Source organism: Lolium rigidum, chromosome 7 (assembly GCF_022539505.1).
Source record: "Lolium rigidum isolate FL_2022 chromosome 7, APGP_CSIRO_Lrig_0.1, whole genome shotgun sequence".
In the NCBI taxonomy this organism is placed as follows: Eukaryota; Viridiplantae; Streptophyta; class Magnoliopsida; order Poales; family Poaceae; genus Lolium; species Lolium rigidum.
The window spans coordinates 95779311-95851399 of record NC_061514.1 but is presented as its reverse complement, the minus strand read 5'-3'; the positions used below and the strand labels follow the sequence as shown (position 1 = coordinate 95851399).

Here is a 72089-nt window from a genome sequence, read left to right as displayed (position 1 = left end):
GCGCAACATGATTTTGGACTTGGCCCGGTCCATAATTAATCTAGTGAGAAGATCTCCATATATGCAAAAAAAAAACATGCCATGTACCAAACAGCCTTTACAAGTTAAAAAGCGTGCAAGATAGATCTTTCTAAATGTCTCTTTTTTCAACAATTTCGAGCAAAGTTGGTTCCGGTTCCTCTCTTATTACTCTTTCCGTTTCAAATCAGTTAACCCAGCATTGTTTTTCAAAAAATGAGAGATCTCGGTTAAAGCTGCGACAACTAATTAGAGCAGCTGTGAGGCCTTGATCACAGGCCAGAGGGTTTAAACGCTTTAAACCGCGGATGAGTTACCTCCCGTAAAAGATTCCCAAACGGATACAGCGAACCTTAAGTCTTCGATAGCCATGGCCACCCGTGACTCCATACTTCCATAGTACAGCAGGTAGCAGCGAGGCTTCCGAAGGAAGGAAGGGTTTCTTCCCTTCACATTTGATTTTCACTTTCCCCTCTCCTTTCCTCTTTCCTTCAAATTCCCCCCTCTCTCTCCTTCTCCGGTTTCCCGGGCCTTCCTCTTTCGTCTCACCACCAACGCTACAGGCATCGCTAGTCCGCCGCCGCCGCCTTCTCCTTGGCGCCCCGCACAAGAAAGGTCGATCCGCGGCGTGACGCATTGGCGGCATGACCAGGCGGAGGAGGGGCGGTCGTGGCCGTGGGCCGAGGAGGAACGCCGAGGAGGAACGGCCGGGGAAGAACGCCGACGATGACTGGCCGAGCCTCGTCGACTTGGTGCTGTCTTGGAGCCTCGAGGATGTCATGGACGAGGACGTCTTCAAGAACAAGGTTGGATTGTAGTGCTGCTCCTTTCGGTTTCCTCGATCTGTTCTCCCCGTCTTGGTTGTGCCGTGCCCCCGTAGGTTTAGGTCAATCTGGCTCATAATGTATCTTGTTTCGTACGAGGTGATGTGCGGAACATCAACTATTTTTATCATCCTGCTTTTTTTTCCCGTATAGCTACTTTGATAGTTCTGCAAATAATTTACTGTACTCAGGTTGGTTGTTCTGGGCTTGGAGATGTTTCATCTACAAATTGTAGTTAGGAGAACCTGGTCAGAACATGGTACTGCTCGCTAAAGTTTTGATATTTAAGCCAAAATTGAACTAAATACCTAAACTTTACTGAGAAGTGCATACCATGTTCTGGACTCGGAGGTCTTTCATCTCCAAATTCTAGTAAGGGGCTGGTCAGAACATGGCACTTCTCGGTAAAGTTTTAGTATTTGAGCCAAATTTGAACTAAATACCTAAACTTTTACCAAGAAATACTCTTCTTCCAAACAGGCCCCAAGGGGTTTGACACTAAGCACGAATTCTGTAAGAAGTTGGGAAGAGTCTGACCAATTTTGGGTCTTTATACTCTCCCTGATGCCTGAAGAACATATATACTTCCTTTGGAACTCCTAAGAGCATATGTTGATAGTGTGGCTGGGTGTTTGTTGTCTAGGAGAGCTCTTTCACCATTTGTGATTTGAGCATGTAAGCTTGTTACATTTTATCTAAAACCTGATGGATGCATTAAATACAAAGTATTACAAACATGCTGAATTTCATACTCCAATCCACTATCATCATTGACAAAAAGGCAAAGCATTACTGTAGCACATGGATGCAGTGAAATGTCCATAACTAACCGCTTGTCTTTTGTTATTCTCAATACCAGCACTTTCTCAGTAATTGCTGTGTTTTTATATCCATGAATTTTTACCATCGTCTTCTAACCATGAGGATTCAAATTGCAGCTGAAAAGGATACCCTCCGTATTTAATAATATCGAGGGCTATTTAGGATCCTACACATCTCCATTGTTGGAGGAGCTGCGAGCTGAGATGTTGTCCAGCTTGGAATCCATCTCCACCTTGTCTTTTGTCAAAGTATCATGGATCGAGCAAAAGAAATACAGTGAATCTTATGACATTGCTTTTGAGGCTGATTCTCAGAATACGGAGTCTCGTAACAAACCCGAAAGTAATCGTCGAAGTGTTGGTGATATCATTATCCTGTCTGATGTGAAGCCAGAGAATATATCTGATATTGCTCAGAATGGGAGTCCGTACTGCATTGCCTTCATTACTGATGGAGGGGATGAAGATGATGACTCGCCTCCTGCCATGTATGTGATAAAAGCTTCAGGCCAAATTGCTGCTGATGATGAGATCAGTCAAGATGGGAAAAGGAGACCACTTTTTGCTGCTCATTTACTGAATATCGTAACCTACATCCGCATATGGCGCTGCCTTGACTACACAACACTCAGGAGAAACCAAAATCTCATACAGGAGATGGTACATTATCCGCAGGTATGTATGCTCGTATGCTCTGAATGATACTAATACAATAATGATATGATCTTGTTTCTCAGATGAAAACATGAAATGTTAGATATCGAAGAAGAGAAACTAATATTCAAGTTATCATCCATGTTTCCATTTTCTTAAAGATTGCATATGAAAAATTTCTGTTTATTTCATATGAAATGATCCAGCTATGTTCACATCATAATCAGAACTATTATCATAGGCTTTTGTGCAGCTGCAAAAAAACTATTTATCTGATTAGTTCCTTTTCTGATGTTCGCAGGTTGCAAATATTCCCCCAAAGCACGCAAATGGTTTTGCTTCAGTTGACAGCATGGAAATATGGAGTGAATTGTCTACAATGGATCTTAACAACTCTCAGAATGACGCCATCCTGAACTGTATTTCAGCAATGCTCTGCAGTACCAGCAGCAGTTTTAGCCTTATCTGGGGACCTCCTGGCACAGGAAAGACCAAAACAATCAGTGTACTCTTGTGGTTAATGAGAAAAACGAAACATGGTATACTTACATGTGCACCAACAAACCTTGCTGTTAAGCAAGTTGCTTCTCGTTTCTTAAGGTTGAGCAAAGAGAATTCTGTGGATACAAGGTGCTTAGGAGATGTTCTGTTGTTTGGCAATAAACAACGCATGTGCGTCGACGATGATCTGAAAGAGATATACTTACATGACCGCGTAAGGAAGCTTCTTGTTTGCTTTGCGCCATTGACTGGATGGAGAGCTTGCATGTCTTCCCTATACGGTTTTCTTGAGAATGGTTACTCCCAGTACCTTCAAAGTTTTGCAGATCAAAGGGAAGATGATAACCTTTCCTTTTTGGATTACACCAGGAAAAGATTTACTGCTATGTATCCTGAGCTTCGAAGATGTTTCAAACAGTTACTGTTTCATGTTCCAAAATCTTGTATTTTGGAAGTGAACTATAGCAACATCATTTCACTTCTTAAACTGCTTGAAGATTTCAATACGCTCCAGAGAAAAATTGCCAGGGATGAAATGAAGAATGTTTTCATGTATACTGATGTTCCCAGAAAATCCAGCATGGCAAAGTTTTCCAAAGCAGTGATAACTCTTGGCAATATCAGAATTAAATGCCTTGAGCTGCTAAAGATGCTATTAAGTTCCTTGAAACTTCCTATAACATCCTCCAAACGCACCATCCGGGAATTCTGTATGGACAATGCCAGCATAATTTTCTGCACTGTTTCTAGCTCTTCCAAAGTAGCAAGCAATAATAAACTAGAATTGCTCGTTGTTGATGAGGCTGCCCAGTTGAAAGAATGTGAAACATTAATTCCTTTGCGTTTGCCTGCTCTGAAACACGCTATCCTTATTGGTGATGAGTGCCAACTACCAGCAATGGTCAAAAGTAAGGTTAGTTCTTGGTGTTATATTCTTGTACCAGCTATATAACTCTGGCAAGTATAAGTTCCCCATTTGTTTAGTTACATTTGTGTCCTCTCATCTGATTTTGTGATACCTGTAGGTTTGCGAGGATGCATTATTTGGGAGAAGCCTCTTTGCGAGGTTGAGTTCACTGGGACATGAAAAGCATCTGCTTAATGTGCAATACAGAATGCACCCATCCATTAGCATTTTTCCAAACACCAGATTTTATGGAGGGAAACTCTTAGATGCTCCTAGTGTCATGCAAAAAGAGCACCAGAAGAAGTATCTTCCAGGTTCTATGTTTGGTCCTTACTCTTTCTTCAATATTGAAGATGGTTGGGAGGATGTCGATGAACTTAGTCATAGCAGGAAGAACATGGTTGAAGTTATCGTTATCCAGGAAATATTGCAAAATCTCCAAAAAGGTACGTGTTATATCATCATACAATTTAGTTACCTGTGAAATTCTGTTTTTTTGTTTTGTTTTGGCTACCTTATGCTGTTATAAGAGTATTGGATTTATTTCTTAAAACCATTTATTTATAATTTTCCCTGGACTTATTGATGATTGAACTATCTATATGGAAGGATGATCATAAAACATCAGTGTTAAATTAAGCGCTCCTAAGCGCACGCTTAAGCGCTTCTAAGCGCTGAGCGGAGGCAAAGGGCCTAGTGCTTAAGTGTGCGCTTAGATTTTAATCCTACAGAAAAGGAAAAATCGGAGGTAAAAAACTTGCTCAGCACTTAGCGCTTAGTAGAACATTGTAAAACATGCCTTTCCAGTTAACAAAGTCCAATTTGTTGGATGGTATGATTATTATGTTTAAGGTTCTTACATTTTAGTTCAAAAGGTAGCACACATCAGTAACAATGTCTGTTTCTGAAACTTTGAAGCAATGTCCTTTTATTTACTCCAGAAAAAAATAGTGATAGTGTGACACCCAGTGTGGCCCTTCGCTTTAATAGGATATGATAATGCTCATTGTCAAAACAGCATATACTCAGACTCGTAGTGATTTTCTATTCTTTTGCTCATTATAGCATGGATATTAGGGCGAATGCTAACTGTGAATATTTTACCGTGCAGCTTGTTCTAAGACCAGGAAGGTCACAGTTGGTGTCATATGCCCGTACACAGCTCAAGTTCTAGCAGTCCAAGAAAACCTGAGGAAAATGAAGTTTGGCTCCTTATTAGTAAAAGTTAATTCTGTTGATGGCTTTCAAGGCGGAGAGGAAGACATCATCATTTTATCAACTGTCAGGTCCAATTCTGATGGGGTGGTAGGGTTTCTTTCAAATCGACAACGTACAAATGTATCTTTGACAAGAGCGAGGTATCTTATGTTACTAATCGTGTGTTCCTTATGTGATCTATCTTCCGCTTACCCCCTCGGTGGTTTACTTATTCTACTTTGATTGCAGACATTGCCTTTGGATTTTGGGAAACGCGGCAACCTTATCCAGAAGTGGTTCTATCTGGGAAAATCTAGTTCGCAATGCAAAGGAACGACAGTGTTTCTTCAATGCAAAAAGCGATGGGGCTATTTCTTGTGTGATCGCGAAGCATGGAAGTGAGCTCAATTCAGCTAAAGGCAGAAGGGATACACCTTTCAAAGTTATAGATAACATGGTTCAGGTATTGATTTCACTGGACCCTTTTTTCTACTGCCTATGAGCTATCTAGAATTACTTTGCGTAATTTCTCATGCAATTTGCCATGTGATGCATTTTTGAATGTGCTATTTATTTATCGCGTGGTACATGTGATAAGCTACTTTCAAACAATCAAAAAATGTGCTATTTATTTTTGAAAAATGATTCGCATGTTGCTAATTAGGTTATCCGTAACTTGTTATGGACTTCTCTTCTGTCAAACTGTCAATGGCCCTACAATTTGTAGGTATGAGTGTGAAGTTACATATAGTATCTGCCCTGGACATATATTATATTATATAGAGCGCTAGGGAACTATAAAACTTAACTTTTCAGAAGTAAGCTATTTCACTAGTCGGAAATCCAATTTTCAGACTGCTCAAACTTGAAAATGCAACAAGAGAGAACACAAGCTGTGAAAAAATGGCCGAGTTACTAGTCCAAACTGTGCTACTATTGCTACGGTAGCAGCCTGGTGTTTTGCATGCAACAGTTGTTATGGATCACATGCTACTGCGGTTGTAGCTGTGACAAACTCCTATCAATGAAGTGCATGAAGTAACTATGAAATTTGAAATTGTTGGCTGAACCTCCTGAAGCTCATAATTTTTTGGTGTCCATTTAGGCTCAGGCACCATCTCGGAAGGTGCGGAAACGTCGAAACCGTTCTTTGAAATGTGTTCCATCTGGGAGTCAACCATGTGGTATCGGTTCCTGTTCTGATCTGCATCGCCGAAAGGACAAAGGGGTTGTTGAAGACATCACTGCCCCCTTCAGCAATCTCAGACTCCGTTGAAGGTTCTTCACTCTTGAGAGCCAAGCTTTTTTTTTGAGTTAAGATCATGATCTATTTCTGAATGCCTACGTCTGCAAAACTGATGGCAGAATAGCTTCTGTAGAAGCTCATTTGCCAAACCCTGCTGTGTTGTAGAAAATGTCCCATAAGAATTCTATTTCGGCTCAATTCTGCAACCCTGTGTTGAGTGAATGTTAGCCCTAGTTTGGGAGTGCTGTTCAGTTTGGATGTGCAAACCTGTAGCCAAAATGTTTTTGAACATGAATACTACTACTGCAAATGGCAATTTGCCAGGTTTGAAGTTGTCGGTTGTGCTCTGCACCTGACACCACAATCGTAGTTTTATGGTGCCTCGGATATTTGAAGCACTGCCAATTACTATTTCATAATCTTGCTTTGTTGGACGAAGAAGAAATTGATCGGCAACTATGGTTTGAGGAAATTGCACAAACAAGTAACTCTTGGAGTCATTGTTGCATAATCAGTGACTCAATTTTTGTTGCACAAATCAGTGACTCTAGCTGTAATTATTTGTAAGGAGATGTATTAGAGAGAAAATTACACAAACAAGTAACTCTTGGCTCTTGGGGCCATTGTTGCACAAATCAGTGACTCCAATTTTTTGCTGCACAAACCAACAACTTTAGGGGTAATTATTTGCAAGGAGACGGGTAATGATACACTGTCAGACAATAGGGTGCGTTTGGTAGCTTGGCCAGTTTTGGGGCTGAGTGGGTAGGCTTGAAACCATGTTGCGTGTTCCAGACGGATCACGGGTCAACTTTGGCCAATTGTTCTGGTAGGTTGGGTTGCATCAGTTGGTACCCAATGCCTAACTTGTTTGGTTGCCTGGTAAAAACCTGTCATCTGTGTTGGGCTATATCAGTTGGTACCCAATGCTCAGTTTATTTGTTTGGTTGCCTGCAAAAAACATGTCATCTGTGGCATGTGTTTGATTGTCATTTTGGGCACACACATCATGTATCTTCTCACCACATTTAAATATAGTGACCTAACCATCACACAATGCATAACACGATCAGAGCAAGCATAGAACCATGACATACTAGTTACTTGCTTGGTACTCCCTCCGTCCCAAAATGTAAGGCATCTAAGGACTGGTCAAAAGTCAAACTTTACTAACTTTGACTAAATATTTAGAAAAATATATTCACATCTACAATATCGAATGGACATATTAAGAAAATATATTTTATGGTGAATCTATTCATGTTGATTCAGTAAATGTTTATATTTTTATGTATAAATTTGGTCAAACTTAAAAAAATGTTGACTTTTGACTAATCCTTAGACGCCTTACATTTTGGGATGGAGGGAGTACCTCAGAGTACTAGAATACTAAGGGGCACTTAGTTCATCCTAATCACTGTCATACTTACACTAGGAACACAAACCCCTGACACAAAACAATTATTCAACAGCCTCGGGAGGCCAATAATACAACACTACATCACAAAAGCAACTAAAACATGCAAATAACATGGACGACTGCCTCTAATGGCTATGTTCATAGTGAGGATCTTCCCAGTGGCCCTGGCGGTGCTTCTCACATTCCCAGATGCTGACAACAGCGGTGCCATACCTGTACAACTTGATATCGAAGCCACCGCCCATGGGTGAAGACGATCGTGTCGTCGACGACCATCTTGGATTTTCGGGCGAACTCAGTCCAGCCTTTGATGAAGGCGACCCTCTCACCCCTCTAGTACAGTTGCACATTGTTCTCGCATTACTTCCCTAGATACAACGGTGTCTTCACCGGCTGCCCGCCATTCTTGAGCTTGTACTTCGTGATCGGCGGCAGCTCCATGGCGGGCGGCACACTCAACGCAAGGATGTCAGTGTTGGAGAGCTGCACGAAGAACGCTTTGAGCTTTTGTCGGGGACCGTGGCCTAGGTTTGTAGAACGGCCTGGATGAGCCTTCGACACGTGGATGTGCGGTACGCATCCATCATTGTAGCATTGTTGTCGCGGAGCTGCAACCTGGGCGTAATGTCTTCATGGACCACCGCCGGCCCCTCAGGGTACTCCCGTGGGTACTCCTAGTTTTGCAAAGGATCACGCAATGACAATGGCTAGTCAATGGCCGACGCGGTAATCACCACGGCTTGTCAATGGCAAGCTTGTCATTGACAACCATGTCAATGACATGCATGCAATGCCGTGCTCGCCATTGACATGCTTCCGTGACACACTTTTGCCTTTCACGACCATCAACGAAATTGTACGCTAAATCGAACGATACTTGCCGAAATTGCGACGAACTAGTATGGAATATGAAAAACCCATACCAAAATCGAAAATAGGGGAATATAAAACTTACTATGTGACGGAGGGAAAGTGGACCCGAGGGAAGTGGAGGCCGCGTCGCTGCTACTGCTCGAAGATGTCCCACGCCCCACACGGAGGAGGCGACGGTTGAGCTGCCACGTGCGGCACCACGGTCGCCACTGAAGAAGGTGCACGCGCTCGGGGTTGAGCCGCCCGTGGCGTAGCGTGCCACGTGAATGTGACGAATCCTAGCGGCACATCCATCTCACGGCTGGAGTTGCTGCACCAACCGCCATGGTGGCCGCTCCGGTTGTCGCAACCCCTAGGGGGCGGGGGTTTTGCCCCCATCAAGGGATCCGATGTTCGAATCTCGACAACGGCAAAGGCCGCCACCGCCGCGGTCCTCATCCCCATCGGCCATGTTTAATGTGGGACGGCGATTTACCACCAGCATTATTCCCGGGTCAATTAGCACCGCCGCATCGAGGAGGCCGTCGCCCTCATATTGGCGGATGATCCGTGCACAATTGGACACCCTTCGGGGAGCAAGCTTGCCGTGGGAGCCATCGGCGGACTAGGCGGAGGAGGGGAGGAGGCCATGGAAGTGCGGTTGATTGGACGTGCGGTTCGGTGTCAATGAGAGCGACTGAGGGAGAGATAGAAACAGATAGCGATGCCAGTGAGTGGAGTGGACACCGGGGCACATGAGTAATTGCAGGTTCTCCTGCGCTTCTCCACATGTGCATCAACGGTTGCACGAGCTCTTGCACGATTTCACGACAACAGGCCAGGCTCCACAGAAACGACCAATTCGGCCGTTCCTCTTGGGGCTGGCCCAACACTACTTTAAGAACCATGCTATGTGACAACGCGGAGAAGCCCAGGAAACCAAACAACATATTTTCATCTCCACGAATGTGATAGAGGCTCTAGTCCGGCTGCCACCGTGCCTTGGATGAGTGCCCGTTGAGCAAGGAAGGAGATTTGGTGGGGACCTCCGTCTCTCCTCTCTCTCAGCCGCCGCCTCAACCCTAGCCGCCTCCAGTTCATCCTCCTCCATAGATTGGTTCCCCCTCCTCCGGTCGGCTTCGCCGGCGTCAGGAGGAGTGGGGAACCCGATCTATGCGTGGAGTTTTGAATAAAAGTATTGTTTTCATTAGATTATGTTAGGATTTTGGTAGCCGCCTTCTTGTTGGTTTCCCCTCAATGGAGATGGCATCGTCTGCAATAAGTGATCTTCGGCCTTTCGTTCGGCGACGAGATCTTCTTCCCGGCGTCAATGGTGGTGTTGAACAATCACAATTTTCTAGGTATGGGTCTTCGGATCTTGCTTCGCCAGATCGATTTTGGATCTTTTGTCGTTGTTGCCGCGAGGAGGATTATCCTCGCAGTTTTTGTCCCGGCTGCTACGTCCTCGACAATGGTGATTCGTACTCTCGGCTCTCCATCGACGACGACAAAGCTAGTCGGTTATTATTCCCCGACATACTCGGTGTTGGTACTCTTGCCGATGTTGTATGATCGCTTTAATGGTTGCGTGCGTGCACGCAACCTTGGCATTGCGGCTCAAAAATTATGGGAGAACTTTCGTCGGTATCTACGGGTCTATGGTTCGAGTATCTATATTTGGCTGCCTTCAGAAGAGTACAAGATTGTGTTCTGGAAGAAGAAAGAAATTGAAGACCTCAAAGATTTGTTACTATCTTTTAGACTTTATTTTGTAATCGTTGGAGTCAGTTTACGTATCTTTACCATGTACTATTTGTTGCTATGAATATATGTGGTATTGATTGTCAAAAAAAAAAAGGAAGGAGATTTGGTGCATATAAGCACCAGTGCTCTTATTTTTTAAAATATTTAAAATTTATAGTTCTAAGTTTCAAAAAATATTTGAATTTATTGCACTAATACATATACATGTCTTGAATACTCGTGCGAGGTTTTGACAGAAATTGCGTTGTATTTTAAGCTAGGAAGAAAAAAAATTTGTGGTTGTGTATAGGGGTAAATATTTGTCAGAAATTTGTCTTTTTTGTATAGCTCAAAATATAGTATATTTTTCTCCAAAATTTCTACCGCACCTTTAGAATGTTTATATGTATGAAAATGCAGTATTTAATTTCAATTTTTTTACAATAAAACATGATTTTTTAAAATCAGGAGCACTAGTGCTCATGTCTAAAGGCACTTTTGAGTGCCCCAAAAAAATCGGGTGCGGCAACCCGTTCCCTTCGATCCCAAGAGGTGGCAGCCCGCACCCAGGCCCGATAGCGCACATGCGACCACCCGAAGGTGAATATGTTGAGTAGAGTTTGTTGACACTCGTTTTGGGACAATAGCTAATCAAGGACAGAATCCTGCCGTGACATATGAAAATGGATGAGACGCAATTAAAAAGATTTACTTGATGGGTTTTTGTTGCTCACTAAGGAGACACCATGTCCACCATGCCAAGATGTGCCATGATCTGGCTTGATAGACGATTATGGTAGCAGTGAGAGGTGATCTCGAGGATCGATATGTGAAGGCTTCCACTAGATTTCCTTTAAGATGTCCTGAAATGAAGAAGTGATATAAACGAGAGTTGTGCGCCTCATCGAAACAAGCAACTTTGATTTTTGAGTCATCGCGATCCAAATTAGTATGCAACTTGTGGAGCCAAAATAGTGCCAAACCTGAATTACTAAGCTGAGGCGCCCGACCATAGAGGTGTCTAAGGTTAGGCGCGAGCAAATCCCGAGCTGAAACGAAAACATCGGAATTGATATGTCTGCTTACATCCTAAATTGAGCAGTCAAGATAAAGTCGGATAGAAAAGTGGTCAACATGAAAGTTCTTCGTTTTTTCGAGATGAACAACTTTGTTGTTTACGAGAGGTCATTTACAACCTCAAAATAGGCCCGCAAGGTACAGATAAGTTTTAAACCGAACAGTTTTGGAAGGTTTGGGCTAAACCATCCGAATTGGACCCAATTTAGGGTTTTGGACGTGAATCCAACCCTCCATCTTGCACGGAAAGTCCAGCCGCCTTTTATATAAATGAGGGGTGACGGCCGATTGAACCAACACCAATCGAACAAACACATATACTATTTTTTCGTGTTCATCTACTTTTATCTCTCTCCCCTCGTATCTTTCTTCTCGTTCTTCGTTGTTCTTCAGGATTGGAGGCTGCGAATCCACGAGGTCCTAGGGGCGGTTAGGCCGACCTAGGGCAGCCCATAGCCGCCGCAAGCCCTGACGGGGTTCCTCCCGGGCGAGCGGGGTTTCGGGTCTCAAAAGAGCCCGCCTGATTGTCTTGCGTATCACGCTTCCGGCGAGCCTCCCTCGGCGCATGCTACCGCGCATCGCGCTCGGCATCGAGGGTACACGGTGACGTGTTCGTGTGCGAACACACTTTTTGGCGACTCCGCTGGGGACCAAGGTTTGAACGGTCTCCAGCCCGTTCTTGCTACGAAGAGAACGTCATCAAGAGGCTGCAATCTACAAGGGTATCATGAATCCTCGATCTCCTTATGTAGGTGCAAATAAGTCTTATATTGATGTTGCTAGATCCTCTGATATATACAATGTATTTGGCTAGCCCTAGTTCTTACTATGTGCAAAAGCCGATGCAAAATAATCTCCGTACTTTTAGCAACTTGCAACATGTAAATTCGAGTTCTCTTGCATCGGCATCCCCATAAGTAAATATGCCTATGAACAACGTGATGAGTTTAGTTAATCAATATGAAACACCCAATGTTAGAAAGTTCAGTAGCATGCAAGATAGTGTTTCATCGTTTTATTCATCGGTAGATAGTTCACAATATATGGTCTCACCTTGATGCATGTCGATGGATAGGGAAATTAGACATGCTACTACTAGCTATTTGGCCAATTACCCTGAACCATCATATGCTACACCTTATGATACTAACTTTTCAGCACCATATGCAACTAGAGATACTCATAATTCGGCTGCACACTTCCACAATGGTTATAGCCAAATAAGTGGAGATTCAATAGAAGCTCAGGTGCCATCATCTATTGATGTAGCGTATGAGAACAATGATTGGAAGGGAAAACTTGCAGCTGAGTTCAAGAAGCTTAATGCTCTTCACCTATAACTACAAGAAAGACCACATGATATTGCAGCAATACAAGCGTATGAGGCATACAAAAAGAGACGTGAAGAGGAGCGCCAAGCATTCAATATCAAGTTTTGTCCCGCACAGTTGCCAGATTTCGGCAAGACATCATTGCCGAAAGAAACAGAGCACATAGGGGGGCAAACCTATCCAAGTTGGGCCGAGGCAAAAGCAAAATGTATGGCCCATACAAAGAAAGTCAAGCAAATGCTCACAGGGAATAGTGTCGGCGACTTCACCACGCCGACTTTTGAGGAATTGCCAGCAGAATATCGCCAAGCCTATGAAGTACTAAGAAAGAGGTGCGACGAGGAATTTGAAGAGCGTAAGAGGAAACTTGAGAAAAAGTATGAAGAGGAAGATCTGCATGAGTTTCTTGCAAGCCTCAAAAAAGATCACCAAGACAATATTACTCAAGTTGAAAAAATCAAGTCCCTTCCTCTATGCAGCGATCAAGTTGAACCCTCTGCAAAACCAAGGCAAGAAGAAGAAGCTTTGCAAAGTAATAAGATCCATGAATAAGATAAGAATGACTCAGCTAGTATGGTTAATTCGGTTATAGAAGCCGAGTCAAGAAGTAGATGTGCTGATTCTATTGAATCAAAAGATGCAAGCTTCATCGCGAAAGATCATGGTGAATGTGAAACAATCATATTTCACTTTTCTAGATGTAAGGGAGCTTACATGCTTCCATATGAATTTTGTGCCAATGAAACCGATGATTGTAAAGAGCAGAAAAATATAGCCGAACAATGTTCGCTTGATGAAGAGCATCAAGGTGAAGTGGTACAAAATTGGGAACAATAAGAAGACAAGACATTGGAGAATAATCCAAAGGTGGGTAAATATATTGTTCAGGTCATACGACTATCATACTCTCCCAACCGTCTTCATAGAGGTATATCCAGCAAATAATTTACATATTTTTCGATTTGGTCAAAACCATATTGTTGATGCATCTATTAGCAAGATTTTCATAAGAAACTTTTAAAGACCAATGAGGAGAAGTAATTTCTTTGTTAGAAATATAATTGCTACACAACATATCGATCAACATGTCATACCATTTAAAAAGACCGATAGTGAAAAATTATTACAACCAAGGCTTTCCACATTATTTCATTTGAATTTTATATCTACATGGGTAGCTTTGCTTACTTCATACTTGGCTTACATTTGGTCTCAAGTGAGACATGTGTGTTATAACTATTTTAGTTTCAGAAATTCAAAACCAAGGTTAGTGTCTTGTGATAAAGCCGATGATAGTACAACAAATTATTCAAACACATCGGAGAAAGACTTTAAAAATAAACACATAGCTGAATGGGGTGATGTAAAATCTGAACCATTCAGTTGCTTAATTTCAAAGCCGTTCTCGCAGCAAGATCGGCTGGAAGATAGAAGGTGTACCTTCAGTTTGAGCATGTGTGATCATATCATTGATGTATTGATGAAGAGCGACTATATTAGAATCCTTGATCACAATGTTGAACCATTAGCACAAGGACGAATCTATTGCAAGTTGCATGATTCGTTTGAGCATAGTACTCATAATTGCATCATGTTCTATCAAATAATACAATCGGTTGTGAGTAATGGACGATTGCATTTTTTTGCAACACGAGCAGATAGCCAACCTATTTCGATTGGTTTTGATGGCCAAGAGTTATTGCATCGGTTACCTCTAGCCGATTCATATGATGATGAGAAGGTACACACTGAAGATAATGGGATCAAGCTTTCAAGTGAAGAAATTATTGAAGAGCATGTTGAAGACATTCTTGAAGCGGGGTGTTCCATTGAAGCTACATCAAGGACATTAAGCACTGGGGGGCAACAACAAAATTCAAAGATCGATGGACGCAAAACGAAACAAGACAAAGGTCGTGATAAGCACAAGGGTAAGAAAACTGAAGTCACTTTCGCAGAGTTATTGGAGAAATATAGGAAGGAGAGTAAAGCAAGGAGATCTTATCAGCCAAGTATTGCAAAGTCATCAAGATCACCCCCAAGGCGAAAGTCTAAAGACCGGTGTTGGCAACGAGAGAAGTTCAATGCAGCAGCTTCGTGTCCTCCCTTTAGGCCGCCAATGCCAATGTCATGGATACCTTCCTATGGTGAGTGTTATCCATATCCATCATGGGATCACAGGTATGACCCAAGGGCACGTTATCCGTCTTACTATAGATCATCTAACCCAAATTATGCAGCTCCAGGAAGGTCAAAATCTGAACAACAATCACATGTCAAAGACCGTTTCAATAAAAAAGAATCGGTTAGGAGCTTAAGGAAGAAGAAGGTGGTGAAGCAAGTTTACCAAGTGAAAAAGGATAACCGTAAGAAAGTGCCCAAGGCCAAGGAACAAACACCACCATGCAAAATTAAATCACAGCCAGGATGCTCGCTCGGCTTAACAAGTTGGCAAGAGAGAAAACTGAAACGGCTTAGTGCCGAGAAGCGGAAAAGTAAGAACATGGCATGGGTCCCTAAGGAAGAACCTCAAGGCAAGGAGGATGTGCAAGTTCCTATTGCAAGAATAGCAACAAGGATGAAGGAAGAAAAGACCGAGGCTGGCAAGCGATCGAGCAAGAATTTTCTATCATATAATAAGAGGCTTCGGTCAGCACATCATACATATTATTCGACTATGCCATTTATGCCTATGCCATGTAGCATATCCTCAGGTATGATCAGTTACCCTACATGGTCTTATTTGAATCCGTGGATGCACTATAATTCTTTTCATCATCAAAGGGTATTACCAAATCGTTATTCGTTGGTTAGTTGCAATTTTGTTGCCAATCTGAGAGGCCGAAATATTTGAAGTTCATAATCAGAGTTGTTATTTTGTTTATTTCGGCTATACATACATTGGTGGATTAATTATGCAGGCCTCTTGAGGCAGACAACATATGGCCGATATTTCTCTTATCGCCCTGAGAGCATTACCTAATCATGGATAGTGAGGTTTGCTAACATTGTCCATAGTTCTATTGGAAACAAAGACAAGTACCATGGAGATAGTATGAATATGCTTCAGTTTTTGAAAGCAATTACCAATTCTTTGGTATTGTTTATTTATCTCCTAATGGTTCTGTTTTTGATGCCTCATGTGCTTAAATTATCTTAGGCCGAATATCAAGCTTTGATATTCATGCTAGAACAAAAAAATTTCTATAGGTGCTACACATATTGAGGCTTCTAGTGATTCGTTGGTAGTAGAATAACAAAAATCCAAGGTTTGCCAATGTTTCGACGAATCACTTGTTGTTTATATTAATAAATGTCTAGCTATTCTTATCTTGAAAATGAGTTGGATCAACTATCATCTAGCTACTGTGTTTTTCATGGTGTATCTCACATTCTACAAGAGATAATGCTTTGTTTCGCCAACATAGGTAAGGCCGGATTGGAACCCACTGCTTTGGCTACTAATAAAAGATATAGTGCAGGTGAAGATGAAGATCAGATGAGGCTCATTGTTTTTTACATGAGAAATCTTATGAAAAGAGTGAACCTTAATGTTCGTCAATGGTACATGAAGGAATTTTTGATATCCATCAATCGTCACGATAAAGTGGTTGTTCCCAAAGGAAATTATTTGAAGAAAGTTTTGTCAAAATGGCAGCCAATCTGAACATAAATGGCCGATATAAAATTATCGCCCTTTGTACCAATGGCCGATGGAGTGTTGACATCGTCCTTAGCTAAAGATGGGGCAAGGCATGTGTTGACACTCGTTTTGGGACAATAACTAATCAAGGACAAAATCCCGCCGTGACATATGAAAATGGATGAGACGCAATTGAAAAGATTTACTTGACGGGTTTTTGTTGCTCACTGAGGAGACACCATGTCCACCATGCCAAGATGTGCCATGATGGCTTGATAGCCGATTATGGTAGCAGTGAGAGGTGACCTCGAGGATCGATATGTGAAGGCTTCCACCATATCTCCTTTAAGATGTCCTGAAATGAAGAAGTGATATAAATGAGAGTTGTGCGTCTCGTCGAAACAAGCAACTTTGGTTTTTGAATCATCGCGATCCGAGTTAGTATGCAACTTGTGGAGCGAAAATACTGGCAAAACCTGAATTACTAAGCTGAGGCGCCCGACCATAGATGTGTCTAAGGTTAGGCGCGAGCAAATCCCGAGCTGAAACGAAAACGTCGGAATTGATATGTCTGCTTACATCCTAAATTGAGCAGTCAATATGAAGTCGGATGGAAAAGTGGTCAACATGAAAGTTCTTCGTTTTTTCGAGATGAACAACTTTGTTGTTTACGAGATTTTGATGTGAGGTCAAAATAGGCCCGCAAGGTACATATAAGTTTTAAACCGAACAGTTTTGTAAGGTTCGGGCTAAACCATTCGAATTGGACCCAATTTAGGGTTTTGGACGTGAATCCAATCCTCCATCTTGCACGGAAAGTCCAGCCGCCTTTTATATAAATGAGGGGTGACGGTCGATTGAACCAACACCAATCGAACAAACACATCTACTACTTTTTCGTGTTCATCTACTTTTATCTCTCTCCCCTCGTATCTTTCTTCTCGTTCTTCGTTGTTCTTCAGGATTGGAGGCTGCGAATCCACGAGGTCGTAGGGGCGGTTAGGCCGACCTAGGGCAGCCCATAGCCGCCGCAAGCCCTGACGGGGTCCCTCCCGGGCGAGCGGGGTTTCGGGTCTCAAAAGAGCCCGCTGGATTGTCTTGCGTATCACGCTTCCGGCGAGCCTCCCTCGGCGCATGCTGCCGCGCATCGTGGTCGGCATTGAGGGTACACGGTGACGTGTTCATGTGCGAACATAGTTCGTTGCAACGAATTAGTGTACTACCTTGTACAACACAAAATTTAAATCTTCATTACGTTTTGAGTTCTTTGTACTACTATGGATGTTTATCAATAGATCAGTGGACCTTTTTTTGTAAAAAAAAGTCACTATGCAATTTCCTCCTATGTTTTGCATATCATCATACTCTGGTGTTAAGTACTCCTTTAGCAATATATTCTGGTGTTTTAACTCTTTCGGTTGTACTGTGGCGCTTTTGAGTATGTGCTGGCTTGGTTAGTTTCTCTCTCGTAGAAAAATAAAAGCGTCCCATCTCTCTTGTCACAATGTCACTGGCAAACATGTAGTAGTACCAAGGTAGGCACACTGGCACAGGATCGTGCAAGTCGTGGCAAATCTTGCGTCTGCAAGCCCGTGCACAGTGAAACGTCGCAGCTAGCATGCATCCCGCCATATCCGGAGAATCTTGCGTTCGATTCGCTACTTTTGGAGGTGAGGCGGATGCACACCCATCGGGAAGGGACACAGCTCGCACGGAGTCGGGCACGCTCGCAGCCCGCATTTACTTCATCTCGGGAACTCCAACAGCTCAACGCAACTTAAACACGCTCAACAGGCAGCGCCAACAATGCATTCGCCGCTGGTTCTCCTGTTCCTCGTAGCTTAGCAACGGTCCGAGCTAGGCGAGGAGAGCGGCAGCGCCATGAGTGACGGCGATGCAGCAGGGGCCAAGAGGGAGGCCGAGGAGGCGGCGAAGAGGAAGAGGGAGTCCGTGCTCAGCTACTGGGGTGCCGTGGTGAAGGATGACCGGAAGCTCTGCAAGTTCGATCTCGGCTCCCTGGAGAGAAAAATGTTCTCTTGGTCCGTCCAGGATATCTTCAACAGGGACCTCCTCAGGCAGCAGGTAACGTACAGCTCGTGTCTCCTGAGTTCGATCTCGTCTTGTTTGCTTCATTGCTTGTACTAGCATTCATCCAACTACTCTGTCACTACGATTCCACGCATGTTTCGTTCATTAGGGCTTGATCGATCTTATAAAACCTCAAATGGATGCAGTGAAAAAAAACCTGAACTTTGAATCTTGGGTAACCGCATCTTCGTGAGTTTTTAGATATAGTTTTACATGCAGATAAACAGTGGCGGTGCCCCCTGATGACTTGTACATAGCTCCACCTCTGCAGATAAAGCTTGTATAGCTAAGAATATTATTATGGAATTCTCCTGCAGAAAAAAGAATACTCACTTATTGAGTATGTAGCTGTTTTATGTTTTTTATGTACAAAATTGCATTACAGCTGATTTTTTAGAGCCAGCCTAATACTTGTGGTAAAAGAGTCTGGTTATACAAAATTGCATTATAGTTGGATGGTGAATAAGATTCTCTGAAAAAAGCATTATGGAATTTATCTTTTCGGAAGGGAAGATATATAGATTATTTCTATCCCAACATAATATACTCCTAACTGGTTTTCTAGGGGATTTGTTTCTAGCGATTTAGAGCAGAATGTTGTAGTTGATTAAAATACTCTTTTGTATAAAAGCCCTATGAAGGCACCAGAATCTCTGGGCTACAGCCTACAGGCCAGCTTGGGCCAAGTTGTGGGTAATGCCGCTCTCTAGCCGCTTGTCGAGGCCCATTCATCTCTCTCCCATCTGTTTTGTGTTCCGAGATGGTGAGTCGAGCTCCTCCAATGGAGACCGCTCTGCAACCCTGCCCGCCCAGGAGTGACCCTCCGCCTGTCGACCGCTCTCGTCGCTCACCTTGTCGAAATATATTTGGTCCGCCTTTGCCCAATAACCTACTTTCTACTCAGCCGCGCCTTATGGATGGTAACCGGAGCTTGTATGCTAGGTGTTTGTTGTTTTGCCAAGCCGAAAAGCGCTCCCTTTGAATAAAACATCTTTCAAACCGAATCATACTTTTTTTAGATAAAATCTCCATGGTAGTACTGTAACTTGTACATTATCAAATATATACATTTATGCACTTTGTTTTCTCATTTCAACATGCTTGGTTTTTTTGTCTGTTCTAATATTAGTCCAGCGCTGAATCCTGATTTATTAAAATCTATATGTGTTTTATTATATTGCGCTTATTGCATTGCATTCCAGTATCCTATAGTGTGCGTCACCCCAACTGTCCATAACTCTATTGCGTTGTTCTTCTCACACTGGTCATAGTCTGCTCAAATTTTATTTGAAATGAGAACTGATGAAGTAGTGTGGAAATTCATGCAGGTCAAGAGCATACCGGATACCTTCACGTCATTACACACTTATCTGGACTCGTTCAAATGCCCTCTGATTGAAGAAGTACATGCTGATCTCTTCTCATCATTGGACGGTTATGCTCAGGCAAACTATATACAGATAGTCTGGATGGAGAAGCTTGATGATGAGAAATCAATATTCTGTTTTGAGGTTTCTAAGCCATCAAAGGATCAGAAATCGAGGGAGACATATGACCCCAAAGAGGGGGACATAATAGTTATGTCCTTGCAGAAACCGCATCATGTGTCTGATTTGAAACAAAATAAGGCATCGTATGTTTTAGGTTCAGTTCTAAAATGTGAAGACAAAGAAGATGGAGATTTCCCACCCAATTGCTGTATTGTTCGGTTTTCATCTGCTATTCCTGTTGAAGTAGATCCGGAAACAAAAATACCTATGGAGCCATCATTTGCTGTGTTCCTCATAAATATGAAGACATTCACCCGTATATGGGACTGCCTTCATATGGAAATAGGTGATCCGAACAGGAGGACTAGTACTGGTATCATCAATCTAGCGTGGAAGTACAAGCCAAAGGTATGCCAGCTGTTTACATGCATAAATAATTATATGTCCTTTTTAATACTTTAGTATGTCTGATAGCAACCTTTAGATGTATGATATAGGACGTAGGCTGTCTCCCATTATGCTTTGGCAACCTGTAGCTCTCGATGCAAGATTTTCTCTGCACTAACATTACTTCAGCTAACGTTTCTGCTTTCCAGCACATTGAATATGTCAGTAATGTTTATATATTACTCTAGTTAACTGATTTACTTGCTCATTTTGCCTTGAAGGTAGTGGACAGCTCTTCGTGCTCCCAGATATCTCAATGTTTTGCTCGTAGATCAATTGATGGTCTTGGCCTTGAGAAGTTTAACCTAAATGATTCACAGCTGAACGCAGTAGCAGACTGTGCCTCAGAAATGGAGAACTACTCACCTTCCCTAAAACTCATTTGGGGCCCCCCTGGGACAGGTAAAACAAAAACCATCAGCACTATCCTGTGGGCAATGCTCATCAAGGGCTTAAGGACACTTACCTGTGCACCAACCAATACTGCCGTAATGGAAGTTGCATCTCGAATTGTCAGGCTTGTTGGAGAGTCTTCAGATGGCAGCGTCTGCTTTCTGAATGACATTGTCCTGTTTGGAAACAAAGATAGGATGAAGATAGATGATAGTGATGATCTTTCCATGGTATTCCTTGACTCACGTGCAGAGCGTTTGCTGTCATGTTACGTCCCAAACACTGGTTGGAGGCATTGCTTATGTGCACTGATAGATCTTCTAGAGAATCCTGTGACCAAATATAAGCTGCACATAGGGTATATTCTTGAGGAAGTGAAATATAGGGACAGACTCCTCCTGCGCGACGATCGTCTTGTCGTACTTCTCTCGGTGTTCCGCAACTCCAAAGATCATCTTCTTTCACTTAACTCAGTGTTCCGCAAGCCAATCCACAACACGCCTGAAGACAACGAAGAAAACTGCCACAAGGAAGGACGGTATGATTCTGAAGCTATGAAGAAAGCATTCAGAGTACTACCATTCAAGGATTATTTAAAAGGTAGTTACAAGAAACTTTCGGAGAATTTGTGCAATTGCATCGAGATACTGTACAGTGATCATCCAAGAAGTTCAGAAACAGGACAGAGCTTTCAGTGTATGCTGGAAGTGCTTGAATTGAGCGAAATTCTCCATACTTTGATAAGTTGTTATGCGGATAATGATGATATTTGGCCAGATGAAGTTCTTGAGGGAAATATAGAAGAGGACTGTAACCCTGTTTCCTGGCCTCAGCAGCTAGCATTTCTGCGGACTAACACATGCAAAAAATCCAAGTTCAAGCTGGCCAGATCCCTATGTGTGCAAGAATTAAGATATCTTCGCAAAAACTTGGAGCTTCCAGATTGTTACAGCACGAGGTCAATTCAACTGTATTTGTTACAGCGAGCGAAATGTATTCTCTGTACAGTTTCTAGTTCTTTCAGGTTGTACACTGTGCCCATGGACAACTCTATTTCTGAACGCGGATTTGTCACGAAGCCTGAAAATTTAAATCCTCTGGAGTTGCTGGTTGTCGACGAGGCTGCACAGCTCAAAGAGTGTGAGACCTTAATTCCCTTGCAGCTGCCTGGTATAAGGCAGGCTGTTTTCATTGGAGACGAATATCAGTTACCTGCTCTGGTGAAAAGCAAAGTAAGCTATATGTATTGACTATTCGTGTTGCTCAATTTTTCTTTTGCAAGCAATATATTGACATCCAATATATTGACATCTAATGTGATTCTGTAGATATCTGACAATGCTAAGTTTGGGCGAAGTGTTTTCGAGAGGTTAAGTATGCTGGGCTATGGTAAGCACCTTCTCAATGTGCAATACAGGATGCATCCGAAAATAAGCAGGTTTCCAGTTGTTACATTTTACGATGGGAAGATATCTGATGGTCCCAATGTGACTACTAAAAGCTACGAAAAGAGTTTTTTAGCAAGCAAAGTGTTTGGGTCGTACTCATTCATAAATGTAGAGGGAGGACATGAAACAACTGAGAAGCACGGCCGTAGCCTGAAAAACACAATTGAAGCTGCTGCAGTTTCGCGGATAGTGCAGAGGTTGTTCAAAGGTAATCATCAAGATCATTTGTTTAGTTGAAGTACTCAATTTTTTAATAGAAAACATAAGAGGTTGGAGTACATTATTTGAGGGAAATGAGCATGCTATTTATGGCCTTATGGGATCAATGTGTTGGGAATATGAAAGATAAGTTAGTTTTCAGTAGTAAATGGTGAAGAGAGGGGCAAGGGAAATGTGTACTAAAGAGAGAAATGTCAGCTAAGTTTGCATACAAGACAAATATTTTGAAGGGAAGTAGAAATAAGTATGATGTTCCCTAATGTACAAATAATCTGAACCACTAGATCCTTGACATTGGCTCACTGCATGAAATATTTCTTCTCCTTTTATCTTATTGCAGAGTCAGTTTCTACAGGAATCAAGATCTCTGTTGGTGTTGTGTCCCCATATAATGCTCAAGTTAGAGCAATCCATGAAAAAATCGGGAAATCCTACAATATGCATGATGGTTTCTCCGTGAAAGTGAAATCTGTGGATGGTTTCCAAGGTGCAGAGGAAGATATTATTATCATATCAACAGTGAGGAGCAACAAGGCTGGTTCTGTTGGATTTCTTACAAACATGCAGAGGACCAATGTGGCTTTGACAAGGGCTAAGTAAGTTTCCTTATTGCTCAGGGTACATTCAAAAGCGAGAAAGAAATGCAAATTCCTTAATGTTGGTGTTCCTAATTAACCTTTGATAGTTAGTTTTTTTTATAACGGGCTGTTAACTATATGAAGTTATAATTATGAGAAATTTGTTTTAGAATATGAATCAACGGTATCACTTTTATTTCACAAACATTATTCTGTAGGTTGGTTGCAAAGAAGAAAGTTTGAATGAAATACATAGGCGTCTTTAGAAAATCATCAGAAGGTCTTACTTATCTTTTTGGTTGTTGTCAGACACTGTTTATGGATAGTTGGAAATGGGATGACTTTGTCGAACAGCAAGTCTGTTTGGCAGAAGATAGTGAAAGATGCACAAGATAGAGGGTGCTATTTTGATGCCTGTGAAGACAAAGATCTGTCGAATGCTGTAAACAACGCTGTCATTGAGCTTGATGATGCCGAGAATTTAGTGAAGATGGACTCTCTGCATATTAGCAGGCCAAGGTTTCAGGTATTGCCAAGCGCCTTCTCAAAACCGCTGTCATATGGTCACATCATCCTAGCAAGTGTGAACTCATGCTGTTTGTGTTCTATATGCAGAACTCAAGGCCTAAATATCGTTAGTGGGATGTCAGTAGTGCCAGGAGCCCCCTGTACACGTTGTTGGCATGATGTTCTCCTCGTGGGGCTTAATTTGCTGAAGAAACTTCATCTGCATTAGTATGGCGCCGCTGAGTGTCGTGAGATGCCTTACATTCTGTTGAGCCTAAGCATGGGGCACCCTGATTGCTCAAGCTTAGTTGTGTTAGTTTTCCATTATTCCACCAAGACTGATCGACACAGACCATCCATCTTATTTTGCAATGTTGTTTTCTGAGACCGTGTTCTGTTTTAAACTTGTCATGATGCTAGATTGTGGTTGTGGCGTCAAATGACCCCTATCACTCTCAGTTGTTCATTACATACGTGCAATTCATTATTCTGTGGTAAGATAGATATATTGCGGGTTGCGGAGGTGGGAGTACATGAGGGTGGCGCGATTATGCAAAACTGGTGCTCAGAAGTGCTTCAACTGTATAGAAGAAGGACACCTGACTAGAAATGATGTACAACACTTTATACAAGGTACTTCAGTAGACTACTACAAACTTACAAATCATGCTCTAGTTAGCTAGCTGACTACTAGTGTCGTTTAGCTGTGTCATAGAACAGGACGGTGCTGCGGTGGTTTGTTTCAACACAAGCAATGGCGGTGACTGAGATCGGTCATCGCACAAACAAGTTTGCGTATTTTGTCCATGGACGGGAGCACCAAATGGTGGGGTTATTCACACTGACGGACGAGGATGTCGATAAGGGATGTCGTCATGATGTAAGTGAGAGAAGACATGAGGATGTCGAGGGCGAAGACAAGTGCCGATGAGAGGAAACATAAGGGGTCGTAGCATACAATTTTAGATGGGGTATAAAGTGGCACAAGTTTTACTAAATGGGGTAACCATTGAGAATTTATGTTAAATGGGGTAAGTGGTGTCAAAAATACCAAACTAGGAGGTAAAAAGTGAAAATTACTCTTTGCTAAACCCTGCTGTGTTGTAGGAAATGGCCCATACGAATTTTATTTCGGCCAACAGGGTTCTGCAGTTCCGATTTGAGTCATCTATGTTAGCCGGTTAGCCCTAGTTTGGGAGTGCTGTTTTCAGTTTGGATGTCCAAACTGTAGCCAAAATGCTTTTGAACATGGATGCTGATACTTGAAAATGGCACAGTAGTGCTGTGCTAGTACTATTTCAGCCGGGCTATGATTTGTAGATCATCCTATTAGCAATACATTCGGGTTAACCCTTTCCGTTGTATGTGGTGGTTGACGCTTTTGGGCATGTGCTGGCTTGGTTAGTTTCGCTCTCACGTAGTAGAAAAAAAAAGAAAAATAGAAGCGTTCAATCTCTCTTGTTACTGGCAAGCATCCTCGTATGCACATTGGAACAGGATCGTGCCAGTCCTGGCAAATCTGGCATTTGGTGTAACGTCCCAGTATCCCGCCATATCCGGGAAATCCTGCGTTCGATTCGCTACTTTTGCTAATCGCCTGTCATGCACGCTCCTAGCCCGCATTTACTTCATCTCGAGAATTCCAACGACCCAGCGCAACTTAAACACGCTCAATGGCCTCATGAGCTACTAGCATTACAGGCGCGGAATTGCTTCACACACGACGTTTTGCATACGACTTCTGTACGATACTTCCTCGACGACATTTTTTTCAGGCTAACACGATGCTAATTACTGACCCGTGTCCAAATATCCCTTACGCAGCCCAAATAAAAAACCCAAGCCCACGACTCCAGGCCCTTATGCTCATCCAAAACAAATCGGTTCCCCATATTCTTCAAGATGATCTATTTCTTGCCGATCTGCAAATCAGTGCGTAACAAGTTATCTGCAATATAATCTGTGATTTCTATTGAAGTTTTCCACAAGTTTTGATGTATTTTTGTAAGACGTAATAGGTATCACTCTCCTCTGCCAAACTGCCGTTTGCCTCGAGCTCCCATCTCCGAATTTTATGTAGAGCTAGAAAATCGCGATGATTTTTAAATAATATGGTTTTATTTAAATTACACGCATATTACGTGATTTCAAAAGAATTTAAACATGCGGCTCGGTCGGCCATACAACTGCCGATCGGCCAGTATGCCGCCGATTAGGCCATCAGCCGGACTATCGCCCTATGGTAGATAGAACAATACATATACTCGGTTGGTGTGAGACGTGGATGTGTAGGTTTCGCCGAGGACTACATCAACGACACGAACCTCCTCGCCGTCCTCGCGGGCCGACCCATCCGGTCCTGGCCTGTCCGTCTCGGTCCGCGCGGATGGACGAACAACCTGCGCACGCTCCAGCGGGGCGACGCAAACGGACCGACCCGTCCGCCACGACCCATCCGCGCCCCAAATTTGGGAAACCGATGCATCAGCGCGGACAACGAGCGTATCCTCCCGTGTCTATGGTCGTGGCCGTGGGAGAGCCGCAGCCGAGGCCGACGAGGAAGAGGTAGCGGGAGAGGCTAGAGTCAGCCACCAGCGTTGATGTCGCCACCATCGTCGCCCGAGCCGGTCGCCATCGACCTCTCCGGCTTTGAGTTTGGCGTGACCGTCCACTAGGGCATGAGCTAGGACAGGTTGCGCCTGCCCCAGAGGTTCACCTCGATCGTCGACGGGCAAGAGCCCCACCATGTCCTCCTGCGCGTGTCTGCGGCGCGACCGACCTGTGGCCCGCGGAGGTCATGTTCGACGGCGCGGGGCAGATGTTCATCCATATCCGCTTGAGGCGCTTCGCCCGCTCGCATGCCATCGATGTCAGGCACTTCGTTGTTTTCAAGTATGACGACGACGACTTCAGCGTCAAGGTCTTTGACGAGACCATGTGCCGCCGCCACTACCACTCCGATGAGGACGACTAGGGACGCCAAGGCGTCGAAGACGATGTAATTTCTACTATGTTTTATTATGTTTTTATTAAGTTTCTATTTGCTTCAAGCAAATCTGCCAATATGTATGCAACAATGGAGAAATGAAATGCAAGATGATTTAGCCAGCTCCGGACCGAATGGGTCGCCCCACTGCCCGTGATGTCTGAACCGATCGAACCGCGCGACATATCCAGTCCACAAGCCGACCCAAACAATAAAAATAAACTGTTTGGATCATCGATTTGAGTCGATCCGCGCTTGAGATGGCCTAAAGTAAAATAGAGTACGTGGGCATACCAGAACAGGAGACTTGTCCGGTTCCATTTCCAAGTCCCAGCCCATTCCAGCCAGCCCAAATCCACGTTCCAATTGCATCGCCCAAGGAAGGTCGCAGCCACGCAAGATCAGACGAGTATCGTACACAGTTTATCGTATGTATAGCAGCGCTCTTACAGGCGTCTGCGAGATTGTTCTGTCTGCCACTACATATCACTAGCAACATAGAGGTTGATAGGAAGGGTTCGAGGAGGAGGGAGCGCCATGGCCTACACATGAACCGGTGGTTCTCCTAGTCGTAGCTACCAAGGTTCCGAGCAGAGGAGAGCAGTAGAGCACCATGAGCGACAGCGACGATGAGTCCCGCGCAGAGGACATGGAGGCCGAGATGGAGTCGGAGAGGAAGAGGAAGAGGGAGTCCGTGCTCAGCTACTGGGCTGCGCTGAAGAAGGACGACAGGACGGTCAACAGGTTTTCTCTTGGCTACCTCGAGCACAAGATACTCTCTTGGTCCGTCCAGGATATCTTCAACAAGAACCTCCTCAGGGAGCAGGTGACGCACCACAAGTCTTTGAGATCTCACCTTGTTTGCTTTCGAGCAAACGAATGTTAGCTGCAATTCTTCCATTCTTCTTTTGTATGTTTTGAATTCCAACAATGGTCCCACAATTTATTTTTTAAGCCATCATCTGCTGGTGTTAGCTGAACTGATGTAATTCATTTTCTGTAAACGTTGCCTCAAACGAAAGTAGTGAAAAACATAAAACTCTGAATCTCTGTATCTTTGTGCATTCTTAGATGAACCATATAAAGTTTGGCAACATTCTAAAGTTCTGTAAAAAGGAGTTCTAGAATTTGAGAAATCTTTACTTGTTGTACTAGAGATCAACAAGATTGTTAGAGGACGTCATGTGCTCACGCACTACCACCACCTAGCCCTCACGCCACTAACAGATCCTGACGGACTCGGGAGGAGTTTACCCAACCAAGCTCCACAAGTGACGGACTCGGGAGGACCCTAGGTGATAGAAAGGCGGCCAGGAAAACACATCTAGGGTTTCGTTCCCTTGCCGGCGAAGCCGTTGGTCCGTCCGCCTCCGGTGGCCTTGGGGCCTTGGAGGTGTGGCGGACCAGGGCCTCTCGCCGGCGGAGGGTTTTCATTCCTTGTTAGGTTGTTTTCAGTGTCTTCTTCGGGATGATGAGGTGGCAGCTACATCCCGAAGCCAGAATAAGGTCCTCCCCGCTCTATCCACGCTCTGGTGGTGCCTCTTGCACCGGCGGAGGGTGCTTGACTCATGGGATACGATCGTTTTTCGTGTTCCTTTATGTGGTTTTAGGTCAGTCTCTTCCGATCTATGATTGTTATTTTTGGCGACGTTTGCTGCTCTGGTGCGCTGGTCTTTTGGGGCCTTAGCACAACAATTTCCCGTTTGTTTACTACAACAAGCTCTACTACGATGTTGCGCGGAGATTCTTCTGCGTCAGGATGTTGCGCGGTTGGTGCTCTTCGATGCGGGGGGCCTCGTCATCGACGCGAGGTGCCTCCTCGCTGGGGAGGTGGTGGCGGAGGGGAGCGGTGTGGAATTCCCGGCGCACGTCGCGAAAATTCGGGGCGCGCCGGCGACTCCCCCCACCGATGCGCATGCCTGCTCGCCGGCGATCGATCACCCAATCGCCCACCGGGTCCCACCGGTTCCAGGTGGACGAGGGACGACTCCAGGAATTCATGGAGGTCCAGTTGGTCCAAGTGCAAGCCCAACAAGCCCACCTGCTACAGCAACGGGCCGCCATGGCGCCGAGGTGAGCACAGGTGAAATACCTCGGATCTCCTTCGATCTCTCCTCCATTCTATCTCATCTCTGGTCCAGACCTAGGGTTTCCGCTTCTCCCCCATCTCCGGATTCCTTTGGCTGGTGGCCGGGTAAAATCGGCGGTGATCCTAGATCGTTTGCCCGGGTGGTTTCCCCTTCACGCGTACCCCCACCTTCCGCTGGTTTCTCGTCGACGGCGATGGGGGATCGAGGTGGTCGGTACAACGCCGGTGGAGGTGGTGGGCGTCGGGGCGGAGGCGGGGGTGGTGGTGCTGGTGGCCGCCACTTCGCCACCAATCGTGATGGTGGTGGCGCCAGGAACCTGGTGTGGCAGCGGGAGGAAGGTGCGGGCGGTGGCGGCTCGAGTGCGGGCGCGAGCAGCGAGCGCTGGGAAGCTGCTGTTGCAGCGGCGGCTGGGCAAGGCGCCGGGAAGGACAAGGCGGTGGCCGTCCAGGGAGGCGGCGCTAGGATGGCGCCTCAACAACAGCTGCAGCAGCGTACAGGGAAAACTCCTATCCCTGGTGATGCTTCATGTCTCAACTGTGGGAGTATGGCACATTTTACTGCTCGTTGTCCTACAATTAGATGTGAAAGGTGTGGTAAATTAGGCCATATTAATCAGATATGCCAAACCTCTTTACCCTGGGAATGTGTGGCTTCCATGTGTGGATTTCAGTCACCTGGACAAGGTTTTTTTTACATTCCTGATTCCTCCTTGGCTAAACAGACTAAAGATCGTGCCTCCTGTTTGTTGATAACTGTGCTAGAAGGTAACCCGTCATCCAGGGACCTTGAGAAAGAGTTCACTGAGTATCTAGGGTCAGGTTGGAGGTGTACTGCTCGTCCTATAAATTCTACTCAGTATACTATGAGGTTCCCTAGTGCAAAAGAGGTTGATAAAGCCTTATTCTATGGTAATCGTATGCAAATGAAAACCTTTGATGCAATGCTGAATTTGTCTCCTTGGTCTGCGGCTGTTGGTACCTCTGGGATGTTGCATAAAGCCTGGGTACGTGTTAGAAACATTCCCCTTGAGAAGCGCAATGATAAACATGTTGCTTATGCTGGTTCTTTGGTGGGGGTTACACTTGAGGTGGACCAAGCCACTTTACACAAACCTGACTTTTGTAGAATCCTGTTGGGGTGCAGAGACATTGATAACCTTCCTGATTCTGCTGAGGGTGTGTTGGGAGATTTTTTTTATATCTTCTCCTATGAAATTGAGTCTGTTGTGTTTAAAGGGCCTCCTGTTGTGAGAAATGTTGTGACTGTGACTAATACTTACACACCACCGTCCCCTAAACGTGCCAGGACAGAGAATTATTCTGCTATGTCTGATGCCTCTGCTGATGGGTATGCTTCTACTGATCAATCTGTTGGTACTGGTTATGGGAGAACACGTGGACATGTTCTTGAGACGGTTTCAGAGCATGAATCTGAGGAAGAAAGCGAATATGATTCTGAACTCCTTATTGACTCTATTGCTAGAGAAAATAGGGATAAACATGCTAAGATGGACAAGGAGGAACCTGTGGTAGTTAATACGGGTGTGGATACTAGCATAGCTGTTGAGGAAATTGCGGAGAAAAGGCTTGTCAATACTATGGCACCTGTTACTCCAGTGGTGGAAAAAGAAAGTATTTCCCCTGATAATGGAAGACCTGGCAAGCAATTGATACCGAGCTATGTTGCGGCTGTGATGGGACCAACATGGCCGGCAGCTCCTGTGGTTACTGAAGTTGGGATGAATGAAGCGATTGGGGGAGAAGAAAATGCTGCTTATTTTGTTCAGTCTCCTTCACCGACATCTGCCGAAAAAGAAGATTTGCCTCCTGTAGAGAAAATGGTGCCTCCGGTGGGTGATATGAGGGACAACCTTCGTGATCCCATAGGCAAAATGGGTTCGGTGGTGGAACAAGCTGCAACTTTGTCCAAGAAAAGGAACCTGGAAGGTACCTCCTCTTCTTTACCTTCTTTTAACTCTTTTGATGTTCTTTCTAATAATGAAATCATGGAAAGAGCTGCCTTGATGGGAATAGATATCCCTTCAGATAACTTTGAGAAAATTGATGTTGTAAGGGAACTAGAGAAAGCTAGGTGTAATCTGTCTAATAAAAATGACAACATCTCTTCTTCTTCTTTTGTTGTGCATCATGATCATGGTAGACAAACTCCTTTAAGTCTTATGTGGTTGGACTCTGACGAGTTTGACGAACCCTTTACGGCGGTTAGTTCCAGAAAGTCTAGAAGAAAAAATTCTAGAAAACCGATAACCTTGTCTCGACCTATGACTACGAATCATGTTAAGGACGATATTTCTGCCCCGCTCCCTGGCAGACCTATTCGGTCCAAGAAAAATCCTGATAGATTTAAATGATTGCTGGTATTTGGAATATTAGGGGGGCAGGTAAGAAAGGTTTCTCTTCCTGTCTCATGGATTTTATGGTTGATAACAAGCTGGATTTTATTGGGTTGCAAGAAACCATGAAAAAAGAATATAAACCAAGTTTTTTTAGGAGAATTGATCCTGGCAACAATTTTTTTTGGAAGTGGATTCCCTCGGTTGGTAAATCTGGTGGCATTCTCTGCGGTGCGAGGCATGATGTGCTTGAGGTTCAGTCGGTCAAATTGGGCAGTTTTATGGTGTTGATGAATTTGTGGGATAAAATCAAAAAATGTCGTTGGGCTGCTATTGTGGTATATGGCCCTGCACATGAAAATAGAAAAGATGAGTTCCTCTCTGAGCTTTCTCTTTTTTGTCATGCTGTTGATTGTCCTTATTTTGTGGGTGGAGACTTTAATATTCTACGGGATATCACGGAAAAAAATAAACCTTGTGCTTTACCTCATTCGTCTAGTACGTTTAATTCCATTATTCACACCCTGTGTCTTAGAGAAATTCACATGTTGGGTGGGTTGTACACTTGGTCCAATAAGCAGAGGAATCCTACTCTTGAAAAACTTGATAGAATTCTTATGTCTCCTGATTGGGAATTGCTTTTTCCCTTAGTCACTGTAAAAAGATTGGTGAGAGACCAATCTGATCACAATCCCCTGATTTTGGATACTGGAGATAATATAGTTCTTTCTAAGAAAAGATGTTTTAAGTTTGATAACAATTGGTTGAACAATGACGATTTCCTGTTGAAGGTTGCGGATATTTGGAAACAACCTGTTAGCAATTCGGATCCTATTGATGTGTTAAATATCAAGCTCAAACGTGTTAAAAGGTACTTCAAAGGCTGGGGGTCCAATTTATTTGGTCATGTTAAAAAGAGAAAGGTTGAGCTAAAAATAAATCTCGATTCGTTAGAACAAGAGGAGGAGAAAAGAGAGTTGACTCCTGAGGAGGTTGTAACAAAGACTCAAATCATGGTAGATCTTTATAATATTCATGCAGAGGAAGAATCATATTGGCACCAAAGGTCTCATGCCAGATGGCTTTTGCATGGTGATCAAAACACATCCTATTTTCATAAAATTGCTAATGGAAGGAAACGAAGAAATACAGTCCATTCCTTAGATGATAATGGTGTGCTTGTGGAAGGCACGGGTGATTTGTTAACACATGCCACTGATTATTACAAAAAGTTGTTTGGCCCAGCCCCTGGAAATATGTTCAATTTATCTCCTACCTTGTGGACCGAGGATGAAACCTTAAATGTTGCGGATAATGCGGATCTTACCAGACCCTTTACTGTGGAGGAGATTAAAAAAGCTCTTTTCTCTATGGAAACTAATCGTGCTCCGGGTCCGGATGATATTCCTAGTGAATTCTACCAGCATTGCTGGGAAATAGTAAAAGGTGACATCATGAATTTATTTTTCAGTTTCTATAATGGAACGTTGGATCTGCAACGTTTGAACTATGGGGTGATAACTTTGTTACCAAAAATGGCTGATGCTAATAAAATTCAGCAATTTAGGCCCATTTGTCTTCTCCGTTGCATTTATAAGTTGATTACGAAAACTTTGACGATCCGTCTTGAACCTTATGCAAACAAGCTCTTTAGTGTTCAGCAGAATGCTTTTATTAAAAATAGACACCTTATGGATGGTGTATTTTCGCTGCATGAAATTATGCATCATGTGCATGTTAAAAAACAAGTGGGTATCATTTTGAAAATCGATTTCGAAAAAGCCTACGACAAGGTTAATTGGGATTTCCTCTTGAGTTGTCATGAGTTGAGAGGTTTCTGCCCCATGTGGTGTTCTTGGATTAGGCAATCTTTACATAATGGAACAGTATGTGTGAAAATTAATAATGAGACGGGTCCCTATTTTCAGAGTGCAAAAGGGGTGCGCCAAGGCGACCCCATGGCTCCTTTTTTGTTCAATATGGTTGGAGAATCTTTAACGAAAATGGTTTTGCAAGCACAACAAAATGGGCTGATCAGTGGTCTGGCTCCTGACCTTGTGGAGAGTGGTATTGCTATTCTTCAATATGCGGATGACACAGTTCTTTGTCTGTCGCATGATCCTGATAAAGCTATGAATCTTAAGTTGTTGCTTTACATGTTTGAGCTCATGTCGGGTTTAAAAATTAACTTCATGAAAAGCGAAATCTTTTCTATTAATGCGGATAATGATACAACAAAATTTTATTCTGATCTGTTCAATTGTCAAGTGGGGCAACTGCCCATGAAATATCTGGGCATGCCTGTTACCTTCGCCAATTTGAAAAGTATTGATTGGGATTTCGTAGATGCTAAGATGCTCAAAAAGCTCGATTCCTGGGTGGGTGACTCGGCAACCTCTGGAGGACGTTTGGTTCTTTTGGATTCTAGTCTTTCCGGTATTCCGTATTTTTATATGTCGATGTTCTTGATGAACAAGACATTTGTGGAAAAAATTGACAAACATAGGAGAAGTTTCTTTTGGGCTGGTAAGAAGAAAAAAAGAAAATACCATTTGGTTAAATGGACAAGAGTTTGTCGATCTAAAAAGAAAGGGGGTTTGGGGGTCAAGGACCTTCGGAAGCAAAATATTAGTCTCTTATGTAAGTGGTGGTGGAAATTAGAGACACAAAATGGGTTGTGGCAAACTATCGTTAAAGCTAAATACCTTAGAAATAAATCGGTCGCTTCCGTTAAACAGAGAGCGCATGATTCCCCTGGATGGAAAAATCTGATGAAAGTAAAAGACTTCTATTTTGCTGGGAGAAAAGTTTTGTTACGAAAAGGCAACCTAGTGAGGTTTTGGAAGGATCCCTGGCTTGATGATATTCCTCTATGTGAATCCTTCCCAGCCCTTTTTGACATTTGCCAAGGGCAAGATTGGACTTTCGAGAGAACCATGAATTGTAATTTGGTGATTCCTTTCCGGAGAAGAATGTTGCCTGACATGATATCTCAGTGGGAGCATATTAAACACCGTGCTATGAGTCATCCTAGCTCCTTGGATTCGGATACTGTTACCTGGAGTTTGAATGCTAATGGTTGTTTCTCCACCAAATCGATGTATCAACATTTAGAAAAAAACCTGGCTGGATCCCATAATAAGTGGATTTGGAAAGCAAAGGTTCCTTTGAAAATCAAGATTTTCTTATGGCAACTTTTCCAAAATGCTATTTTAACTAGAGACAATCTTAAAAAGCGTAAATGGGGTGGTTCGCCTCTCTGTTCTTTTTGTCAACAGGAAGAAACAATGACTCATCTTTTCTTTGAATGCTCCAATGCTAAAGTGATTTGGGGCAACCTGGGTGGAATTTTGGGAACATCTTTGTGTCCTTCTTCTTTATGGCAGAGTGTGGCTTGGTTCTATCGTTTTTATCCTCGAGGAAGAAGATTTCATATGTTGCTTCTAGCTGCTATTTGCTGGGGGATTTGGAATATAAGAAACAAAATAACCTTTGAGAAAGCTATTGTCCGTTCTCCTTTGGTTACTATTGCTATGATTTGTTCCTTGTTACATTACTCGAGCAGTGTCCGTTTGGGCGCGAAGATGGAGGAAGAATCAAGATGGGAGCGGATCGGATGCTCCAGCGGGCGTCCGCGCTTCACTCCAAGGAGTCTTCGATGGCTCCGGGGACTTCCTCCGGAAGACAGGGGCTGCGATGATAACCAATGGCGGAGAGTGAATTCCTCATGTTTGTTGCTTGTGGAGTCTTGCTCGTAGTTGAACTCTCGCTATGGATGTTGCTTTTGGTTGGCTATTTGCTGGAATGATGTGGCAAAGATCTGAACTGTGTAGGTTAGGGTAGGTTTTTTGCCCCGTAGCTTGATTTTCGATGCCGAGATCAAGCAGCGGGTTTTCCTACCATGTAGTTTCCTTTGCTGGGCATATCCCCTAGTTCCTTTGTTACTCCTTTTGTTCAGGTTTTGTTATCAGCTTTGAACATCTGTATTTCCGTTATGCTTATAATGGAAAAGGGAGTAAGTCCCAGTTGGAAAAACAAGCTCTACTACGACAAGCTTTGTCTGACTCCGGTGATGGATGGGCGAGGACGGCGGCGGGCCTTTGGCTCGTGTCAGTGTTTGTAGTCGTCGCTAGGTGATCTAAAGACGTACTTGTAATTTCATTACTTTTGGGTCTGCTTGTAATGATTAATAAATCGGTGAAATTTTCGCTAAAAAAACCAAGATTGTTAGAGAACAGAAATGCAGAATACTGTTTTTTTACGGGAATACTGGTTTTCTAGGGGAAGGGAACAGAATAGTGTCCTTGTTGGACAAAAGCCCAATATTATATTGCAGTAAAAGAGTCCATGGGATCTGGCTTGTTTGGCCCAAGTTGTGGGTAATGCCCATCTAGGCTCTCTAGCCGCTCGTCAAGGCCCATTCAACGCTCTCCCTTCTGTTCTGTGTTCCGTCGTTCCCGAGGGAGATACGAGACGAGCTCCTCCAATGGAGGCTGCGGTGCTAGCCTGCCCGCACAGGAGTGACCCTCACCCGTCGAAGCCTCTCATCCCTCCGGGAGTCCAAGTATATTTGTTCCACCTTCGCGGCTTCGCCCACCAGCATCTATCATCAACTCGGCTGTGCCTTGTGGGCGGTACCTGGAGCTTGTATGCCTGGTGCTCGTTGTTTTGCCAAGGAGAAAGCCCCATTATTAAATAAGAAAGAGCTCTCAATCGAGTCGCATTTTTTTGGGTAAAATCTCCGCAGCGGTAACTTAGGTACGGTATCCAGTATATTCGTTGTGCACTTAGTATGTTTGCTCATTTCAACATCTTTGTGCACATAGTATGTTAGTCCAGTGCTGAATCATGATTTCTTAACAAAAGTTATGTTTACTTATTATGCTACAGTTATCACATGCCAGCATAGTGTAGATATCATATGGTTTGTATCCTCAAGTGGACCTGCGCCGAACTGTCCATTACATTGTTCTTCGCACACAGATCATTGACAGTAGAGTACTTAAATTTTACTCCATATGGGAACTAATCAAGTTGTGTGGACATTCATCGCAGGTCAAGAGCATACCAGATACCTTCACATCATTATGCACTTATCTGAACTCATTCATATGCCCTCTGATTGAAGAAGTGCATGCTGATGTCTTTTCATCATTGGACGGCTATGCTCAGGCAAGCTTTATACAAATAATCTGGGTGGAAAAGCTTGATGATGAAAAATCAATATACTGCTTTGAGGTTTCCGAGCCATCAAAGGATCAGAAGTCAAGGCATACATATGATCCTAAGGAGGGGGACATAATAGTTGTATCCTTGCGGAAACCGCAGCACGTGTCTGATTTGATACAAAGTAAGGCATCATATGTTTTAGGTTCAGTTCTGAAATGTGGAGGCAGAGAAGATGATGACTTCCCAAACAACTGTTGTATTGTTCGGTTTTCATCTGCTATTCCTGTTCAAGTTGATCCAGAAACAAAAATGCCTACAAGGCCATCATTTGCTGTTTTTCTCATAAATATGAAGACTTACAACCGTATATGGAAGTGCCTTCGTATGGAAGCGGAACGCCAGAACAAGAGTAGTACTGGCGTCGTCGATCTGGTGTGGCAATACAAGCGAAGGGTATGCCTGTTGTTTACATGAAAAAATAAGTTCAGGTTCTTATGTATTATACAGGACGTGGAAGTTAGTACTTTCGTAGCCCACAATTTTTTTTTAGTACTTTCGTAGTTATTATGCTTTGGCAACATGTGTCTCTCGATGAAAGATTTCCTCTGCATTAACATTAATTTTGCTGATGTTTCCTCTTTCCATCATATTGAATCTGTTAGTAATGTTAATTATATCCTTCACACCGTGGAATGAGATGAGTCCTCTATGTTCTCTTGAATTCTCCCTTTTTATGCATATTGCTCTCCATAATTGATTTACTTGCGCATTCCCCTTGAAGGTATTGGATGCTAGCTCGTCAGGCTCCCCGATATCTCAATGCTTCACTCATAGATCAATTCATGGTCTTGGCCTTGAGAAGTTCAACCTAAATGATTCACAGCTGAATGCAGTAACAGACTGTGTCTCAGCAATTGAGAACCATTCGCCTTCCCTAAAACTTATATGGGGTCCCCCTGGGACAGGTAAAACAAAAACCATTAGTACTATCCTGTGGGCAATGCTCATCAAGGGAGTAAAGACACTTACCTGTGCACCAACCAATACTGCCGTACTGGAAGTTGCATCTCGAATTGTCAGGCTTGTTGGAGAGTCATCAGATGGCAGCCTCTGCTTTCTGAATGATATTGTCCTGTTTGGAAATAAAGAGAGGATGAAAATAGATGATCGTCATGATCTTTCCATGGTTTTCCTTGACACGCGTGCAGAGCGGTTGTTGCCATGTTTCGTACCACATACTGGTTGGAGGCATTGCTTGTGCTCAGTGATAGATCTTCTTGAGAATCCTGTTACCAAGTACAAATTGCACATTGAAAAAATTATTGAGGAAATGAAGAGGGAAAAAGAAATATCTGAAAAGGATGGGGACAAACCCCTCCGGTGCAAGGACAGGAAATCTTTGCCCCCACGTTATCCTTTACGTTCCAATCCCAACTCCAAAGATCATCTGGTAGCACCTCTCTCAGTGTTCCGCAAGACAATACATAACAGGCCTGAAGACGAGGAAGAAGAGTGCCATAAAGAAGGATTATATGATTCTGAAGCTATGATGGAAGCATTCAGAATACTGCCGTTCAAGGATTATTTGAAAGATAGCTACACCAAACTATCAAAGGATTTGTGTTGTTGCATTGAGATACTGTACACCGATCATCCAAGAAATTCAGAAACAGGACAGAGCTTTCAGTGTATGCTGGAAGTGCTTGAATTGATAGAAATCCTGCACGATTTGATAAATTGTTACTGGGATAGTGATGATATATGGTCAGATAAACTTCTCGAGGGCAAGGTAGACGAGGATTGTAAACCTCTTTCCTGGCCTGAGAAGCTAGCCTGTGTGCGGACTAATACATGCAAGAAATCGAAGTTCAAGCTGGCCAGATCCCTGTGTGTTCAAGAGCTAAGATATCTTCACAAAAACTTTGAGCTTCCAAATTATTACAGCGGGAAGCAAATTCAGCTGTATCTGCTGCAGAGAACAAAATGCATTCTCTGTACAGTTTCCAGCTCTTTCAGGTTGTACGGTGTGCCGATGGATAGATCTACTACTGATATTGGCCAATTACTAAAGAAGCCTGAAAAGTCAAATCTTCTAGAGTTGCTGATTGTCGATGAAGCTGCACAGCTCAAAGAGTGTGAGACGTTAATTCCTTTGCAGCTGCCTGGCATAAAGCAGGCTGTTTTTATTGGAGACGAATATCAGTTACCTGCTCTGGTGAAAAGCAAAGTAAGCTATATTTTGACTACTCTTTTTTTCTTTTAGTTTTTTCCTTTTGGAAGCAATGTACTGATGTGTAATGTGATTCTGTAGATATCTGACAATGCTAACTTCGGGCAAAGTGTTTTTGAGAGGCTAAGTATGCTGGGCTATAGTAAGCACCTTCTCAATGTGCAATACAGGATGCATCCAAAAATAAGCAAATTTCCAGTTGTCACATTTTACGATGGCAAGATATCTGACGGTCCAAATGTCACTAGTAAGAGCTATGAAAGGAGGTTCTTAGCAAGCAAAATCTTTGGGTCATACTCATTCATAAATGTAGATGGAGGACATGAAACAACTGAGATGCATGGGCGTAGCCTGAAAAACACAATTGAAGCTGCTGCAGTTTCACGGATAGTGCAGAGGTTGTGCAAAGGTAACCATCATTATTACCTCTTTAGCTGTATTTTTTTAAATACCCTCCATTGAAACACATAAAAGGTATTGTTTTGATTTGTCACAGGGATTAAGAAAGTCATGAAACCAATAGATTACTAGGGAAATGACCATGCTGTTCATGTTATTGATTCGTTGGTAACAAGAGAGATAAGTTAGTACGAATTTACATTCATAAATGATGTAGATACAGAAAGAAAATTGTTGCAGAATAGAAAATGTGTCACTGAATTTTCATACAATCTGAACCACTAGGAGCTTGACCTTGTCTCACTCCATGTAAAATATTTCTTCTCCTTTTCTCTTATTGCAGAGTCAGTCTCTACAGGAATCAAGATCTCTGTTGGTGTTGTGTCCCCATATAATGCTCAAGTTAGAGCAATCCATGAAAAACTCGGGAAATCCTACAATAAGTATGATGGTTTCTCTGTGAAAGTGAAATCTGTGGATGGTTTCCAAGGTGCCGAGGAAGATATTATTATCATATCAACAGTGAGGAGCAACAAAGCTGGTTCTGTTGGATTTCTCACAAACATGCAGAGGACCAATGTAGCTCTTACAAGGGCTAAGTACGTTTTTTTGTTGCTTGGTTTCTGGGGAGAAGGGAAAACCCAATAAAAAAAATACTTCTTGCAGTCTTCCAAATTTAACTTTTATCAATTAATTTCTTTTAAATATGGTATTAAGTTCGAAACTGTAATTATGAGAAGGATTTGAAATTATGAATTTGACAGTATCAATTTATGTCATGAAACTTCTATTTTGTTAGAGTAACTGTTGGTTGAAAACAACATAGTTTGAATGAAATTTAAAACGTCTTTGAAATGTCATCAGAAGGAGTCTTTAAATATCATCAAAAGGAATAACTGAATTGTTGGTTGTTGTCAGGCACTGTTTATGGATAGTAGGAAATGGGACGACTTTGTCCAACAGCAGGTCTGTTTGGCAGAAGATAGTCACAGATGCCCACCATCGAGGTTGCTATTTTGACGCTAGCGAAGACAAAGATCTGTCAAATGCAGTAATCAAGGCTGTCGTTGAGCTTGACGATGCTGAGAATTTAGTGAAGATGGACTCGCTGCATATAAGCAGGCCAAGGTTTCAGGTATGCCAAAAGCCTTCTCAAACCACTGTCATATGGTCATATCGTCCTAGCAAGTGTGAAACTGTGAACTAATGCTGTTTGTGTTTTATATGCAGAACTCAACGCCTGGAAACCGTTGGTGAGATGTCAGGAGCCCCCAAATAGTATGCATTGATTGCATGATGTATTTTGTCACCGTGTCAGTCTAAAGAAACGTTCCATCTGCATTAGTATGGCGCGGCGAGTGTCAGTCAGTTTCCCTACATTTTGTTGAACCTAAGCTTGATGCACTCTGATTGCTGAAGCTCACTAGCTCAGCTGTGTTCGTTTACCATTGTAGCACCAGACTGATTGTCATAGATCGTCTATCTTATTTTAGAGTGCCGTTCTCTGGATGCATTTGCCATGAAGCTGGATTGTTGGTTGTGGCGCGAAACGGCTTCTCATTCTCTTTTTTTGAACTGTCAAAGCATTTTCTTGCCTTGCAGCAAGATAGTTATTCATTAGACATGTGCACCTCATTATTTTAGGATAAGCAGCATAAGCTATATATAGAGCGGGTCGTGGAGGTCGGAGTATACGCTGGTGCGCGATCACGCTCAGCAGTCGATGTGGATGCTGCGCCAGCCGAAGTCGCCGCAAGCTTGGTTGTCTTGGAACACCTGGTGGTGTGCTGGCGCAGCCGTGTTTGCTGTAGAGCGTTGCTGTCTCGCCACGGAAGTTGAACTCATGGCCTCCGTCAAAGCGCACGGGGCTGCAGCCACACGTCCCTACACTTGCCGTGGCCGTGGCAAGGATGACGATGGCCATCGCCAGCTGGGCGACCATCTTTGTGGCCATAATCTGTGAAGATTCGCCCTGTTCTGTTACCCCTTGTTCTTCCGTTCTGTGTTGCACCGCGTCAGACGTCTTCGGTTCTGTGTTACCTGCGCTTGTACCTCTACTTGGCAACCCCAATTTTTTTTATTCTGTTGTTAGTTTCATGGTAATCATGTCTGGTTGATAGCTTTGTTAATTCAAAATCGGGCTCGTTGAGCCTTCTATTTAAAAAGGTGAAAGCAGGAAGACGAATCATAGGTCTTGACGATCTAAAGAGTGTACATAGTGGCAACCCCAGTTGCACTACGAGTCCACACTATGCAACAACGATACTAACTAATGTTGCGAACATGTAGTGCAACAAGGCTGGAAACTATGAAAGCGAAAACGAACAAATAAAACCTACATTTTCCAAAGGGAATGAGCATTGGGACAACTCCACACAAAAATGTGACAGGGTTAATGCCCATGGTTCGTGCTTTCATATTGCTATTTGTAATGCTACTAGGTCTACAAGATCCTCCTCCGCCGATTTTAATAAAGATCTTGATGGATGCATGTCAACACCCGGATTTTTAAGTCCGGATGCCTATTATGTCATACATCGCAATCCCAGGAATATTGTTGTTGCGAGGCATAATAGTTAAGTATCACAGTCATCATTTATTACAAGCCATAAAGTCTTACAATTTGGAATCACATGATCCATATTACACAAATAGTTGATCTATTGATCAACGAACTGGTCAACGAATACACACAAGTTCATAGCGGAAGCGTAAGATAAAGGGACTCTATAGTCCACAGGCCAACGTTTGACGTCAGCAGACTCCTAGTTGTGGTAGACGTCCTGCTGACCGTCCTCCTCGTACTGCTGCTCCTTTTCATATTCTGGCCATTTGAATAGCCAGGGACACAGCCGTGGGTACTTTAAGTACTCGCAAACTAATACTAATGTAAGTGCTAACAATTTTAATAAGGGGCTAAGCTCTAGTTTATTTGCATAAAGCCAGTTTTAATTCACAAGTATTTGGTAAAGACTTAGTCCTGTGCTAACAAACTTAAGTGGGAACATTAGTGTCATTCCCACAACATTGTGGTGATTCAACCCAAGTCACCATTTCACCATCACATTTGTAAGATTCTAACACTGGAAACTGTATGGCCTTTCCAACTGTCCGTAACCGTGGACACGGCTATTCGAATAGGTTTACACTCTGCAGAGGTTGCACACTTGTGCCACAATATTTGATTTCATCCGTCGGGATACCCCGAATCATCGTAACACAGTACGTGGATCATCAACCATAACCTTTCATTTACAAACTCTAGTATGAGCACCTCTCCCCATGAGCTTGGCCTCCCAGTGATGACCAACTGTCAACCTGGGAACTGCACAGGGCTTGGCCGTACAATTCACCTCAATTCACATCATTCATCAACAACGGAGGCAGCCTCGGCATAACCCCTATGATGTGTGTTCAGAGGGAACCCATACTAAGGTACATAAACTTCGAGTTAAGCCCTTACCCATAATCAGGTATTGTGGGGGTACTTATGAATTGGAAAGGTGTCGCATCCAAACCAATATTAGTTTTTAATCAAAAATCACTATCTTCTCTTGGTCATATTCACCTTCAAAATTCATTCAATGGAATGCATCATCATTCCAAAGTTTTCAAATTCATTTCAAGTCACATGTTCCCATCTAGAGTAGTCAAGTTTTAATATTAGCACTAGCATGTACTCATGAAGGGTGCTAACTACTTGGAATGCTAGTTAGGCTAAGTTGGATATTCTTGTACTAATCTAACATTAACCCCATTGAATCATGAATCAAAAAGTACTTTGATAAATCAAAGCATATTAGCTTGCCTTGTTCATGAATAGGTTCAAGGCATATTAGGTTAAGTAAAGCTTGTAATAAAACTTGGGATAGGTTCATGAATCATAAGAAAAGATGAGTGTGCCTTGTTCTGGGTAGAACTTTGCACTTTGCAAGAATATTAGCTTGCCTTGGTAGTTCTCAAACTGTTCTTCCTCCTCCTCTTGGTAACAACCTTCTTCTTCGGCGTATTCTCCGGTACTAGCGTCTAAATTGGAATACGAGTATAATTACTCACTAATTCAATGGCTATTCCATACAACACATATAAACACACAAACTAATCTATGCACACAAGTAATCTAATTAGAGTGCATGGGTTGTGGGGTTTGAGGAGTTTTTACTTCTTGGTGTTTAATATGTAAATGATAGTTTCCATAGGGTTCTTGAGAAATAATTTCCTCTCATTGAAATCTTCTTAAGATTTAATTTCTCAAACAATCATGTATGAACTCCTATTGACCTAAGTCAAATGTTCATCATCATCATTTCTGAAAATAATTTAAATGAGGTAGATCACCTCATATCATTTAATAACACTACCAATGATTTAAATCTCAAGTAATTCATATAAGAGAGTTTGGACCAGGGGTCCAAACATCCCATGAATTCTTGTGAGACAAGTTTAAATGCAGTATAAGACTCCACATAATTTACTTTAATAGTTTTGGACAATATCAACTAGTTAAACTAGCTATATTATCCATTAATTAAACTAGGGCATGATCATGCAAAGTGACCACACCATTTTATTGCATAATCAATTAGTGTAAGTCAAATGTGAACTATTAGAGTTGGAATTAACTTAATATCTATTTGGTTTGATTTTTAAGAATTATTTTAATAGGGAAAAGTCCCTGCCTTGTTATTTTTATCAAATTAATTCTACAAGAAATCTGGTCATGGGACCATTGGCATGTTGTAGACAAATTCCCTAGCTTTCCAACCATTTAAAGTTCATTAAATTTGGTTGAGCCAATTTGAATCTATTGAATTTCAAAGTGGAGGCAGTATTGAAATTATTTGGTTTTGTTTAAATCCAATTTGAATAAAAAGGCCGGCGGGAAACACTAACTGGGCCAGATTCAAAAGAAACGGCCCAAACCAGCCCAGTCTAGCCCAGCCACGGTCCACAGACGCGCGGCGCGCTGACAGGGTGGGGTCCGCTCGTCAGCATCTCTTTAAAGGCGAAGCGGTACGGGCTGCTGCGGCGCGTTGGATTAAAAGCTAATCCAATGGCCGAGGGTCATCGTCACAACGGCGAGAGAGGGGGCTTGCCGGCGGCTCAGGTAGGGGGTCGGAGGGCTTACGGCGGCTCCAGCGAGGGATGGCAGTGTGCTCGGGGTAGATGTGGACGACGGCGAAGCTCCAGGTACCGGTGGCGTCGCCTGAGGTGGACTGGTTCGCCGGCGATTGCTGCAGAGCTTCCGCGGCGGCGAGCTCTCGATTGGCCTTGCTCCAGCGTGAATCAGGTGAGTGGTGAGGTGGTTCAGAAGCGGTGAGAGGTGGGGAGTGCGGTGGTGTGCTTGGATTGTCCAGGGGAGGTCCCCTTTTATAGCCGCGCATGGGTGCTGCGGGGCAGGGTAGTGGTCGACCATGGCGCGGCTTCTCCGGCGAGCGGTTGGGCTAGGCAGGGGTGCTACGGCGTTCTCCTCGTCCAGGCGAGGCTATAGGGAGCAACGGCACGGTCGGGCGGCGTCTGTGCGTGACGCATTGCTTCCGTGTCTGGCGCGGCGTCCACGGGATCGCGTCGTCGTTCCCGGCGGCGGCGGGCACGGGTCTGGGCTGCGCGCGTGTCTGGCGGCGTCCAGGTGGCGAGGTGATGCTTGATGTCTACGGGTGCTTCTATTCTTGTAGACAGTGTTGGGCCTCCAAGAGCAGAGGTTTGTAGAACAGCAGCAAGATTTCCCTTAAGTGGATCACCCAAGGTTTATCGAACTCAGGGAGGAAGAGGTCAAAGATATCCCTCTCATGCAACCCTGCAACCACAAAGCAAGAAGTCTCTTGTGTCCCCAACACACCTAATAGGTGCACTAGTTCGGCGAAGAGATAGTGAAATACAAGTGGTATGAATGAATATGAGCAGTAGTACGGCGCCAAAAAATAGCTTGCTGGCGTGCAGTTGATGGTAGTAATATTGCCGTAAGTAAACATGCAATAGTAACGCAGCAGTAGTAACGCAGTAAAACAGTAACAAGCAGCTATAGCAGTATTTAGGAACAAGGCCTAGGGATTAGACTTTCACTAGTGGACACTCTCAACTTTGATCACATAACAGAATAGATAGATGCATACTCTACACTCTCTTGTTCGATGATGAACACATTGCGTAGGATTACACGAACCCTCAATGCCGGAGTTAACAAGCTCCACAATTCAATGTTCATATTTAAATAACCTTAGAGTGCATGAAAGATCGACATGACTAAACCAAGTACTAACATAGCATGCACACTGTCACCTTCACACCATGTAGGAGGAATAGATCACATCAATACCATCATAGCAATACTTAACTTCATAATCTACAAGAGATCATAATCATAGCCTACGCCAAGTACTAACACGGATGCACACACTGTCACCATCCACCGTGCAGGAGGAATAAAACTACTTTAATAACATCACTAGAGTAGCACATAGATAAATTGTGATACAAAACACATTGCAATCATAAAGAGATATAAATAAGCACTTCACTACGCCATTCATAACAGGTGAATAAGTATTCTGTGAAATATAGCCTAAGAGACCCACACGGTGCACACATTGTCACCTTTACACACGTGGGACAAGGAGTCTCCGGAGATCACATAAGTAAAACCCACTTGACTAGCATAATGACATCTAGATTACAAGCATCATCATATGAATCTCAATCATGTAAGGCAGCTCATGAGATTATTGTATTGAAGTACATAGGAGAGAGATGAACAACATAGCTACCGGTACAGCCCCGAGCCTCGATGGAGAACTACTCCCTCCTCATGGGAGCAGCAGCGTTGATGAATATGGCGGTGGAGATGGCAGCGGTGTCGATGGAGGAGCCTTCCGGGGGCACTTCCCCGTCCCGGCGGCGTGCCGGAACAGAGACTCCTGTCCCCCAGATCTTGGCTTCGCGATGGCGGCGGCTCTGGAAGGTTTCTCGTACCGTGGCTTATTCGTATCGAGGTTTTAGGTCAGGGACCTTTAAATAGGCGAAGAGGCGGAGTCGGAGGGCTGACGGGGCGACGACACAATAGGGGGCGCGGGCCCCCCTTGGCCGCGCCAGGGCCATGTGTGGTGGGCCTGTGGCCCCCCTCCGGTCCTTCTCGGGTGCTCCGGAAGCTTCCGAGTGAAAATAGGAACCCGGGCGTTGATTTCGTCCAATTCCGAGAATATTTCGTTACTAGGATTTCTGAAACCAAAAACAGCAGAAAACAGGAACTGGCACTTCGGCATCTCGTCAATAGGTTAGTTCCGGAAAACGCATAATAATGACATATAATGTGTATAAAACATATAGGTATCATCAATAAAGTGGCATGGAACATAAGAAATTATAGATACGTTTGAGACGTATCAGCATCCCCAAGCTTAGTTCTGCTCGTCCCGAGCAGGTAAAACGATAACAAAGATAATTTCTAAAGTGACATGCCATCATAACCTTGATCATACTATTTGTAAACATATGTAATGAATGCAGCGATCAAAACAATGGTAATGACATGAGTAAACAAGTGAATCATAAAGCAAAGACTTTTCATGAATAGTACTTCAAGACAAGCATCAATAAGTCTTGCATAAGAGTTAACTCATAAAGCAATAATTCAAAGTAGAGGCATTGAAGCAACACAATGGAAGATTAAGTTTCAGCGGTTGCTTTCAACTTGTAACATGTATATCTCATGGATAGTGTCAATGTAAAGTAATATAACAAGTGCAATATGCAAGTATGTAGGAATCAATGCACAGTTCACACAAGTGTTTGCTTCTTGGGATGGGAGGAAATAGGTAGACTGACTCAACATAAAAGTAGAAGAATGGCCCTTCGACGAGGGAAGCATCGATTGCTATATTTGTGCTAGAGCTTTTATTTTGAAAACATAAAGAGAGCATAAAAATAAAGTTTTGAGAGGTGTTTGTTGTTGTCAACGAATGGTAGCGGGTACTCTAACCCCCTTGCCAAACAAACTTTCAAAGAGCGGCTCCCATTTTATTTTTATTTTTGGGTGGCACTCCTTCCAACCTTTCTTTCACAAACCATGGCTAACCGAATCCTCGGGTGCCTGCCAACAATCTCATACCATGAAGGAGTGCCTTTTTATTTTAGTTTTATTATGATGACACTCCTCCCCACCTTTGCTTTCTCAAGCCATGGCTAACCGAATCCTTCGGGTGCCGTCCAACAATCACATACCATGGAGGAGTGTCTATATTTGTAATATTATGAAGGTTAATTAATTTGGGACTGGGAATCCCATTGCCAGCTCTTTTTGCAAAATTATTGGATAAGCGGATGAAGCCACTAGTCCATTGGTGAAAGTTGCCCAACAAGATTGAAAGATAAACACCACATACTTCCTCATGAGCTATAAAACATTGACACAAATAAAAGGTAATAACTTTTGAATTGTTTAAAGGTATCACTCAAGCAATTTACTTTGGAATGGCGGAGAAATACCATGTAGTAGGTAGGTATGGTGGACACAAATGGCATAGTGGTTGGCTCAAGGATTTTGGATGCATGAGAAGTAATCCCTCTCGATACAAGGTTTAGGCTAGCAAGGTTATTTGAAGCAAACTCAAGGATGAACCGGTGCAGCAAAACTCACATAAAAGACATATTGTAAACATTATAAGACTCTACACCGTCTTTCTTGTTGTTCAAAACTCAATACTAGAAATTATCTAGACTTTAGAGAGACCAAATATGCAAACCAAAATTTAGCAAGTTCTATGTATTTCTTCATTAATGGGTGCAAAGTATATGATGCAAGAGCTTAAACATGAGCACAACAATTGCCAAGTATCACATTATCCAAGACATTTTACCAATTACTACATGTAGCATTTTCTGTTTCCAACCATATAACAATTAACGAAGCAGTTTCAACCTTCGCCATGAACATTAAAAGCTAAGAACACATGTGTTCATATGAACCAGCGGAGCGTGTCTCTCTCCCAAACAATCATTTATTCAAACCAAAACAAAAACAAAAACATACAGACGCTCCAAGTAAAGAACACAAGATGTGACTGAATAAAAATATAGTTTCACTAGAAGAAACCTGATAAGTTGTCGATGAAGAAGGGCATGCCTTGGGCATCCCCAAGCTTAGATGCTTGAGTCTTCTTAAAATATGCAGGGATGAACCACCGGGGCATCCCCAAGCTTAGACCTTTCACTCTTCTCGATCACATTATATCACCCTCTTCTATTGACCCTTGAAAACTTCTGCCACACCAAACTTCAAGCAAACTCATTAGAGGGTTAGTGCATAATCAAAATTCACATGTTCAGAGGTGACACAATCATTATCAACACTTCTGGACATTGCACAAAACTTCTGAAAGTTAATGGAACAAAGAAACTCATTCAACTTAACAAAAGCGGCAATGCGAAATAAAAGGCAGAATCTGTCAAAAACAGAACAGTCCATAAAGATGCATATGAAAGGGGCACTAGACTTGCTCAAATGGAAAAACTCAAAACTAATGAAAGTTGCGTACATATCTGAGGATCACGCTCGTAATTTTGCAGATTTTTTCGAATTTTTTACAGAGACTTATGCCAGAACTCGTGACAGACAGCAATGCTGTTTCTGCGCAGCGATCCCAAATATAACATCAACTTTAGCATAGAAACTTTACTTGGCACAAAAACATGATAAGGAGAGGTTGCTACAGTAGTAAACAACTTCCAAGACTCAACAAAACAAAAATTTCTGTAGTAAAATAAACACATGGGTTATCTCCCAAGAAGTTCTTTCTTTATAGCCATTAAGATGGGCTCAGCAGTTTTAATGATGCACTCGCAAGAAATAGTATTTGAAGCAAAAGAGAGCATCAAGAGGAAAATTCAAAACACATTTAAGTCTAACATGCTTCCTATGCATAGGAATCTTGTAAATAAACAAGTTCATGAAGAGTATAGTGGCAAGCATAGGAAGACAAAACAAGTGTAGCTTCAAAAATTTCAGCACATAGAGAGGTGTTTTAGTAACATGAAAATTTCTACAACCATATTTTCCTCTCTCATAATAACTTTCAGTAGCATCATGAACAAACTCAACAATATAACTATCATATACAACATTCTTGTCATGAACCATATGCATAAAATTATTACTCTCCCATAAGCATAATCAATTTTATTAGTTGTAGTGGGAGCAAATTCAACAAAGTAGCTATCATTATTATCAAGTGTAGGAGGCATAGTATAATCAAAATAAAATTTACTCTCCATAGTAGGCGGCACCAAAAGACCACTATCATTATAATCATCATAAATAGGAGGCAAAGTATCATCAAAGAAAATTTTCTCCTCAATGCTTGGGGGACTAAAAATATCATGCTCATCAAAACCAGCTTCCCAAGCTTAGAATTTTCCATATCATTAACAACAATGGTGTTCAAAGCGTTCATACTAATATCATTGTTACCAGCATGCAAATAAGATTCCATAGGTTTTTTAATTTTCGCAGCAAACAATCCATGTCTTAACTCAGGAAATAGAATAAGAAGCTCATTGTTACTTTCCATTATGCCTAACTAGTGTAAACAAGAAACCAAAAGATGCAATTGCAGGATCTAAAGGAAATAGCTTCGAGTACTTACAACGGTGCCGGAAAATAGCTTAGTAGCCGAGATCCGGAGTGTGAGTACCTTTTACCTTTCCTCCCCGGCAACGGCGCCAGAAAATAGCTTGATGTCTACGGGTGCTTCTATTCTTGTAGACAGTATTGGGCCTCCAAGAGCAGAGGTTTGTAGAACAACAGAAAGTTTTCCCTTAAGTGGATCACCCAAGGTTTATCGAACTCAGGGAGGAAGAGGTCAAAGATATCCCTCTCATGCAACCCTGCAACCACAAAGCAAGAATTCTCTTGTGTCCCCAACACACCTAATAGGTGCACTAGTTCGGCGAAGAGATAGTGAAATACAAGTGGTATGAATGAATATGAGCAGTAGTACGGCGCCGTGAAAATAGCTTGTCTGGCGTGCGATTGATGGTAGTAATATTGCCGGAAGTAAACATGCGATGAGTAACGCAGCGGTAGTAACGCAGTAAAACAGTAACAAGCAGCGATAGCGATATTTAGGAACAAGGCCTAGGGATTAGACTTTCACTAGTGGACACTCTCAACTTTGATCACATAACAGAATAGATAGATGCATACTCTACACTCTCTTGTTGGATGATGAACACATTGCGTAGGATTACACGAACCCTCAATGTCGGAGTTAACAAGCTCCACAATTCAATGTTCATATTTAAATAACCTTAGAGTGCATGAAAGATCGACATGACTAAACCAAGTACTAACATAGCATGCACACTGTCACCTTCACACCATGTAGGAGGAATAGATCACATCAATACCATCATAGCAATACTTAACTTCATAATCTACAAGAGATCATAATCATAGCCTACGCCAAGTACTAACACGGATGCACACACTTGTCACCATTACACCGTGCGGGAGGAATAAAACTACTTTAATAACATCACTAGAGTAGCACATAGATAAATTGTGATACAAAACACATTGCAATCATAAAGAGATATAAATAAGCACTTCACTACGCCATTCATAACGGTGAATAAGTATTCTATGAAATATAGCCTAAGAGACCCACACGGTGCACACACTCGTCACCTTTACACACGTGGGACAAGGAGTCTCCGGAGATCACATAAGTAAAACCCACTTGACTAGCATAATGACATCTAGATTACAAGCATCATCATATGAATCTCAATCATGTAAGGCAGCTCATGAGATTATTGTATTGAAGTACATAGGAGAGATATGAACCACATAGCTACCGGTAAAGCCCCGAGCCTCGATGGAGAACTACTCCCTCCTCATGGGAGCAGCAGAGTTGATGAAGATGGCGGTGGAGATGGCAGCGGTGTCGATGGAGGAGCCTTCCGGGGGCACTTCCCCGTCCCGGCGGCGTGCCGGAACAGAGACTCCTATCCCCCAGATCTTGGCTTCGCGATGGCGGCGGCTCGCGGAAGGTTTCTCGTACCGTGGCTTATTCGTATCGAGGTTTTAGGTCGGGGATCTTTAAATAGGCGAAGAGGCGGAGTCGGAGGGCCGACGGGGCGACGACACAATAGGGGCGCGGGCCCCCTTGGCCGCGCCGGGGCCATGTGTGGTGGGCCCGTGGCCCCCTCCGGTCCTTCTCGGGTGCTCTGGAAGCTTCCGGTGAAAATAGGAACACGGGCGTTGATTTCGTCCAATTCCGAGAATATTTCGTTACTAGGATTTACGAAACCAAAAACAGCAGAAAACGAGGACCGGCACTTCGGCATCTCGTCAATAGGTTAGTTCCGGAAAACGCATAATAATGACATATAATGTGTATAAAACATGTAGGTATCATCAATAAAGTGGCATGGAACATAAGAAATTATAGATACGTTTGAGACGTATCAATGCTCAACGGCTAGTCAGCGGGGCCAGGGCGAGCATGAGGTGGTGGCGCTGCACGTGGCCAGTGCGCGTCCACGGCGCACATCTGCGACACGAGCGGCATGGTCGTGCCGATCTGGGCGCGTGATCTCCGGCCAGTGTCGTTGTCGAGCTCGACCGTGGCGGTATTAGGAAGTGCTAGGGAGGTGCGGTGGCGTCGTCGTGGCGCGGTGGCCAGGGCAGAGAAGCAAGGGAGAGAGGGGAGGTCGTCGGGCTTGGCGACATGGCCGGCATGGCCATGCCCTAGCTGCCCTCCTCCTCTCCTTAGCATTACTATGCAGCATTTAGGGTTAGAGGGAACCAGGGGACACAATGGGGTAGGCTAGGGTAGTTTAGGTGGAGTAGATCACTATTTGCAATAGTTGCAAATAGTGCCCGAATTTGGAATTTGCAAATTTGTCTAAATTTGAAATAATTCAAAAGGTGAATCTATTTGAAAAGTATTTGTTTAGATAAGTTGTATTTGACCAGAGGTGGTTAGAGGTGGTGGTGGAAAAGTTTAATTCCAAGTTTTGCCAAAATTGGCTAAGTGGAGAATGTGGCATATGTTACAAAGTTGAAACTTTGGATGAGCATAGCTCATGATCAAGAATGATTTTGGCATGGGGATCTTTACAGAAGTTGTTCACCTTGATGTTGAATTTGAAATGGTGCAAAGAGTTAGCAAGATTTTGTTTGAGAAAATTGAATGGCAATGGCTCAAAGTAGTGATCAGGCTATAAAGAGCAGATTTGACCATCATTCCATGTGAGCAAGATTTGTATTTGAAATCCATTTGATTGGTGATTCTTTGATTCCAAAAGTTGTAATAGGTGTTTAGTATCATTATTCAACTAATGGTGAAGACCAAATTGGTCTAGGGTCAAAATTCAATAAAATGCCATAAAGCATATGTGAGGGTTTTAGGGTTTTTCTTTTATTTGATTTCTTTCTCTTTTTGATTTATTTATTTGGTGATCTTCTCATGATCACCTTAGGGTTTTAGAGCACAGCACAAACACATATTAACAATCATCATGGCATATCACTCAAATGCACACATCCTAGGCAGGGTACTATATGCAGCAGAAAAGTTTTTGTTGGTTGGAAATTTTGATCTCTGGAATTCTTCTAATTTTCTTTTATTGAAATTTGGGATGTTACAAACCCTTCCCCCTTACAAAAGATCTCGTCCCGAGATCTAAAAGAAAATTAGGTACTAAAGAGATCTGGGTACTCTTTCTTCATGTCTTCCTCCCGTTCCCAAGTGGCTTCATCTTCGGTATGGTTGCTCCACTGTATCTTCAGAAACTTGATACTTCGGGTGCGGGTGGTCTGGTAGGCTTCCTCCAGTATGCGGATAGGCACTTCGCGGTATGTCAAGTCAGTGTTGATTTCCACCGATCGGTGATCGATGTTCTTGAACACTTCGGTCTTCTCAGGGACTTCTAGGCACTTCCGGAGGAGTGAGATGTGGAACACGTCATGTACAACCGCCATTTCTTTGGGTAGTTCCAGTTTATAAGACACTTCACCTCGGCGGCTAAGAACTTTGAAGGGTCCGACATATCGGGGTGCAAGCTTTCCTTTTAGCTGGAATCTCTGCATTCCTTTGAGGGGTGATACCTTGAGATAGACGAAGTCTCCGACCTCAAAAGTCATCTCTCGGCGTCGCTTGTCGGCGTAGCTCTTCTGTCTTGACTGCGCCGTCTGGAGGTACTCGTGGATCTTGTGCACCTTCTCTTCGGCTTCTCGAAGAACATCGGGTCCGAAGACTTGGCTCTCTCCGACTTCCGACCAGTTCAACGGGGTACAGCATTTCCTTCCGTACAAGGCTTCAAAGGGGGCCATCTGTAAGCTGGCTTGGTAACTGTTGTTGTATGAAAACTCTGCATAAGGCAGGCAGTCTTCCCACTTGGATCCGTACTCCAGTACACATGCTCTCAACATATCTTCCAGTATCTGGTTGACTCTTTCAGTCTGTCCATCCGTCTGCGGGTGATAGGCTGTGCTGAAATTCAGCCGGGTTCCGAGTCCTTCATGTACTTTCTGCCAGAATCTTGAGGTGAACTGTGATCCTCTGTCTGACACTATCGACTTTGGGGTTCCGTGCAGGGCTACAATTCGGGAGATATACAGCTCAGCTAACTTTGGGCCTTGGTAGGTGGTTTTGACAGGGATGAAATGGGCTACTTTGGTCAGTCTATCGACAACTACCCAGATGGAGTCATTTCCTTTGCTGGATTTGGGCAGTCCTGTGATAAAGTCCATTCCTACTGAGTCCCACTTCCATTCCGGAATCTGCAGTGGCTGCAGCAGTCCTGCTGGTCGCTGATGTTCTGCCTTGACTCGCTAACAGATGTCACACTTGGCGATGTAACTTCCAATTTCTCTCTTCATTCCATGCCACCAGAATTGTTCCTTCGAATCCTGGTACATCTTGGTACCGCTGGGGTGGATAGAATAAAGGGTATCATGGGCTTCTTGCAGAATGACTTGCTTCAACTCTGAGTCTGATGGTACGCACAGGCGTTCTTTGTACCAAAGAACTCCTTCTTCATCTACATTGAATCCCGGTGCTTTTCCTGCAGCGATCTGGTTCTTGATCCCGTCGATGCTGGCATTTCCCTTCTGGGCTTCCTTGATTTGACCAATCAAGGTGGGTTGGAGTTCTATGCTAGCTAGGAATCCTTCACTGACTAGTTCCATTCTGAACTGCTCAAACTCTTGGTGTAGGCTAGGTTGTTCTGAGGCTATCATGGAGTTTAACTGACACGGCAGTCTACTCAGGGCATCTGCCACTACATTGGCTTTGCCGGGGTGGTAATGGATTTCCATATCATAATCCTTTATCAGTTCCAACCATCTCCTCTGCCTCATGTTGAGTTCTTTCTGGGTGAAGATGTACTTCAGGCTCTTGTGATCCAAGTATATCTCGCATCGATTACCCATGAGATAATGACGCCAAACCTTCAAGGCCAAGACTACGGCTGCAAGCTCTAGGTCATGGGTTGGATAATTCTGCTCATGTTGCTTTAGTTGCCGGGACAGATAAGATATCACTTTGCCTTCCTGCATCAACACACATCCAAGACCAATCTTGGACGCATCACAGTAGACATCGAAAGATTTGGTGATATCCGGCATGATTAGGATTGGGGCGGTGGTCAGTCTGGTTTTCAGTGTCTGGAAACTTTCCTCACACTTCTCCGTCCATTCGAACTTTCTTGTCCTTCTTCAACAGTTGGGTCATTGGTCAGGCTATACTGGAAAATCCTTCAACAAACCTACGATAGTATCCGGCCAATCCGAGAAAGGCACGGACATCAGTCTGAGTGGTTGGGGCTTTCCATTCTTTCACTGTTTTGATCTTGGCGGGATCTACAGCTATTCCTCCTGCAGACAAGATATGTCCCAGGAATCCTACTTCCTTCAACCAAAATTCGCACTTGCTGAACTTAGCATACAACTTGTGCTGCCTAAGGGTTTCTAGGATGATCTCCAAATGTTGCTCATGTTCCTCTTTGGTTTTGGAATAGATAAGGATGTCATCGATGAAAACAACGACAAACTTATCCAAAAAGTTCATGAAGATCTTATTCATGAGGTTCATGAAATAAGCTGGGGCATTGGTCAATCCAAATGACATGAAATTGTACTCATACAATCCATATCTGGTGGTGAATGCAGTCTTTGGGATATCCGTTGCACGGATCTTCAGCTGATGATAACCAGTCCTAAGATTGATCTTAGAGAACACAGTGGCACCGGTCAACTGATCAAACAGGTCTTCTATCTTTGGCAAGGGATATTTGTTTTTGATGGTGACATCGTTAAGCTTACGATAGTCCGTACATAAACGACTGGCACCGTCTTTCTTGTCCACAAATAAGACTGGGGATCTCCAAGGCGACACACTTGGTCGGATCAGACCTTTGGCTAAAAGTTCATCCAGTTGTTTCTTCAGCTCCACTAGCTCTGCTGGGTTCATGCTATAGGCTCTCTGGGCTATAGGTCCTGTTCCAGGGATTAACTCGATGATAAACTCGATATCCCGATCTGGGGGCATACCGGGTAGACCCTCGGGAAACACATCAGGGTATCGACAAACGACCCTAATTTGATCCAGAGTTGGCTTGGCTACACCTTGGTTGCAGGTAAATTTTTGGGGTAATCTTTCAGAGATGTGCTCTACTAGGATACCGGTGCTGCTGGTCATGGTGATGGCTTTCTTGGCACAGTCAATCAATCCATGGTGTTTTGCCATTCAGTCCATTCCTAGTACCACTTCCAAACCTTTGGTTCCCAAAATAATCAGGTTGGCATAGAAATCTACTTCATGGATTTTGATGGGTACATTTTTGCAAAATTTTCTGGCTTTGGTGGTTGATCCGGGAATTTGAACTATCATAACATGTTTCAAGCTGATAGGTTGAATTTTACTGGTGGATGCAAAATCTTCGGTGACAAAAGAATGAGATGCTCCGGAATCAAACAACACTCGGCAAGTACTTGAATTAACGAGAAAACATACCCGAGTACAACATCTGGTGCTTCCTGGGCTTCTTCAGAATTCATGTGGAAGAGACGGCCACTGCGGTTATTGGGGTTGTTGGGGGCGAACTTTTTGCCTGTGGAGACACGGCGTTGCTGCTGAGCAGGTGCTGCGGTATTGCCTGCGAGTTTGGCGAGTCGCTTGGGACACTCGTTGGAGTAGTGCCCCACTACACCACACTCATAACAAGTGATGGTGGCCTTGTCCTTGGTGGCAACGGGGATGGCGTTGCTTCCGGTTCTGGGGGCGGTGTTGTGTCAACACCCGGGTTTTTAAGTCCGGATGCCCTATTATATCATACATCGCAATCCCAGGAAGATTGTTTTTGCGAGACATAATAGTAAGTCGTTCAGAGTCATCATTTATTACAACACATAAGGTCTTACAACAAGGGATCACATGATCCAATATTACACAAATATATTGTTCAACATCACACATAAGTAGCGGAAGCGTAGTAGTAGTGGACTCTATATTCCACAGGCAACGCTTGACGTTAGAAGACGATCCTAGTTATCGTAGACGTCCTGCTGTCCGTCATCCTGATACTTGTTGCTCCTCTTCATAGTCCGGCATTTGAATAGCCGGGGCAAAGCCATGAGTACTTTTAAAGTACTCGCAAACTAATACTATGGTAAAGCATATTAAGTATAATAAAGGGGTACTAAGCTCTAAGTTTATTTGCATAAAGCCAAGTTTTCTTTTGATAAACATTTAATAAAATCCTCGTTATTTAATAGACTAACTCAAGTGGGAACATTGGTGTCATTCCCACAATTCATTTGGGATCAAAATCAATTCCCAATCACCATCATTATTTCAACATAAATTCTGATAAAGGAAGTAGTATGGCCTTTCCAACCGTCCGTAACCGTGGACACGGCTATTCGAATAGGTTTAACACTCTGCAGAGGTTGTACTCTTGTGCCACAACTATTGATTTCATCCGTCGAGGATAACCCCGAATCATCGTAACTCGGTACGCGGATCATCAATCATAACCTTTCACTTATATGTCCTAGTATAGGCACCTCTCCCCATGAGCTTGGCCTCCCGGTGAGAACCAACTGTTAACCGGGAGCTGCACGGGGCTTGGGTCGTACATTCACCTCATATTCACATCATTTCTCACATACGGAGGCAGCCTCGGCGTAACCCCTATGATGCTTGTTTAGAGGGAACCCATACTAAAATACACAAGTTTCTAGTTAAGCCCTACCCATAATCAGGTATTGTGGGGGTACTTGTATAATTGGAAAGTTATCACATTCAAAAACCATATCAGATTTATATCAAAAATCACTATCTTCTCTTGGTCATATATCACCTTAAAGTCATTCCATGGAATGAACCATTATTCCAAGGTTTCAATTTCATACCAACATCACTTGTTCCCATCTAGAGTAGTCAATTTTTAATAGTTTAGCAACAGCAACTATATGAGGGGTGCTATCTAGCTTGAGTGGTGTTCATCTAAACCAAGTATTGTTCTATTCTATACATAGTGATTCATAAATCAAAAAGTACTTTGAAACAAATAAGCCAAAGTAAAATTAAGTAAAAACATGGGATAGGTAATACATAAAAGTAAAGTGTGATGATGCCTTTGCTCTTGTAGAGCTAAGCATTTGTATTTAGCAAGGGTTAGCTTGCCTTGAGCTGAGTAGTGATCAAAGTTCTCTTCCTCTTCTTGGGAGTAGGCCTCCTCCTCTTGATAATCCTCGTTACTAGCGTCTATATACGAATACGAGGTATAAATACTAAACCAAACTTACTTGCTAAACTAGAAACACTCAAAAAGTTCACACTCTAGTCCTATTATCAATCAAACATGGCATGGTGATTTATTTGAGGAATTCTTATTTAGGAGAAAATAATTTCCTCTCATTATTCCTATTTCTTAAATTTTGATATGTAGATCCTTAGAGAAATTCATTTCTTCTCTTTACTTCATACTAAGATTTAATCTCCTCATATAATAATCAGGTATGAAATATAGGTTGACCCAAGTCAACATTTCATATCTATTATATGTGAGTATAATTTAATTAGAGTGCTACACTACACATATTATCATACTACTATTTTAAATGCATTAAAATCTCTAAGTAATAATTATCGGGGGTTCATTAGCCTAGGTCATTTCCCCTGGTTATATTACTTAGGATCAAGATTTAAATGAGAGAGTAGCTCTCATACTATTTATTAAATTTGAATTCCAAGTTGAATTGTTCTAGAATTTACTACATAGCTATCTTATTTGATCTAGTCCATGATCATACAAATAACATGGCTATATTATTGCATAATCAATTAGAGGACATCATTTGTGATTTATTAGAATTGGAATCAACTTAAAATCATTTATAGATTATTCTTAATAATTATTTAAAGTTAGAAAAGGCCCTGCCTTGTTATTTTTGTCATTTAAAATCTACTACGAATTTGGATATGAGACCGAGTGGCATTAGTTAGATAATTTCATGGGCTTTCCAATGATATAAAGTTTGCTAGATTTGGTGTAGTAGATTTCAAACTATTCAATTTTGAAGTAAGCCATCGCAGTACAATTGAATTTGAACTAATTGGATTAATTCTATTTGAATTTTTGGGCCTGGCGGGAAAAGCAAATGGGCCGAAACGATTTAACTAACACAGCGTGGCCCAGCAAGCCACGGGTGCGGGTGGGCTGTGCTGACAAGGTGGGGGCCACCCGTCAGCGACTTAATACACAGCGAAACGGTACGTTTAAATCTGGCCGTAGGATGCGGGGGTGATCGACGGCTGGTGAGTGTCGTCGTCCCCGGCGGGATTCCGGCGAGCTCACAGCGCCGGTAGGGGTCGGAGGGCATACCAGGCCGGTGCGGGACTCGGCGGGGTGCTCGGAGAAGCGGTCGTCGACGAGGAACAGCCTGGTGCGATGGCGGCGCTCGGGGAGGCTCCAATCGAAGCAGAGCTTCCGCGGGCTCCGGCGGACTCGAGCTCGCAATTCGAGCGTCTCCGGCGACGATTGGTGAAATTGGTGGAGGAGTATTGCTCAGTGAGGAGAGGGGAGTAAGTTGTGTGAAGAAAGGAGGAGCCGATCGTCGCTATTTATAGCGGCCGATGGTGGCCGTGAGGTGCTGTGGAGGAGCGGCCATGGCGCGGCGCTTCTGGCGCTCCAAGGGGCAAGTGAAGGACGGCTAGAGATAGGCGGTGTCCTGGCGATGCTCAACTTGTATTGGCGCAGAGAAAAGGGCGACGGGATGGCTCGGGCGCTTGCAGAAATCATTGCAGTACCGCGGTACGTCGACGGCGAGGACGACGGTGACAAGGCCCTGGGCGCGTGCTTGAGCATGTCTAGCGCGTAGAGGGATTGGAGTAGATGCTTGACGCCAGGGTAGGGATGCAGGGCGAGGACGATCACGCTCGAGTGCTTGGCGTCCTGGCGCACTCCAGAGCGCGGTGACCACGGCATGGGCGCGCGCTGGCATGGTTCTGGACACGGCTTGTCTGGCCAATGCCAAGCGTTGGCAAGCCAGGGCTGGGTACCATTCGTGTCCTTGTGCTGTGTAGATGCTCCGGGACAAGGGCAAGAGTTGAAACGAGAGGCCGGAGGTGGAGATGCCAAAGGTGGCCGGCTTGGTATAGTGTTGCATATTTTAGGGTTTCTCCTCGACTTTAATCAACCATGCAAGTACTTGGGCTAGAGGCGGGGGTGTAGAACTAGCTAATGATCACCAATTATAAAGTGGTTTAGGGAAGAAACCAGTGGACAATGGTGTGTAACACAATTTGGAAATTATGCACTGCCAAGTGTTCGACACAATGGCCGCAAGAGAAAAATATTTAAATTTCGAAATTCTTTTTGGTGACATCTCAATGATATAATTAATGTGAGGTATTGGTGGTGGTGGCACTCAATTTGGAAAAGATTTGCAAGTTTTCAAATTTGAGATGATCTTGTTTTTATTCTCAGATCCCATTTTGGCCATTTAATTCTGGTCAACCTAGTCAACTCTGGCCATGGTGGTCAACATAAAAAGTACTCACCTTGACATGGTCTTGGATGACCTGGCTTGGGTTGACAAAGTTTAGTTTAGGTTTTGAGAAATACAGGGGTGTGAAGTGGTGAAGAAAATATTTTTGGCCCAAGTGACCATTATCATATGTATGATGAATTCTTGATTTCTCTTGATTTGATTCATGATCCAATGATGCAATTGTGTTAGTTTATCATATTGAAGCATTTTAGAAGCAAGGGAGCAAGCAATTATGGCCTTGGTGAAGGATTTGCATTTTGGCATATGGTGTATGTGAGTGAATATGGGTTTTTCCCATTTTCTTTATTTCTCCTTAATTTAGGGTTTTGTGATCTTGATTAGGGTTCACATATCAATAGATCAACATGCTAACACTCATCATGGCAATTGCACAAAAGAAATATTACTCAAATGCATGAATCTATATGTGGCACTATATGCATAGAAAAGTTTTTTTGTTTATTGTAAATTTTGAGTAATTGAAACTCTCACTTGCTTTATTATATTTGAAAACTTGGGATGTTACAAACCCTTCCCCCTTACAAAAGATCTCGTCCCGAGATCTGGAAGAAAACTAGGTACTAAAGAGATTGGGGTATTCAGTCTTCATAAAGTCTTCTCTTTCCCAAGTGGCCTCTTCTTCGGTGTGGTTACTCCATTGGATCTTCAGAAACTTGATACTCCTGGTACGAGTGGTTCTGAATGCTTCCTCCAGAATGCGAATAGGTACTTCGCGGTAGGTTAGATCTGAGTTGATATCCACAGTACGATGGTCGATGTTCTTGAACACCTCAGTCTTCTCAGGTACCTCTAAGCACTTCCGGAGTAACGAGATGTGAAACACATTGTGCACCGTTGACATTTCTTACGGTAACTCCAGTCGATAGGACACTTCCCCTCGGCGACTCGGGACTTTGAAAGGTCCGACATAACGGGGTGCCAGCTTTCCTTTAAGCTGGAATCTCGCATTCCTTTAAGGGGGACACTTTGAGATACACGAAATCTCCGATCTCGAAGGTCATCTCTCGGCGTCTCTTGTCGGCGTAGCTCTTCTGTCTGGATTGAGCGGTCTTGAGGTACTCACGGATCTTGTGAACCTTCTCTTCAGCTTCCCGGAGAATATCTGGTCCAAAGACTTGACTCTCTCCAACTTCCGACCAATTCAGAGGGGTACGGCACTTCCTTCCATACAGGGCTTCAAAGGGGGCCATTTGTAAACTGGCTTGATAGCTGTTGTTGTATGAGAATTCTGCGTACGGCAAACAGTCTTCCCACTTGGATCCATATTCTAACACACATGCTCTCAGCATATCCTCTAGTATCTGGTTGACTCGTTCAGTCTGTCCATCCGTCTGAGGGTGATAGGCTGTGCTGAAGTTCAGCCTAGTTCCGAGTCCTTCATGTACCTTCTGCCAAAATCTGGAGGTAAATTGGGATCCTCTATCGGATACTATTGACTTTGGGGTTCCGTGTAGGCTGACTATCCGTGAGATATACAACTCTGCAAGTCTTGGTCCTTGGTAGGTGGTCTTGACGGGGATGAAATGGGCGACTTTGGTCAATCTGTCGACCACTACCCAGATAGAATCATTTCCTTTACTTGATTTGGGCAATCCGGTGATGAAGTCCATTCCTACCGAATCCCACTTCCATTCGGGAATCTGCAGGGGCTGTAGCAGTCCTGCGGGTCGTTGATGTTCTGCCTTGACTCTCGACGGATGTCACACTTGGCGATGTAACTCCCGATTTCTCGCTTCATCCCATGCCACCGAACTGTTCCTTTAAGTCCTGGTACATCTTGGTACCTCCGGGGTGAATAGAGTACAAGGTGTCATGGGCCTCCTTTAGAATCACTTGTTTCAACTCTGAGTCTGACGGCACGCACAAGCGTCCGTTGTACCAAAGTACTCCTTCTTCATCAACAGTGAATCCCGGTGCCTTTCCTGCTGCTATCTGGCTCTTAATCCCGTCAATGCTTGCATTGCTCTTGCAGGCTTCCTTGATTTGACTAATCAGGGTGGGTTGAAGTTCAATGCTGGCGAGAAATCCTTCACTTACTAGCTCCATTCTAAACTGTTCAAACTCTTGGTGAAGGCTAGGTTGCTCTTCGGCAATCATGGAGTTCAACTGACACGGCAGTCTACTCAAAGCATCTGCTACTACATTGGCCTTCCCTGGGTGATAGTGGATATCCATATCATAATCCTTGATTAATTCTAACCATCTCCTTTGCCTCATGTTTAGTTCCTTCTGGGTGAAGATATACTTCAAACTCTTGTGATCCGAAAAGATCTCGCATCGATTACCCATGAGGTAATGACGCCATACTTTCAAGGCTAACACAACGGCTGCTAGCTCTAAGTCATGGGTCGGATAATTCTGTTCATGCTGCTTCAGTTGCCGGGACAGGTATGAGATTACCTTGCCTTCCTGCATCAACACACATCCAAGACCAATCTTGGAGGCATCACAATACACATCAAAGGGTTTGGTGATGTCCGGCATGATCAGTATTGGGGCTGAAGTCAGTCTGCTCTTGAGCTGTTGGAAGCTCTCTTCACACTTGTTCGTCCATTCGAACTTCTTGTCCTTTTTCAACAATTGGGTCATTGGTCTGGCTATGCTTGAGAATCCTTCAACGAATCGGCGGTAATATCCCGCCAATCCGAGAAATGCACGGACCTCGATGCGGGTGGTTGGGGCTTTCCATTCGCAACGGTCTTTATCTTTGAGGGGTCAACGGCAATTCCTCCTGCGGACAAGATGTGTCCCAGGAATCCTACTTCCTTCAACCAGAACTCACACTTGGTGAACTTGGCATACGGCTGGTGTTCCCGAAGAGTATCTAAGACCATTTCCAAGTGTTGCTCATGTTCTTCTTCGGTTTTGGAGTAGATAAGGATGTCGTCGATGAAGACAACGACGAACTTATCCGGGAAGTTCATGAAGATCTTATTCATGAGATTCATGAAGTAAGCGAGGGCGTTGGTCAATCCAAATGACATGACATTGTACTCATACAATCCATATACGGTGGTGAAGGCAGTTTTGGGGATGTCCGATGCACGGATCTTCAGCTGATGGTACCCTGTCCTAAGATCAATCTTAGAGAACACGGTGGCACCGGTCAACTGGTCAAACAGGTCTTCTATTTTGGGCAAGGGATACTTGTTCTTGATGGTGACATCATTGAGCTTGCGGTAATCCGTACATAAACGGATAGCACCATCCTTCTTGTCCACAAACAAAACTGGTGATCTCCAGGGTGATGCACTTGGTCTAATCAAACCTTTGGCTAACATATCATCCAGTTGTTTCTTTAGTTCCACTAATTCTGCCGGGTTCATGCTGTAAGCTCTCTGGGCTATAGGTCCTGTTCCGGGGATTAACTCGATGATAAACTCGATATCCCGATCCGGGGGCATACCGGGTAGGTCATCCGGAAACACATCAGAGTATCTACAGACGACTCTGATTTGATCCAGGGTGGGTTTGGTTAAACTCTGGTTGCAGGTAAATTTTCCGGGCAGCTTTTACGAGATGTGCTCAACTAACACTCCGGTGCTACTAGTCATGGTGATGGCCTTCTTGGCACAATCAATCAATCCATGATGTTTGGACATCCGATCCATACCCGGTACTACCTCCAAACCTTTTGTTCCCGGAACAATCAGATTGGCATAAAAGTCTATTTCATGAATTACGATAGGAACATCTTTGCAAATTTTTCTAGCTTTAGTGGTTGATCCAGGTATTTGCACTACCATGACATGCTTCAAACTGATGGGTTGAATCTTACTAGTGCATGCAAATTCTTCCGTAACAAATGAATGCGATGCTCCAGAATCAAACAGCACTCTTGCAGGTATTGAGTTAACAGAGAACATACCCAGCACGACATCTGGGGCTTCCTGAGCTTCTTCCGCACTCATGTGAAAGAGGCGGCCGCTACGGTTGTTCGGGTTGTTGGGGGCGAACTTCTTGTTGTTGGCGACACGGCGTTGCTGCTGAGCAGGGCCAGTGGTGTTGGCGGCCATCTTGGCGAGTCTCTGGGGACACTCTTTGGAGTAGTGCCCCACCACACCGCACTCATAGCAGTTGATGGTGGACTTGTCCTTGGGGGCGACAGGGATAGCGTTGCTCCCAGTCCTTGGAGCAGTGTTGGTGTTGGGGTTGGCAGGGGCTCTTGTCGGGGCGCGGTTGAAGTTGTTGTTGTGGTGGACGAAGTTATTGTTGTTGTGGTGGTGTCCTCCCGTCCTGGGGTTTCCTCCGCTCCGGTTCTGATAACCGGGGCGCGACATCTGTGCCGGTGGCCTGTTGTTTTTGGGGGTGAATCCTCCGCTTGAGCCGGGGCGAAACTTGGAGGTGTTGCTGGGCCCACTCTGGTGCATCATGCGGCGCTTGCGGTTTTCATTGGCTTGGTTCAACTTGCCCTCCATCTGGATGGCGGAGTCAACAAGGGCTTCGAGGTCAGCAAAGGGGATGTTGACCAACACGGTCTGCATCTCATCGTGCAGTCCGTTCAAGAACCTCTCCTTCCTCTTCTCGGTGGTGTCAGTCTCATCCGGGGCGTACCTTGACAGGGTGAGGAACTTGTCGCGGTATTCTACCACGGTCAGACGGCCTTGCTTTAACTCGCGGAACTCATCCCGCATCTTCTTGATGAGACCCGGTGGCACATGGTACTTGCTAAACTTGAGCTTGAAATCTGCCCAAGTCATGAGTTGCCCTGCATTCAATGCGCGAGCACTCGTCCACCAGGCACGTGCAGGTCCTGCCAGATAGTGGGTGGCAAACAGCACCTTGTCATCATCTTCCACTCCGGCAACCTCAAGATTGTTCTCCATTGTTTGGAGCCAATCATCGGCGTCAAGGGGTTCCTCCGTCTTGCTAAACACCGGTGGATTGGTGTTCGAAAGTTCTTCAACTTGGAGCCCGGGTGATCATGGTTCCCGTGGCCTTGGTTGTTACGTGCTAGCTTGTTGAAGTACAGCTAGGTTAGCTTGCCTTTCAGTTCTATCAACTTCTCGATCAGCCAACATCTGTTGCAGTATCTGTGTCAGCGCATCCGGGTTGGCGTTGCGATTGGGAGGTGCCATCTGAACAGAGATATGGATCATAAGATGAGAGGGACAATTTCTATGGCTTAATTTTGGGGAGTAAACTCACATTTATTTAAAACTTGATTCATAATATAAAAATATTACACAGACGAACATAGTCATGAAGGTAGCAATTATTACAAGCCAACAATCCGGAGGGTTTGAAGAACCCTTTCAACAATCTACGATACAAGGGGCGAATGCAAAGGACCGATACATCTCAGACTACGCGGTGCTCAGGGAGGGATGGAAGCTATCCATCGATGCGGAGCGGGAAGGTGGTGTCCATCCCGGCAGGCAGGTGCTGGTGGAAGTCCTGGTCTTCCTCTTCCTCCGGCTCGTAGTCGTTGTCGTTGCTGACGTAGGAGTAGCCATCCCCTTGGATGTCTTCCCCCTCGCCTTCTCCTTCCAGGATCTGGAGCTGCTCCACCTGAGTGGAGATGGTCTCCTTCAGGACGGCGATCTTGGTCTTGAGGCGGTGGATGGTGGCATCCCTCTTCGCGACCAGCTGGCGCAGAGTCCTGCGCTCCTTCGCGATGACCTTGATGGTATCCGCGTACTGGTTCAGCTGCTGCTGAGTGTGGTTGGCGGCGGAGCGGGAGTTACTCAGCGCGGACCGAGTCTCGTACGGCATGTAGTCGAGGTGATCCACATGGTGCCTCGGCACGGGGTGGTACGGCAGGCGAGGGGCAGACCAACGAGAGGAGTGCCTTGCGAAGTGCGCAAGCGTTCCCCTTCGATGGCCGGCGAGTTCCGCCCGCACAGACGAGCGAGAGACTCCTGCAGAGCATGGGCGAGTCCATCCACCCAGGTGTTCTCGCGGAGCGAGAACTGGATCTGGCGGAACATGGGCGACTCCGGCTTTCCAGGAAGGTTAGCCATGATGAGCCACTGGAGCTGGCCGTTGGCTTGGTCCGAGATCTGGCCTCCGTAGAACACGGGAGGAGAGCGTCCGAGGAACTCGGTGAGAGCAAACAGATCCCTTTCAAAGATCAGATCCCCACCGTTCGCCAAGTCGTACACTTGGGTCTGGATGAAGGGCTCCGTCGGGATGATAGGCTCCATCTGTAGAGGGAGTGACAAATCAGTTAATAATGGTAAGTGTTCAAAATTTTAAGTAATAATCAATGAAATGGAATATTTGGAAAAAGATTTTTAAGATAAGAGTATGAGTGTATTTTTATAACTATTTTATTATAAACTAAGTTTGTTGGACGTCCATTCTAACTAGGGTCTCCTAAGGTCAAACAATGGCTCTGATACCAACTTGTCAACACCCGGGTTTTTAAGTCCGGATGCCCTATTATATCATACATCGCAATCCCAGGAAGATTGTTTTTGCGAGACATAATAGTAAGTCGTTCAGAGTCATCATTTATTACAACACATAAGGTCTTACAACAAGGGATCACATGATCCAATATTACACAAATAGATTGTTCAACATCACACATAAGTAGCGGAAGCGTAGTAGTAGTGGACTCTATATTCCACAGGCAACGCTTGACGTTAGAAGACGATCCTAGTTATCGTAGACGTCCTGCTGTCCGTCATCCTGATACTGTTGCTCCTCTTCATAGTCTGGCATTTGAATAGCCAGGGCAAAGCCATGAGTACTTTTAAAGTACTCGCAAACTAATACTATGGTAAAGCATATTAAGTATAATAAAGGGGTACTAAGCTCTAAGTTTATTTGCATAAAGCCAAGTTTTCTTTTGATAAACATTTAATAAAATCCTCATTATTTAATAGACTAACTCAAGTGGGAACATTAGTGTCATTCCCACAATTCATTTGGGATCCAAATCAATTCCCAATCACCATCATTATTTCAACATAAATTCTGATAACGGAAGTAGTATGGCCTTTCCAACCGTCCGTAACCGTGGACACGGCTATTCGAATAGGTTTAACACTCTGCAGAGGTTGTACTCTTGTGCCACAACTATTGATTTCATCCGTCGAGGATAACCCCGAATCATCGTAACTCGGTACGCGGATCATCAATCATAACCTTTCACTTATATGTCCTAGTATAGGCACCTCTCCCCATGAGCTTGGCCTCCCGGTGAGAACCAAGCTGTTAACCCGGGAAGCTGCACGGGGCTTGGGTCGTACATTCACCTCATATTCACATCATTTTTCACATACGGAGGCAGCCTCAGCGTAACCCCTATGATGCTTGTTTAGAGGGAACCCATACTAAAATACACAAGTTTCTAGTTAAGCCCTACCCATAATCGGGTATTGTGGGGGTACTTGTATAATTGGAAAGGTATCGCATTCAAAACCATATCAGGTTTATATCAAAAATCACTATCTTCTCTTGGTCAAATATCACCTTAAAGTCATTCCATGGAATGAACCATCATTCCAAGGTTTCAATTTCATACCAACATCACTTGTTCCCATCTAGAGTAGTCAATTTTTAATAGTTTTAGCAACAGCAACTATATGAGGGGTGCTATCTAGCTTGAGTGGTGTTCATCTAAACCAAGTATTGTTCTATTCTATACATAGTGATTCATAAATCAAAAAGTACTTTGAAACAAATAAGCCAAAGTAAAATTTAGTAAAAACATGGGATAGGTAATACATAAAAGTAAAGTGTGATGATGCCTTTGCTCTTGTAGAGCTAAGCATTTGTATTTAGCAAGGGTTAGCTTGCCTTGAGCTGAGTAGTGATCAAAGTTCTCTTCCTCTTCTTGGGAGTAGGCCTCCTCCTCTTGATAATCCTCGTTACTAGCGTCTATATACGAATACGAGGTATAAATACTAAACCAACTTACTTGCTAAACTAGAAACACTCAAAGGGTTCACACTCTAGTCCTATTATCAATCAAACATGGCATGGTGAGTTATTTGAGGAATTCTTATGTAGGAGAAAATAATTTCCTCTCATTATTCCTATTTCTTAAGTTTTGATATGTAGATCCTTAGAGAAATTCATTTCTTCTCTTTACTTCATATTAAGATTTAATCTCCTCATATAATAATCAGGTATGAAATATAGGTTGACCCACATCAACATTTCATATCTATTATATGTGAGTATAATTTAAATAAAGTGCTACACTACACATGTTATCATACTACTATTTTAAATGCATTAAAATCTCTAAGTAATAATTATCAGGGGTTCATTAGCCTAGGTCATTTCCCCTGGTTATATTACTTAGGATCAAGATTTAAATGAGAGAGTAGCTCTCATACTATTTATTAAATTTGAATTCCAAGTTGAATTGTTCTAGAATTTACTACATAGCTATCTTATTTGATCTAGTCCATGATCATACAAATAACATGGCTATATTATTGCATAATCAATTAGAGGACATTATTTGTGATTTATTAGAATTGGAATCAACTTAAAATCATTTATAGATTATTCTTAATAATTATTTAAAGTTAGAAAAGGCCCTGCCTTGTTATTTTTGTCATTTAAAATATACTACGAATTTGGATATGAGACCAGTGGCATTAGTTAGATAATTTCATGGGCTTTCCAATGATATAAAGTTTACTAGATTTGGTTTGGCAGATTTCAAACTATTCAATTTTTACTAAACCATCTGCAATACAATTCAATTTAAGTTTAAATATTTATTTGAATCTTGGGCTTGGGCGGGAAACGCTACTGGGCCGAAACTAAAATTCCAAACACTGCGCAGCCCAGCAAGCCGCGGGTGCGAGTGGGCTTCCTGACGAGGTGGGGGCCACCCGTCAGTGACTTAATATACCGCGAAACGGTATGTTTAAATCTGGCCGTAGGATCTGGGGGGTGATCGACGGCTGGTGAGTGTCGTCGTCCCCGGCGGGATTCCGGCGAGCTCACAGCGCCAGTAGGGGGTCGGAGGGCATACCAGGCCGGTGCAGGACTCTGGCAGGGTGCTCGGAGAAGCGGTCGTCGACGAGGAACAGCCTGGTGCAGTGGCGGCGCTCGGGGAGGCTCCAATCGAAGCAGAGCTTCCGCGGGCTCCGGCGGACTCGAGCTCGCAATTCGAGCGTCTCCGGCGACGATGGGTGAAATTGGTTGAGGAGTAGTGCTCAGTGAGGAGAGGGGAGTAAGTTGTGTGTGGAAAGGAGGAGCCGATCGTCGCTATTTATAGCGGCCGATGGTGGCCGTGAGGTGCTGTGGAGGAGCGGCCATGGCGCGGCGCTTCTGGCGCTCCAAGGGGCAAGTGAAGGACGGCTAGAGATAGGCGGTGTCCTGGCGATGCTCAACTTGTATTGGCGCAGAGAAAAGGGCGAGAGGATGGCTCGGGCGCGTGTGAATCAGTGCGCGGTACCCGCGGTACGTCGGCGACGAGGACGACGGTGACCATGCTTCTGCGCGTGCTTGAGTGTGTCTAGTGTGTATAGGGCTTGGAGTAGATGCTCGACGCCGCGGTAGGGATGCAGGGCGAGGACGATCACGCTCGAGTGCTTGGCGTCCTGGCGCACTCCAGAGCGCGGTGACCACGGCATGGGCGCGCGCTGGCATGGTTCTGGACACGGCTTGTCTGGCCAATGCCAAGCGTTGGCAAGCCAGGGCTGGGTACCATTCGTGTCCTTGTGCTGTGTAGATGCTCCAGGACAAGGGCACGGGTTAAAACGAGGGCTAGAGGTGGAGATGCCAAAGGTGGCCGGCTTGGTATAGTGTTGCATTTTTTAGGGTTTCTCCTCGACTTTAATCAACCATGCAAGTACTGGGCTAGAGGCAGGGGGTGTAGAACTAGCTAATGATCACCAATATAAAGTGGTTTAGGGAAGAAACCAGTGGACAAAGGTGTGTAACACAATTCTGATCTTATGCCTGCCAAGTGTTCGACACAATGCCCGCAAGAGAAAAATATTTAAATTTCGAAATTCTTTTTGGTACATCTCAATGATATAATTAATGTGAGGTATTGGTGGTGGTGGCACTCAATTTAGATTTGATTTGCAAGTTTTCAAATTTGAGGTGATCTTGTTTTTCTTCTGAGATCCCATTTTGGCAATTTAATTCTGGTCAACCTAGTCAACTCTAGCCATGGTGGTCAACATAAAAAGTATTCACCTTGACATGGTCTTGGATGACATGGCTTTGGTTGACAAAGTTTAGTTTAGGTTTTAAGAAATACAGGGGTGCAAAGTGGTGAAGAAAATATTTTTAGCCCAAGTGACCATTATCACATGTATGAAGAATTCTTGATTTCTCTTGATTTGATTCATGATCCAATGATGCAATTGTGTTAGTTTATCATATTGAAGTATTTTAGAAGCAAGGAAGCAAGCAATTTTGGCCTTGGTGAAGGATTTGCATTTTGGCATATGGTGTATGTAAGTGAGTATGGGTTTTTCCCATTTTCTTTTATTTCTCCTTAATTTAGGGTTTTGTGATCTTGATTAGGGTTCATATATCAATAGATCAACATGCTAACACTCATCATGGCAATTGCACAAAGAAATATTAAGTACATGCATGAATCTATATGTGGCACTATATGCATAGAAAAGTTTTTTTGTTTATTGTAAATTTTGAGTAATTGAAACTCTCACTTGCTTTATTATATTTGAAAACTTGGGATGTTACATGTTGGTGTTGGTGTTGTTGTGGTTCGGGGCTCTGGGTGGAGCGCGGTTGAAGTTGTTGTTGTTGTTGTTGTTGTTGTTGTTGTTGTTGTTGTTGTTGTTGTTGTTGTTGTTGTTGTTGTTGTTGTTGTGATGGCCTCCTGGCCTGGGGTTTCCTCCACTCCGGTTTTGATAACCCGGGCGTGAAGTCTGCATCTGAGGTTTGCTGTTGTTTCTGGGAGTGAAACCTCCGCTTGAGCTGGGGCGATACTTAGGGGCATTGCTGGGCCCACTCTGGTGCATCATACGGCGTTTGCGGTTCTCATTGGCTTGGTTGAGTTTGCCTTCCATCTGGATGGCTGAGTCCACTAGGGCTTCTAGGTCGGCGAAGGGAATGTTGACAAGGACAGTCTGCATCTCATCATGCAGTCCGTTTAGGAATCTCTCCTGCCTCTTCTCAGTGGTGTCAGTCTCGTCGGGGGCGTACCTTGACAGGGTAAGGAACCTGTCGCGGTATTCTACCACCGTCATCCTACCTTGTTTGAGTTCACGGAACTCATCCCTCATCTTCTTGATAAGGCCCGGGGGCACATGGTACTTGCTGAACTTGAGCTTGAAATCTGCCCAAGTCATGACTTGACCTCCGTTCATGGCACGAGTGCTGGTCCACCAGGCTCTAGCTGGTCCGGCTAAGTAGTGCGTGGCAAACAGCACTTTCTCATTGGCTTCTACTCCAGCCACTTCAAGGTTATTTTCCATGGTTTGCAGCCAGTCGTCTGCATCTAATGGCTCTTCAGTCTTGCTGAAAACAGGGGGGTTTGTGTTCTGGAAGTTCTTGAGTTTGGACCCAGGATGATCATGGTTGCCATGGCCAAAGTTGTTGTTGGCCAGCTGCTGCAGTGCTGCTATGTTGGCTTGGCGTTCAGCTCTATCAGTCTCCCTGTCTGCCATCAGGGCTGCAGCAGTTGCATCATTGCATCCGGGTTCGTATTGCGATTCGGACGAGCCATCTGAACATGTAGACAGATTATGAGATAAGGGGGAAATTCTATGTCTTGTTTGGGTAAGTTTTGAGAAACTTTTTAAACTAGTAAACTTTTTTGATGATAACACACAACATTCATTCATTCATGCATCACAGATTACATGCTAACATAACCAGGGTTTTAAGAACCCTTTTCCTCCTTCTACGATACAAGGAACCGGATACATACTCATAACCAGGGTTTTAAGAACCCTTCATGCTACGATACAAGGGACGGGGTAAAAGTCACACCTACATCAGTGGTCTAGGGCAACTACTCCTCAACATCGACGTCTACGTCGATGGGGATGATCCCATCCTCTGCAGCCTCAAGGAACTCGAAGTCCGGCTCCTCGGGTTCCTCCTCCTCCTCCTCAAAGTCGTCGTCGTCACTCAGGAAGGCTTCTCCTCCCTGAAGGTCGATGCCTCCATCGTCATCCTCAAGCTCTCTCAGCTGGTCTTCCTGGGTCTTGACCGTGATCTCTAAGGCGGCTATCTTGGCGCGAAGGCGCACTATAGTAGCATCCTTCTTGGCACGCTGCAGGCGGAGTGACTTGCGGTCCTTGTTGAGCATCTTGATGGCTTCACCATGCTGAGTCAGTGCAAAGTGAGTCTGGTTCGCATAACCACGGGAGTTATCCAGCTCCTTCTGGGTCTGGTACAACATGTAGTCCAGATGGTCCACATGGTGCCTCAGCTGGGGGTGCATCTGTATCTGCATGGGTACTCCAAAGGCATCACG

At 43.8% G+C, this 72089-nt stretch overlaps 3 protein-coding genes across 3 annotated transcripts; all 3 read left to right on the top strand.

Moving 5' to 3' along the window:
• The first annotated feature begins 18115 nt into the window (after positions 1–18115).
• LOC124671698 lies at positions 18116–21043 on the top strand. The gene is made up of 4 exons (XM_047208040.1): positions 18116–18316; positions 19594–20220; positions 20481–20661; positions 20777–21043. Exons 1-4 carry the CDS (start codon positions 18116–18118, stop codon positions 20815–20817), a joined length of 1050 nt encoding a protein of 349 aa, XP_047063996.1. The 3' UTR covers positions 20818–21043.
• On the top strand, positions 20850–23536 carry LOC124671697 (probable helicase MAGATAMA 3). Its single transcript, XM_047208039.1, has 5 exons — positions 20850–21884; positions 21981–22308; positions 22660–22915; positions 23207–23423; positions 23513–23536. Exons 1-5 carry the CDS (start codon positions 20850–20852, stop codon positions 23534–23536), a joined length of 1860 nt encoding a protein of 619 aa, XP_047063995.1.
• Positions 23537–28776: 5240 nt separating this feature from the next.
• On the top strand, positions 28777–39987 carry LOC124671696. Its single transcript, XM_047208038.1, has 9 exons — positions 28777–29073; positions 29202–30426; positions 35434–35489; positions 35889–36455; positions 36784–38229; positions 38314–38641; positions 38975–39230; positions 39550–39766; positions 39862–39987. The coding sequence occupies exons 1-9, from the start codon at positions 28777–28779 to the stop codon at positions 39886–39888; spliced, it is 4419 nt and encodes a 1472-aa protein (XP_047063994.1). The 3' UTR covers positions 39889–39987.
• The last annotated feature ends 32102 nt before the right edge of the window (positions 39988–72089 follow it).

Bases quoted from the DNA above. Each gene is read 5' to 3' on its own strand.
- LOC124671698 (XM_047208040.1), top strand. From the start codon at position 18,116: ATGAGTGACGGCGATGCAGCAGGGGCCAAGAGGGAGGCCGAGGAGGCG. The intron at 18,317-19,593 runs GTAACGTACAGC...CACTGGTCATAG, and splicing joins GGGACCTCCTCAGGCAGCAG to TCTGCTCAAATTTTATTTGA. The intron at 20,221-20,480 runs GTATGCCAGCTG...TTTGCCTTGAAG, and splicing joins CGTGGAAGTACAAGCCAAAG to GTAGTGGACAGCTCTTCGTG.
- LOC124671697 (XM_047208039.1), top strand. From the start codon at position 20,850: ATGAAGATAGATGATAGTGATGATCTTTCCATGGTATTCCTTGACTCA. The intron at 21,885-21,980 runs GTAAGCTATATG...GTGATTCTGTAG, and splicing joins CTGCTCTGGTGAAAAGCAAA to ATATCTGACAATGCTAAGTT. The intron at 22,309-22,659 runs GTAATCATCAAG...ATCTTATTGCAG, and splicing joins AGTGCAGAGGTTGTTCAAAG to AGTCAGTTTCTACAGGAATC.
- LOC124671696 (XM_047208038.1), top strand. From the start codon at position 28,777: ATGGTGGTGGCGCCAGGAACCTGGTGTGGCAGCGGGAGGAAGGTGCGG. The intron at 35,490-35,888 runs GTGCTCGTTGTT...CATTCATCGCAG, and splicing joins ACCTGGAGCTTGTATGCCTG to GTCAAGAGCATACCAGATAC. The intron at 39,231-39,549 runs GTACGTTTTTTT...GGTTGTTGTCAG, and splicing joins GTAGCTCTTACAAGGGCTAA to GCACTGTTTATGGATAGTAG.